At 40.6% G+C, this 72,089-nt stretch overlaps 1 long non-coding RNA gene across 3 annotated transcripts; it reads left to right on the top strand.

Annotated features, from left to right (window-relative positions):
• The first annotated feature begins 11,990 nt into the window (after positions 1-11,990).
• LOC109491852 lies at positions 11,991-32,056 on the top strand. Of its 3 annotated transcripts, none has more exons than XR_006586057.1 (4): positions 11,991-12,316; positions 12,968-14,418; positions 29,993-30,210; positions 31,532-32,056. It is a non-coding gene; the product is annotated as an uncharacterized LOC109491852 (long non-coding RNA). The 3 variants fall into 3 exon arrangements; XR_006586056.1 differs by having other exon boundaries at positions 11,993-13,333; positions 13,452-14,418; XR_006586055.1 differs by having other exon boundaries at positions 11,998-14,418.
• Positions 32,057-72,089: the final 40,033 nt, after the last annotated feature.

Genomic DNA, 72,089 nt, shown 5'->3' with positions numbered 1-72,089 from the left:
TTTTCATTTCTCTCGCTGGGTCATGGGATAGGTATATGTTCAATTTTGTGAAAAGTGCTCCAACTTCCTAAGTAGCTGTACCATTTACACTTGTATCGATAAATGGATGAAAGAGTCAGTGACTCCACACACGCAGCAACATTGGAGGTGGTTCATCTTTTAGCTACTCTACGAGGTGCATAGAGGTATCTGCCTGGGACTTAAATTTGCCTCTCCCTGACAGCTAATGATGTTGCACACTTTCAAGTTTTTTGTGTATATGTATAGTGCCTTATATTCATTTTATTGGTTGTTTGTCTTATTATTATTGAATTGAAGGAGTTGTTTATATATTTTAAAAACAAGTCTTTCATCACATATGTGGTATATGAATATGACACCCACCGATAGATAGGTGATAGATAGAAACATAGATGACAGATGCTTAAATTGATGTCCAATTTAACAAATGTTTGTTGTTGTTTTTTTATATTTAGTACTTTATGGATTGTACCAAAGAAATCCTTGTTTATCCCCAAATCATTAATATAGTCTTCTGTTTTCTTATAGAAGATTCAGAATTGTAGCGTTATGATTTGGGGGGCTTAGGTCTGCAGTCTATCCCAAATTAATTTTTGTGTATGTATGAAGCTGGGTTTCAATTTTTTTTTTAATTTTTTTTCGTTTATTTATTTTTGGGACAGAGAGAGACAGAGCATGAACGGGAGAGGGGCAGAGAGAGAGGGAGACACAGAATCGGAAACAGGCTCCAGGCTCTGAGCCATCAGCCCAGAGCCTGACGCGGGGCTCGAACTCACGGACCGCGAGATCGTGACCTGGCTGAAGTCGGAAGCTTAACCGACTGTGCCACCCAGGCGCCCCATCAATTTTTTCATCTTCCTCCATGTAGATAGCCAGTTTTCTAGCACTATTGGTTGCAAATAATTTCCTTACCCATTAAATTACTTTTGCACCTTGGCCAAAAGTTAATAGATCATATCAGGATGGGTATATTTTCTATTTTCAGTTCTATCCTACTAATCTGTTTGTTAATATTCATATCAATACCATACTGCCCTAATTTTTACAGCTTCATTATAGGTATTAAAATCAGGTACTGTGCACCCTTCAACTATGTGAGGCTTTTCAAAATCAGTATGGCTCTTCTAAATTCTTGCGTTTCCAACTACGTTTTGGAATCAGCTTATCACCTTCTACTTTTTAAAAGCCTGGGGATTAAATTGAGTCAAATGCTTTTTCTTCAACTAATGAAATAAGCAAATAATTTTGATTTTTCCTATCAATATGTTGAATCACGTTGATTTTTTTTGAATATTAAAATGCTTTTGTGTGTCTGGAATACCTTCATTAGTTCATGATGAATTCATCCATTTATGCATTGCTGGATTGGGTTCTTACTATTTTCTTAAGGAATTTTGATCTATGCTAGTGAGTGGTATTGAGTGGTAATTTGTGTTTTGTTTTGTTTTGTTTTTTGTAATGCATTTAAATGGTTTTGGGATCAGGGAATACTGGACTCATAAAAGGAATTGGTAAGTGTTCCCTCTTCCTATATCCTTGAAAGGGTTTGCATCCAATTTGTGTTATTTCTTCCTTAATTGTTTGATAGGACTCACCAAGGAAGCCATCTGAGTTTGGAGTTTTCTTTGTGGGAATATTTTAAAATTATGAATCAATGTCTTAATGAATAGAGAGCTATTATGATTTTTTATTTATTCTTATGGTATCCTTAATAATTTGTATTTTTGAGGCCTTTTTCCTTTTATGTAAATTATCGAATTTCTCTTCATAAAGTTGTTCATATTATACATCTATCAAGTTTTTAAGTTTGAATGACCTGTATTTATATCTCTTCTTTCATTTGTAATACTGATAACTTGTGTTTTCTCTTTTTTCTTGATGAGTATGGCTAAAAGCTTATGGATTTTATTAATCTTGTTAAAGAACCGATTTGTTTTTCCATTGTTTTTTTTCTCTGTTATTTGCCACTTTTCTATTTAATCGATTTCAGCTCTTATCCTTCATGATTTCCTTCGATATTCTTCCTTTGGGCTCATTTTTCTCTGATATTTTTACTTCTTGAACTGGAATCTTAGATCATTACTTTGAAATGATTCCCATCTTCTTTTTTTAATTTAAAAAATTTTTTTAAACTTTATTTACTTTGAGGGAGACGGAGACAGTGCCAGTGTGGGAGGGGCAGAGAGAGAGGGAGAGAAAGGATCCCAAGCAGGCCCCAGGCTGCCAGCACAGAGCCCAACGCAGGGCTCAAACTCACAAACTGTGAGATCACTACCTGAGCAGAGCAAAGAGTTGTATGCTGAACCAAGTGAGCCACACCAGCACCCCTAAACCATTCCCCTTTTCTAACATAAACGTTCAAAGGCGTTGTTTCTTTCTAAGCACTGCTTTCACTTCATCCTACAAATTTCATGTTATGTTTTTATTTTTATTTAGTTCAAAATATCTTCGAAGTTCCTTTTAATTTTGTCTTATACCAGTGGGTTAATGAGGAGTATTTGGATCGATGCTCAAATATTAGAGGATTTTCCAAATGCCTTTTTTTTTTTTTTTTGGTTATTGATTTCTAATTTAATCCTGTTGCGGTCAGAGAACATACTGTAAATGACTTAAATTGTATTAAATGTATTGAAACTTGTCTTATGGCTGGCTCAGCATAGAGTTTATCTTGGTTGTGTTTTATGGTCACTTGAAAAGCATTGTGGATTTTCTAATTTGTTGGGAACGGTGTTTTATACATAGGTAAAGTCGTGTTGGTGAGGAGGATGGTTCAAATCGTCTATACGCTTATTGAACTCCTGTCTAGCTATTCTATCAATTGTTGAGATAAGAGTGTTGAAATCTCTGGCTATAATTGTGAATTTGTCTGTTGCTTACTCCTTTAGCATCCGTTTTTGATTCATGAATTTGATGTTCTGTTATTGGATGCATACCCTTGTATCATTGCAGTGTCTTCCTCATGACTTGATAACTCTATCCTTATTCTCTTCATTTCTGGTAAAACTACTTTTTTCTGGAGTCAGCCTTGTCTAATAGCAATAGCCACTCCTTCATTCTTTTGATTAGTGTGCTCAGGGTGTATATCTTTTTCTTTTTTTCTTTTAAAGTTATCTGTGTCTTTACATTATGCGTGAGTCTGTTACAAACAGGACATATTGTGTCGTGCTTAACACAGTATGACGATTTCACCTTTTAATGAAATATTTAGTCCGTTTACATATAGTGTAGTTACTGAAATGGTTGGATTTAGTATTGTTATCTCGCCATTTGTTTTCTATTTGCCTCATCTGTATTTTGTTCTTGGTTTTCCTATTTGCAGCCTAATTTTGCATTAACTGAGTATATCTTACTTTTCCAGTTTATATTTTCTGTTGTCTTGTTATTTACACCTCATTCATTTGAATCCTTAACTTATTGTGGTCTGTCTTGAATTAATATCAGTCCATCTCATGTAAAACATAGAAACTGAAAAGTTTTTTTTTTTTCCTGGCTTTTGTTTTCTTTCTATTGCTGTCATACATTTAACTTCTAACACTGAGACTTTTTAAATTTTGTTCAGTCCTTTTTTGTCTGTATTTCAGTTTAGATCATTTCTATTTCCCTATATTTAAATTCACTGATTTTCTTCTTTTGCCATTAAGCCATCCAGTGAAATTTTTACTTCAAATCTTTGTCTTTTTAAGTCCTAGGGTTTCTCTTTGATTCTTTTATGTTCTTTTATAAAATTTTCATTCTCTATTGTGTTTCTCTACCTCTTACCCCAGTTTGTCCATATTTTTCTTTAAGCCCTTGAACATATTTATAATAGTTGTTTCCATCATCTGGAATGGAATCATCTGGAATTAATCATCTGTTAATTCCATCATCTTTATCATTTCTGGGTCTGCTTTTATTAACTGTTTTTTCTCCCAGTTATGGGTCACATTTGATGGCTTCTTTATATACAATAGTTCCTCATTTGATGCTGAAAATGATAGATCTTATGTTGTTGACGGTCTGGCTCTGGTTGTCTTTCCGTAGTGTTGAATTTTGTTCTGGAAGGCAGTTAAATCAAAGCAGTGTGATTCTTTTGGGTCTGGTTTTTAAACTTTGTTAAGACAGGTCTAGAGTAGACTTTAGGGATAGATTTGCCTTTCTCCTAAAGCACGGTTTTTTCTGGGTTCTCTACCCAGAAGCCCTGTGGCTTCTCTAAGAGGTCTCTGCACTCTGGTTGTTGGAACGAATGTCTGTCTTGTGCAAGCTCTAGTACCTGTTCTATTCACAGCTCCTCAGTAGTTATTCTTTCCCCAGTAGTTGTCTTTGCTCAGTAGTTGTTGTTCACAGGCCCTCATGGTTTCCTGCCCTGCACGTGTGAAGCTTTATGTTCAAATACTCAAGTCCTCCCTGTATAGATTTCCAAACTTCCTCTGTACAGTACCCTTCAATCCGGTATCCTGACCCACAAATTCCTGCCAACACAGAAACTCCAAATTCTGCCCCCTTCCTCCCTAGCTGAGCCACGCCATTGTTTTCTGGGTTCCTTTTCCCTGCGCTCCTGTTCAAAAACTGTTTCAAGCTGAAAGCCAGGGAGATTACGGAGCTCACCTAATTTAGTTTCTTTCCCACAACAGTCACTCTTCTATGCTGCCTGTTGCCCAACAACTGAAAATGGTTACTTCATATATTTTGTCCGGTTTTGTAGTTCTATTCTAATTCTTTGGTTATCACTGGTAAGCAGGTATTTTAATGCCAAATCATTTTGGTTGCCAGCCTGTTGCATCACAAGGCTTTTCTACATAACAATCAATACTACCCTAGTAATTATACTGTACTAAATTTGTTTCATACGTGTGTGTGTGTGTGTTTAATGGGATTTCAGTCATCACAAGAGGCAATAATCATTTAGTTTTATGCAATGCAATCTCCTTATCAATTTTCTTTTTCATATCAATTTTGGTTAGTGTGGACCTTTTGGAGACCCATGAGAATTATAGCTGAGAATCAGAATGAAAGTGATTTTTGCCATTTTCTTTAATACCAACTATATCTCTTTTCAGAGTATTATTCACCTAAGGTAGAGAATAAGTCTATTGGTGGGAGAGCTAATTAGAGTCAATTACACCTTAATATACCTGACCGACTTTACATGGAATTGCAGTGTGAAGTGGATTTGTCCTTTGTAATCACAGGGTTGATTCAGGGAGAACATCGTTCACAGTATTTGTGAGACACCAGAAGGAGTGTCCAGGTAAATGGAACAAAAATGGATTCCCACTGTTTAGATCATAAAAATCCATGTGAACTCACATGTAAGCAACTGGAACCAAAAATGTATGCATTATGTTGAGTCATATGTTATCTGGTACTTTTTAAACCTGATTTCTATGATACAGACACGTTTAGCAATTTTTCTGGACATTTTCTTAGTAAGGGTAGTTCTCAGGCCTTGTAAATTTTGAATCCCTAGTAATACCCTCGTAATCATGGTCAAAACCAAAGTCGCAAATACATAGACTTCTTTGATACTGCAAATGAATATTGTAAATATGTATGAATGTGAAGATGCATATAGACTAATATTGTAAATATGAATATTTATCGGGTGCCATTAATTCAATTAGTCCCCTAACAAACACATTTTGAGTACCAGGTACTATGTTAGGTGCAAGAAAAACCATGGTGAACTGTTCTAGGTACATGATATAGAAAAACCTACGTATGTGTCAAGATATGAATATAAATGACTATTTTCATTATTTACACATTGGAGAAACCAAGAATTTGAGAACCCATCTTCCCAGTCTGCCGGTCCAGGAACGTGAAAGCTATCACTCATTTCATGGAAAAAACTCACCTGACCAGTGAGAGCTTTCTTTTTCCTGAAAGTAGCGTTGCACTGTTAGTGACCATTTCTGCATTTCATACCTGATACACTTAAAATCAATCTCAGCTGTGAGTAGAAACTATAGATTGATCTTTTTCCCTTTTTATAAGAAAAAAAATTTTGAAGCCATAATGTCCTTGGCCTAAATAATGGATAAAAGAGTTTCCTTCTTAAGAATCTTTTTTCTAAATGCTACATGGACTCACTCTCAGTTTCTACATAGCTTCCAGAATTATCGTTAAGAGCGAAGTTAATTTTCCATTGTGGCTGGCAATGAATCACACCGCATGCAATTGAAGATCCCTCTGGGTGAGAGACTATGGGATGGTGTAGAGTCCTCAATCAGATGCATCTGTTAGTTAGTTAATGTTTGTAAGGCATTTTCAAAATTAAAGAAAGAAAATCATTCATTTTTATCAGCTCTGGAGTCTCTTTCGTCATGGAGATGGAACACTGAATCATAGTCACAGATCTCATGGCGGCTGGCACTTGAGACTTGATGAGAAGCAGATGCCAATCAATTTCTGTGATGCTCATCTAAAAATACATAAAGCCCAAGTTGTACTCTGGAGATTAACTGGCTTTATCAATAGCAAATGTTCTCCTTCACGTGAGATTAGTAAGAATTCAGACCTGGTCAGACTGTTTTTATATCTGTCCTAGATGACACCTTCAACAGACGCCGTACAGCAAAAACTGCAAACGTGTATTTGGCATTTAATACTTTTTTTTAAATGGAAACTTGCATCTAGACATTTTAAAGGTAGCAACTATCGATGTAATATGTATTCCATATCCTTTTTTTTCTTTGGAAATAATTCATTGATATCTGGGGATGAGCATATATAATTAATGACGGATACATAATACATACATGCACAAATATAAACGTACATATTTTAAAATTCTGTTAAATATTAGCTTGCCCTTGAGGCTCCAAATATCCAGGATATGTCATATCAACATGAAGGAAATACAATTAATTTCAAAGTAAATGTCTTCAGTAGTCAGTTTCATTTATGCAATTTCATTTGGCTGATCTTGTTTATAGACCTGCTCGATGTTTTAAAATTTATTATTTTTAAAAATTTTAATTCCAGTGTGGTTAACATACAGTGTTATCTTCATTTCAGGTGTATAATATAGTCATTCAACAGTTCTATACATTACTCAGTGCTCGTCATGACGAGTGTACTCTTCAATCCCCTTCAACTATTTCACCCAGCCCCCCCATCTCCCCTCTGGGAACCTCAGCTCATTCTCTATAGTTAAGAGTCTGTTTTTTGGTTTGTCTCTTTTTTTTCTTTGTTTCTTTTTGTTGCTTAAATTTTACATATGAATGGGATCATATGGCATTTGTCTTTCTCTGATTGACTTATTTCGCTTAACATTCTACCGTTTAGATCTATCCATGTTGCTACAAATGGCAAGATTTCGTTCTTTTTTATGGTGGAATAATATTCTTATATATATATGTATATGTATATATGTATGTGTATGCATATATATACATATATATATAAGAATATTATTATATATAGGACATTTTCTTTGAAATAAATTGTATCTCCTTCATGTTGATATGACATATCCTGGATATTTGGAGCCTCAATAATATTATTCCTATATATACACACATATATATAGGAATACTATTATATTATTATTATATATTCCTATATTATATATATAGGAATATTATTATATTATTATACACGATATTATATATATATATATATACATACACATATACATATACATGCCACATCTTCTTTATCCATTCATCTAAGGGTGGACATTTGGGCTGCTTCCATATCTTGGCTGTTGTAAATACTGCTGCCATAAACATAAGGGTGCATATATCTCTTTGAATTAGTGTTTTTTATTTTGGGGTAAATGCCCAGTAGCAGAATCTGACCAATTGTTTTGATATTATGTAGACATTTTGAAGAGGTATGTCTGCCTGTAATTATTAAATAATTAACTTTGTATGTAACATATGCTGTTTTTATATTTTTTAAAAGACTAGACGCTTAAAAGACAACTTGTTAAGTTATTCATCCAGCTCCAGCATAAGGACTTTATTTAAAATCAGTTAAGGCAGAATGATACTACCTTAGTCTTAAAAGGGTAAATGAGGCCATCTTTGGTCTTAAAAGGATAACTGAGCACAGACTTATTTCAGTTTGGGGTAAGGAAGAATTTCCCAGGAACCCATAGGGCTCCAAGGAGACTCTCACTAGGTATGTTCCACACAGATATGAAAAAATAAAAATAATAGAAGGGACACTTTCTTTAGAGGACATCATCTTCAGAATAACGGAGAAATTACAGTTGGCTCCTGGATACCAAAGGAAGAAGCAGGCCAAAAAGCATAGTAACATGGGATTATTAATCAGATGTTGTTCAAAATCCTCGTGAGAAGAAGCATCATAAGAGGTTCACACTAAAGTTATTCACAAACACAAAAAAAGATATACTTGATGTGCTTAGTCCACATTTCCTTTCTTTTGCTCTATATTTTAACAAATCTATAGATTTTTTTAAAAAATCAACATATTTTGATAGTATGCGTTAATTTTAAAATAAATATTACATACTATAAATGATATGTTATTTTAACATCTCCAATTTTCTCAGAAGCTAGGAACAAGGCAAAGCGTGTTGTTGTTTTTTTTCAGATTCCTTTCCCTTTAATCCTCAACCCGTAATAGCTTTGGCGTAGCAGCACTCATAATTTTGCATTTACCCACTATCTTGCAGACAGTATTTATAAACAATAGTTTTCCACTGATTCCCATCTTTTCATCTTTAGAAGCTTTCCAATGGTGATGTAGGAGGTAATGACTATTGGCAGTTTTCATGGATCCTTCGTATGTGACGTAGGGTGACCAGCTCTCCTCATCTGCCTGGGACTGAGAGGTTTCTTGAGACCTAGGACTTTTAGTACTAAAACTGGGAGAGTCTGGACAGAACAACTGGTCACCCAAAATGAGGGACCTTGACAAAAGGGGCTGATTCAGGTACAGCCAATATTCGAGAACCGAAATATCAGGCTTCATGCTAGGCAATTAACTTTTGTTCCCTCGTTTAATCCTCATGAACGCTCTTTAAGATTGGTATTAAGTTTCACCTTCATTGTATAGATGAGGAAACAGCTTAGTCAGATGAGGTAATGCATAGTTTTAAGTAACACATAGACATTGAATAAACCAGAATATACGCTCCTTTAAACCATGTCTTCTTATGTCACAAGCTGTTATTGTAATACTATTTACACAATATTTTTATAGAAAGCTTGATGGGTGAATGAATGCAAAGGTAGACATTAAAAAGAATTGTTTAGTATAAGAGGGCCATCCATTGGATCAATGTACCTTAACTCCAACAGAATGGAAACTGTTATTTTTTTTTTTTTTGAGAGAGAGAGAGAGAGAGAACGAGTGGAAGAGGGACAGAGAGAGAGGAAGAGAGACTCTCAAGCAGGCTCTAGTCTCAACGTGGAGGCTGACACAGGGCTTGATCCCACGACCCTAGAATCATGACCTAAGCCAAAATCAAGAGTCAGATATTCAACCAACTGAGCCAGCCACTCAGGAACCTTGGAATCTGTTGTTTAAAAAAAAAAAAAAACTGGGGCGCCTGGGTGGCGCAGTCGGTTAAGCGTCCGACTTCAGCCAGGTCACGATCTCGCGGTCCGTGAGTTCGAGCCCCGCGTCGGGCTCTGGGCTGATGGCTCGGAGCCTGGAGCCTGTTTCCGATTCTGTGTCTCCCTCTCTCTCTCTGCCCCTCCCCTGTTCATGCTCTGTCTCTCTCTGTCCCAAAAATAAATAAAAAACGTTGAAAAAAAAATTAAAAAAAAAACTTTAATAGTACATTTTAGTATATTATACATTTAGTATATTATATATATAGTATATTATATATTATATATATTTAGTATATTATATATACATATATATACATTTAGTATATTATAACCCAATATATTCAAAGTATGTAATCAATATGAAAATGTGAATGAAATAGTGTATATTCTCTGTTTTTGTATTAAGTCTTCAAAACCCAGCATTCGCCTTACACCTACCAGCACATCTTAATTTGGGCACTATATTTTCATCAAAAATAGTTAATTTATATTTAGATTTCATAAAATTTACAGTTGAAAAAGTAGATTCACATATCCAAGTTGTTCCAAACATACTTAGAAATTTTCCAACACATAAGCAAAGTATTTGTTTTAAGGTTTATATTTAGGGGCATCTGGGTGGCTCAGTGGGTTAAGCATCCGACTCCGGCTCAGGTCGTGATCTAGCAGTTCGTGAGTTTGAGCCCCGAATCGAGCTCTGTGCTGACAGCTCAGAGCCTGGAGCCTGCTTGGGATTCTGTGTCTCCCTCTCTCTCTGCCCCTCACCACCCCCCCCCCCCCCCGCTGTCCCTCTCTCAAAAATAAATAAACGTTAAAATTTTTTTAAATCAATAAAATAAAATGTATATTTAAATCAATCAAATATATATCCAATTTAGAATTCAGTTTCTGGGTTTCACCAGCCACATTTCAAGGGCTCAATAGCACATAGTCTGGAGGCCACCCGTTCAGACAGCCCAGCTTTAAAACCTCCCAGATCTGACCATCCCACAGTTCCCCGTTAAGCCTCAGCCCAGTACAAGCAGCAAAGCTGAGTCGCCCCAGAGTCTGTCTTCCCTCTCCATCGCCTTCCTGCTCTGGGAAGAACTCTAATGAACTTGGCCCCTCTCCCACACCTGCTCTTGCTGCTGCTGTGCCCTTGGCCACCCCCTCTTGCCACCTGTGACTGATGGGCCTCCTGGTGGCCAGCACTGCCCACTATGGTGGTGGTGGCAGATCCCACTGCCCCGCCCCGCCTCCTCTCACCCCACCCCACTGCCTGCAACCAGAGGCAACTCCCGGTGCTGGACGCTGTTTCCATAGTATTAAGATGAATGGGGGTGAAGTCAACCAGCTGTTTTTAAGAACCTGAGGCCAATTCATGTCGGTGTGGAAGAGTCAGAACTGAAGCTTATGGGGGCACCTGGGTGGCTCAGTCATTAAGCATGACTTCCACTCAGGTCATGATCTCGCGGTTCCTGAGTTCGAGTCTCGCTGCAGGTGAACATGAGCCCTGCTTCGGGTAAGCCTCTCTCTGTCTCTCTGCCCCTCACTCACTTGCACCCTCTCTCTCTCTCTCTCTCTCTCTCAAAAAAAACAAAAAAACAAAAACAAAAACAAAAAACTGAAGCACACATTCACCATGAATGTGTCACGTGTCTTACTTTGTTTCTTGTGCTTCGGTTTTTTGAAGGATAAAGGAGAGAGGACTTGATTTGCTGAGGCATGGCGGGAAGGGGAGAATTTGCAGTCTTGCATGAGAAAAGAGTGGAAGTCGGGAGGGGAGAAGGGCGGGAATAGCTGAAAGGGCCGGAGGGTCTAGAGCGAGGGTGATGGAACCACAAGTGCCCTTCTAATTCTACTCTCTGCTGGAGCCCAGCAGTCTGAAGGCTGTGGTCTGGCTCCTCTCCCCCACTTCCCCCTAAGCCCTAGCAGAGTCTGGTACTTGAGCTTAATGTCTAAAGGTGTTGTGGGTAGTATTATGTGGCTATACATCAACCACTTAAGTACTTGGTTGGGTAGCAGGATTGACCAAGGAAGTGTTGAAACCCATTGTAAGGCATGAGGTTTCTCACCCCGAAGCCTGAAAGGGATCCTCACCCAAACCCTTGTAGACAGGGTCCTGCTCTCTGCCCTGGCTGTCAGACAGACAAGAGCAAAGAAATGAACTTGGGAAAAGACACTCAGATTCAGGTCGTCAATACAGATGACCCTTCGAGCAGCGCAGTTTCGAACTGTGAGTCCACTTATATGTGGATTTTTTTTGGGGGGGGGGGTAAAGGTAAATACAGTACTATAAATGTGTATTATCTCTTCCTCATGATTGTCTTTTTTTTTTTAATTTTTAAAAATGTTTACTTATTTTTGGGAGAGAGACAGAGCATGAGCAGGGGAGGGGCAGAGAGAGAGGGAGACACAGAATCTGAAGCAGGCTCCACGCTCTGAGCCGTCAGCACAGAGCCCTACATGGGGCTCGAACCCACGAACTGAGATCATGACCTGAGCCGAAGTCAGACGCTTAAGTGACTGAGCCACCCAGGTGCCCCTGATAATGGCTTTTGTTAGTTAAACAAGTCCCTGACTTGACTGTTCTTTGGGTTCCTAATCCATAAAATGGGGGGAAAATCCTTTTTATTGTGCAAGTGCTTCTTTTGCAGTATAATTGGACTTTCTCTTAAAGGCCAACTGAATAAAACCCATCTCCTCTTTTTCTGCTGTCCCATTCCCAAAACACAAGGAAGGAAGATTTATCACGAAGCCAGAAGGCGGTGTTGTTCTCCTATGATTCCTACTTAGGGACCATGGTAAGGACAGACGAAATGCCCCGTGTGACTGGATAGGGGTAGAAAACTGTACTAAGGCTCGTAGTACAAGTGCCTCCCAATGATCAGGACATCCTACTGGACAGCTTCTACTCGCCATGAAAAGGCTCGAGAAACGCGATTCCTCCACAACCCCTGACTTCGCTTCTCAGATCCTTTTACTAAACCTCACATGGGGCAGGGTCCCTGTATCCTCATCCCAGACTGTCTCCTTATTCGAAAATCAGTCACCAAGGCAACGCGTGGAGACAGTACAGCAGAGTCATAAAGAGCTGCGGGGTCCGGAAGACCTGGTTTTGAATTCCCATCATGCCGCTCACTAGCTGTGGGTCCTCTGCTACATTGCCAAGCCTCGAGAACCTTCATATTCTCGCGGGAATATGGCGATGGTAGCAAGCTACCTTTGGGAGGGGTTGTAAGAATGGCGTCACAAATGTCTAGTGCACTTAGTATGCCAAAAGAGTTCCACGTGTGCCACCATCTATTCATTAAAATTACTTCCGAAGTAGGAAAATGGTGGCAGAGAAGATTTTTAGCGATGGGGCCAGCCTCCGCTTGAACACCTTCCTCTGTTGTCTGTGATCCAGACTCTCACACTGACGCTCCTTAAACACACGGTTGGTGTCTCCACAGGCGTCCAATGCCGTTTCATCCCGGAATGCTTTCTTCATCTCTGCGAGCACTCCTCGTGTTTCCTTTTCTTCACCTCTTAAAAAATATCATCGAAGGTCGTGATGAATCGCAACAGTCTGGCCTGAGGATTGGGCAGTGTATCAATTCCAAATCGAATACGGCCTCAGATGATGTTGGGAGTGACTTGTTCATCTAATCCACTCCCGACATCTAATGCGTCTCAGGAGGAATGTGAGAGCATTCGTAGGCAACTAACGGCTTTCTCTTGACCGACAACAGAGAGAGATCGCGGTGATCTCACTTTGCCAGATGGGGAGACCAAGGCCCAGGGATACAAAAAGGACCAAACCAAGGTGAACAAACAATGTAGGTGCAGATGTCAAAATGCTTCTATTGGGGCTCAAGATTAAATAGGAAGTCCCAACCCACTCCCTCTCCTACCCTGATTTCCTATAGGATAAATTGTTATTTATTTTTTTTTAAGAGAAACTCACAAGTGAAAGAAAGACACAACCGTACGAGGACACGTGGTTAACCTGGTGCTAACATGCACAAGCTCCACTGGAATGGTGGCATGAGAAGCCTGGTAACATGAGCTAAAGCCAGTTCCGATCTGTGCTTCCTGGCCTGGCGGACAAAGCCCTTTGTGATCCAGCCCCAGCCTGTTTTGCCAACCCTGGCGTTTTCCACTCCCCAACTGGAAACTGAAACCCTTTGTAACCTCCATACTCAACTCCCCAAACTCCCAGTAGCTCGTAGAGAGCTGCCTGACTGTATATCCTTCCCTTCCAGCACTCTGCAGTCCCGTCTAACTTCTTATCCCTCCCTCTGGCCTGAGCATCAGTGCGTCTGGGAATACTCTCCAGCCCTCCTGGAGGACTCCCCTCCTCTGTGTTTCCACGGTACCCTGGAAGCACTCCTGTAATAATAGTACCTCGTACTGTGTGACCTGCTTCCTTGTCTGCCTTCCTCACCGGACCAAGAGCGCCTTTAGAGTGGGCCCCGTTGCTTTGTATCTTAAGTGCCTGGCACACACTGGGCCTTCAAGAAATGCCTGTAACTCACCAAAATGTAAGAACGTCTTCCTCGATGTCTTTTTCTTTCGCTAATACGTAATAATCCCCCTCTCTATAGAGTAAGGATATGGCCTTAGCAGCCTTGTTATATGGACTCAGTATGACTCACCTAAATTGAAAAAGAATGATAGGTTGCTGCCCTCAAAAGTATGGTCAGAGGTCATCGTATACATTCCCATCAACACCAGTGTGAATATGAGTTTTCTGGAAACCTGGAAATATTTCAGTAATGAAAAGCCACAAAAGGCAGCAGTCTGCATTAGAAATAAGGGCACGTTAAGCTTCAAGTGGGCTCAAATGGCATGTTCAGATAAGTTCGGCTTTCAAGAATCAAGAACAAAGCTTCCAACTTGTTACTCCTTCGTGTTGGAACACGTAAGTGCATAGAAAGTAATGTAATTCATATGCCTCTGATTCATTTGCTTTTCATTCATCAAAACGCTTAGCTGCAAGAGTGTGCTCGATGCCTGTTTAAGCTTCCTTTTCTTGACAAGAAAGTTTGTTTTTGGGGAGATAACTCACATCTAAAAATTTGGGTACTTATAGGGAAATTCCAAGCCTATTAAGTCAGAGTCTTGTCAGTTGGCCCTGAAACTTTCTCCCAGTACAGGTTAATAATCTGGGGTGGGGCGGTGGGGGGGAATCAGGGGAGTAATAGTTCTGTAGATGAAATAGGTCACTGGCTAATTGAATTTCCCAAGAGATTAGTGATCAACATCAGAACTTCTAAGCTTTTCCCAATTTGCTGTTCACTCTTAATTGGTTTCAGATTTATGGCACGAGGCTAAAATGTGTAAAAACGGTCAAAGGCCTTTGGAAAGAAAAACATTCAACTAAAATCATGATCATCTTGGAAAGTGGCAAGAATGGATCCATTCAGATCATGAATTGTACTTATTACCTATGTGAAAACCCCATAGCCAACTTTTAATGCCTTGAAATCCCTTTGTACAAGAAAGGGCTGAGATCTTTCTTTTTGCTTCTTTGTGTGGTGGAGTTCAAGATCAAGTATGCTAAAATCAAATCTTCAGATGAAAGCATCCGTCAGAAGTTGGTGTCAGATCGTTAGCTCCGACTGAAACAAAACAAAATCCCAGGCTATGGGATAACGCTAACACTTCGAAATAAATGTGATGTCCAGAACTGAGGTCTGAATCACAGGGCTAAGTCAGGAGGAACAGAAGTCATCGACTCATGCTGAGGACAGAAAGCGTTGCACTTCATAATTTTGGGCTGAACCACAGGTAAATCGGTAGATTCAGATCAGTTAGAATTACAAGGACTCTAGAAATCTAAGAACCCACCTAATTCTTGTATCACCCCATGCCTGCTTCATGATACTCTGACCTGGGCTTGAATCTCTCTGGACTCACACAAGCCCTTCTCCTCAGCTGGCCCATCACACATATGACTCTCAATGTTACAAGATTTCTCCCCATATTGAATCAATGTCCACCTTGGTGTCTCTTCCACCCATGGTTCCTTTTTGAGGTTATACACAGTGAATTGAATCCTTTCACCCACATAGTTCTGTGAGTTTTAGGACCTGGTTGTTGAGGTCTTCTAGATTCTTCTTTTCTCCAGATGAAAGCTTCTCAGATCCTTCCACTTTTCCTTATGTGAGGCACCTTCAAATCTTTTTCACTTACATGGTTGTTTTCCCTCTGAAAATCCTTCTCTCTGTCACTAGATCCCTTAAGTGCATCAATTAGGATAAATGTATGGGCCTCTTTGTGCTCAGACCTTGAAAAATCCATGACGAAGTGATAGTATCTTTAAAGTGAACAGTAGATACATCTTATTTCATGAGATTTCTCCTTCTGTAGTCAATACAGGTGATACTTCTGTGCCTATCACATCCAAGAAGCATGTTTGTAGGCATTTCTTTACTGGAAAATTCCCTTCTCAATATTTTCAAATCCTTACAGAGTGTTGAGTGAAAGATCCTGCCTGAGACCACATTTAAATCCTAACGTCAAGTGCAGGCCATGCATTTCAGAGAGAAACAAACCCCACATGAAAATAAGGAAGAAGAAGACTGTATGTCATTCAAAAGCAACATGAAACATCACTGTTTTATGTGAGTGTAAGTGGAAGATGACAGGAAATTCAGGGTAGGAATCGTGAAGGAAAAAAAAAGCCTTATTGGTTTATTTTTCCAAACAGAAAGCCAGATTGGGTAGAAATAGGGTATACGGGCCCTTGGGTATATACACATACAGAATTAATCAAGAAGAGAATGCACAACTATATCAATGTGCTGTTATTTTGATGGTTATTTATTGAGCTTTATTTGTCTATGCAACAGAGAACAGTCCATAGGTTCCATGGCAAAGGTTTGCATGACATAAACTGTAGCAGAAAACAGATGGGCATCTGATCTTAATAACTGTGTTTAAACAGAGCTGAACGGCTTATTAGTGATACCATCAATGATGATTTATTTGGGAAGCATGGTAAAGGGACTTTCACCCTCATGGAATATTTTCTCTTTCAATGTTTGAGATGGCCCACACAACACTGGAAACATCCGGCTACGGACCAAACCTTTCGGCCCATCCTCTGCATAGCTGGGACATATGCAATGCCAAGCAACTAAATGCTAGGAAAACAAATTGCAACTGACTATATTATTTAGAGACATATGGATGGCCAGACCTGAGTAATTATTCAGTGGTTGGTCAGTATAGACATCTCACTGGGACAAATTCCAAATCCAACTCAGGTAATTCAGTCTGTTAAGACCTTACTTGGTTCTACCCTGCCTACAAGGGTCTAGTTCAAATGCCCTAACAGGGCATCCAAGTCACTTTGTTTGATGATCTCAGCTTATCCTCTCAGCTTCATCTGCCACTTTTTTTTTTTTTTTTTTTTGCTCAATGGATTCTACAGTCCAACTACACAAAAACTATGCACCAATTTAAAAGCACTTACGCTTAAAGAAAGAAATCATGAAAGTGCTTATGTTTTTTCATGATTTCAACCTGTCTTTGCTCATGTGCCTTCTCCCTGATATGTTTTTCTTCCAGTTCCTCTGTCTGATAAACTCTATACTCCCCTCCATCGTTAGGACCACACTCAAGTATTAACTCCTTTGGCGAAGGAGCCTTGCTGATTTCTCATACTGAACTAGTTGTTTCCTCCACTAGGAGGGCACCTCACAAGAGGTGCTAACACACTTACCGTTGCCATCATCTGTCCACACATCTCTCCTTCTTGTTGGACAATGAACACAGGGAGAGGCATGTCTTTTTCATCTTTGACTCCCTTGTGCCTGCAATGGTGGCTGACTTATCATTGGCACTCCACAGATGATACTTGAATGAGTCTATTCCAATTTAAACTCTTTCCTCAGTGAGAGAACTTGTATCTGCATAATTTTGAATCCTGGTTCAACAATTCACTCCGGCTATATAGATGATAGCTCAAGGAATATATTTCAACCCGATATTGATTTGATTACATGAATTTAAATAATAACATGTTCAACCAACTTTAATTCATTGACTGTAAATTTTGCATTTCATTTTTTTATGCAACTGCATGGAAGAAACATTTTAGCATACATGAATTATTATTCACAAAATGCACTTCAGTAGTGTGTGGCTGTGATACATGGCTGATGAGGAGGCCTGAACTCTCTTTAGGAATTTTGCCATCTCCCTAGAACACACGATACCAAAAAAATACAGTGAATGTTAACTACCTAGTAACCTTCACAGAAGTTATGCTGGTAGCATGAAAAGCTATACAAGGATTATAGAATGTCCTATTCACCTATTCAGTTCTGGGCATTGAAGAAATTTCATCATGTCTTTTTTGCTTTATATTTCATTATTTAGTAAGATGACAATTTCTCATGTTACCGTTTGGAGTGTGTGAGGGCGTGCGTGTGTGCGTGTGTGTGTGTGTGTGTGCGTGTGTGCACGCCGTGCTCAGTGACATACATATTATATATTTATATGTATATTTCATCTTTAGTGAGACTAAGTGTGCATAGATGCACACATATACATTTATATACATGTATATACGTGTAAATATACATTTATATTCGGGGCAACAGAAACAACCTCCTTGCCCCATTTTTTTACCCAGGGCCCCCAGAATGCCAACATTTTTCATGTCTTCACCGAAATTGCCAGTATAAAATGGACACTGTGGAATGAAGGGTGATACAGGAATACTTTCACCAGGCTTAAGGGTATAAGATAATGAAACTAGCTCCTGGGATAAGCATATTTATGGGGTTTGTTATGTATCAAATGTAACAAAAGAAGAGGGTCTGAAGAACACCGTGTGTGGTTCTTTTCACACCCTTTGATCACACAATTCCTCTTTAATTCAGATGCAGTAGAGCTTAAGTGGCTTCATTGATGTGTTAAGTGTGGAATGATTTTTGTATAAAATAAAAAAGGCTCCATTATGTGTCCAGAAAAGCCTGTGTGTGCTTGTTTATTGAGACAGGAAGTTGGTTTCCCACACAGAACAACAGTTCTGCAACGCCGAAGCATTGTGTCTGAAGAACAGTAAAAGGAAACTTAATTTTCTACCTGGCAGAAATCGGCTTCTGGAGGAAGGGACAGACAATGCGGTTGGGCTCCCACTGAATGAGAGGACTTGATTGATTTTCAGAAAACGCGCCATGCCACGTAGAGGGAGGTTGCCTCCAATACTTTTGTTAGGAAAACGTACGTTTTATAAGAGGCGCCTCTTTTTGTGCCATGGTCAAAGTGATGCATTCCAGCGAGCACTTGTGAACCCCTCCTCGGGTCAGGTGGCGGGGGGGGGAAAGGCATTTTCTCTCCTAGATTTGTCTCTGGGCTGATTTTTGTCGTCGTTTGCTCCTTAGGTCGATGGCCATTTGCTTTTGCACTTTGGGGTGTGTGTGTGTGTGTTTAAGTAACAGGGAGGGTACTTCTGAGACCTTCTCAGGTGAAATTTTAAAAGTTTAAATATTTAGGTTCGGATATGGTTCTTATCTGCTAGGAATGGATCTTTGTCTTGTTGTACAGCCATGGAATAAACCCTACGCTGTGGTCATAGGATGAAGAGGACCAAGATTAGAATTCGGCTCAGTTTTGTATTCCAAAGCCCAGCTGTTTTTCTCTCCCCGGTGCTGCCCCAAGCTGTATGAGGTAGCTAGATTCTAGCCACCCTTCCCATGGCTCCTGTAATCCCATTGTCTACCCTCCTGCTTATTGTCATTGTCGCCTTCCTCTCCAGTCTCATTATGAACCAGTGTAAAGGCTTATGTTTCTCAGCTGGGAATTGTTCTAAGAGAATATATTACATAGTTGTTTCACTGAATGGTTTTCTAATCTGAAACAGACAACAGGGATGTGGGCCCAAATGAGAAGAGTGTATGTAGAGTAGAATGAGCCCAGGGAATTCTTCCATTGGTAACATTTACCTTATTAATATTGCAGAGATAAGTGAATTTCCAGGGTGAAAAGCTCAGAAGAGGATAGTGATAGCCCTTTCATGTTTAAGATAGCCATCATTAGGCTACATGAACTGTGTTGGGGGGAGCAGAGTAGAAGGGTCATTTGACCGAGGCTTGGCAGGCGGAGTAGAAATGGTCAACCTAGGCACAGTGGAATCTTCCCAGTTGATTCTTTGATTCTTTGTATAATCGTATCTTTTTGTTTTGTTTTGTTTTGGTTTGGTTTTTTTTTTTTTTTTTGCTGATTCTTCTCTATTTCTTCCAAACCTGAGACTGGTACAACTTCCACTTTTTCCTCCCATCACGCATCGGTGGATTTTCACCCTTAAATTTGATGTCACGATATCCTTTCGAGCATTAAATCTGTTTATAAAAGAAATTCAGAGTCAAGGAATTCTAGGGGTTAAGTATTGGCACAGAGCAAGGAATATTCTTCGAGAAGACACCAGACTAATCATGACACCTGCTCACTTTTTTCCCTTTGGCGTTCAGAATGAATTCTTCATCTTTGAGTCTTTTATTTGCTTATTCTATTTCATGGCAACTCACAGGAGCTCTGCATTGGTGTTACCCCCAACACTTAATGCCCCTTCTTCATGCACTTCTTATATTCCTATCATGCGTTTCTCATCAAGCCTCAACTCTCAGCCCCGCCTTCTGTTTGTGTAATGCTTGGTATGCGATGTTGCCATGAACAAAAGGCCCTGACCAAATCATGTGCCATTTATCATGTCAGATATCATTTTTCCTGGAGACAATTAGTTGCTGCCCTCAAGCTAATTCTCTTACCTCAACACGATACGATTTCTGATAACCAAGGATTAAAAACAAACTTTTTAAAATCTCACTTCACCCATGTTTATATGAAAGAAAGAGAGAAAGAAAGAAAGAAAGAGAAGAGAAGGAAGGAAAGGAAAGGAAAAGAGAACAAAAGAAAAAAGAAAGAAAGGAAAAGAGAAAAGAAGAAAAAAGAAAAGAAAAGAAAAGAAAAGAAAAGAAAAGAAAAGAAAAGAAAAGAAAAAAGAAAAAAGAAAAGAAAAGAAAAAAAGGATATTGGACCTTTATCACAAAAGTCAATAATGTAGTGGAAAAATGGTAAAGTCAGGGAATCTGTGAGCTGGATTCTGCTCCTGATACTGTAACTGACTTCATGCAACTCAGGATTAGTTGCTTACTCTCTCCTGACCTTTAATTTCTCCATCAGAAAAAATTCTCTTCCTTCCTTCCTTCCTTCCTTCCTTCCTTCCTTCCTTCCTTCCTCTCTTCTTTCCTTTTCCTTTCTTTCCTTACCTCATATTTACTGAATATCTCCATTCTCAAGGAGAAAACATAAAAACTACATGAAGCCTTGAAATGGCAGCACAAGGCCCTTGTGATTAAATGACCAAGTAAAAAGGAAGAGACTCGGTGCGCATTTGTAAAGCCCTAGATAAAACCAGGGTATGATCGTCAGGAGAGGGTGGCACTCCTACGAAGACTGGACGATGTAGAGGTTAAGAACGGGGCTTTGGAACTGGGAAAACATGAGTTTGCCTCCTACTAGCTGCAGGGCCATGGGCACGTTAAAGCTTTCGAGTCGCAGTCTCCTCGTCTGTAAAATACCACGCGTTAATCAAAGCACACAACTCAAAGAGCTGTTGTGAAATGCTCAGCACAAAGGCCTGGCATCTAAGCATGCCAAACAATGTTGGCTGGTACCATTCTTAGGGAAACACCATTGTTATTTTTGTTGTTTAAATAATCCCCCAAGAAGTGAAGTTCCCTGGGGCCCTGGAGGAGGCAGGATTTCTCCTGGGGGTGTCTGTTCCTCTGAAGGAAGGAGTTCACGAGAGGGCCAGGAGTGTGAGGCTTATGTCTTCTGGCTTGCCCTCCATCCACCTCTTTCTATCCCTCCTGAGCATCCTTCTGTCAGTCCTTTCTGGAACTTGTCTTGCCTTGTTCTCTCTCAGCATATGGCCCCTGGGCCAGAGCTTTCTCTGGGGAAAATGAGCTTAAAAGTCTCACCTGTCTTCCCATACTTATCAGAAATCCTATTCATTTTCCATGGCTTGGTTCAAATATGATCTCCTCCATGAAGCCTTCCTGGGCTGCTCTAAGATGTCATTCTAGCTTCCTTCTCTGTTCTCCCACTGCCCACTACACTCTTAGCAACCAGTAGTGTATGATTGTGTTTGAGATCGTGGGTGCGTATCTCTTGTGAATATCTCCCTGTGCCTCCTTCTCTTGTATTAGACTGTGAGCTGTTTGAAGGCAGGAGTTATATCAGATTCGCCTTCGCACTCTGTATCTTAATTACTCGTGCTTAGTACAGCACATAACTAGGCAAATGAAATTGAATTGTTTATACTGAATTGAATTCAGTCTTGCAAAGCAAGGAGCAATGGGTCTGCTTTCCTAGGAGTTTTAAGGTTTTTAAGGGTTTTTTTTTTTTTCAGATTGACTTGGGGGCACACAGCCAAAGATAGAGCCCAAGGGCCCTGAATTCCAGCCGCTGACTAGGTGGCTGTAGGTCCCTTGAAGCTGGAATTAGAGATAACCCATGTGTAATATTTGGCCTAGTGCCTTGATGACATGGGCTCTGGAGATCACAAGGCCACGAGAATGTTCCATTTAGCTTATTTTTGCTGCGGGCTTATCAGAGCACAGTCCACATGTCCAGGACATTCAGATGGTTAGGGCTAGAATGATTAAAGGGTGTGGAGCCTACATTTGGCTACATGTTTTACAAAAATTCCTTAGCTAAAAAAAAAAAAAAAAAACAAACACACACACACACACACAACTTTCTTTTTTAAAATTTGTATTCGTTGCTCTAAAAAAAAATCTTTTCAGTTTACGATGGAGTTTCTTTTTGCTTCTCTGTCTTGGGGGCCTTATCTGATTTTAATCAGCACTGGCCTAATATGATTTGAAACAGCTGAGGCTGAAATGCCCTGAAAAAAAGAGATATCTTAAGTTGGAAATGTTGGAACTACCTACGAACTCCCCCTGTCCAAGGCTGTATGTGCTATCAAGTGTAAATATTGGGGATTACGAATTTACCCTTAAAACATTTCAGTGCCCTGCAGAGTTCTCTCAGCAATTTTAAAGTCCTGTTCACCACGATACGGCCAGTTCTTGATTATCCGCAAAAAAAGGAAATGAATAGTGGCACAGATAATCCGAAACAGAAAAACAATCAAAATGTTTCTTATATTTTCCTTTGGAATGCTTTGTATGGCTTTTGGGGATTCAGATTTTCCTTCCCAGTGATGTTCTGCTCAGGAAAAAGTTGAAATGAGTTTGCATTCCCTAAGCCCACACTAAATAGCTGAGGCGGTGGGGGTTGGGGGGCGCGGGTGGTGGGGGGGGGGATGTGGTCCAGCCACATGCTGGGTGGCAGAGAGAAGACAGCTTGAAATCCGAGGGGCAAGAATTTCACTGATAATCTAGAAGTGGAAAATGGCCATATGAATGATTAAGTGCTGGCTGGAATATAATTCGGTCTTGTAAATTAGCGTGGGCCATTTTCCAGCCCTGATTTAAAAAAAAAAAAAAAAAAACTCAGGTTATCCTCTACGGAGAAGTTACACTGATAGTATCTGACTCTTTTTTTCTTTTTTTGACAAGTTACACTGATAGTAAAAACAAATGACCTCAACATTCTTTATTGCTCACAGTTCATTGACGCTAGCGTTGTGTGAAGGAGCCAGGACCATATTGCTGAGGCTACAGGGAGTAGCTTCATCCTACAACTTTCTTCAGTTGAACACGTAGGTTTATAAAATGCCAGGCTACGTACTAGGTATTGTGTCATCGGCAAAGCAAGTTACCATTTTTGGCCCTGTTCTACAGAGGAGAAAAGTAAGGCTCAGACAAGTTCGTTACTAATTTAAGGTCACAAGCCTAGTCACTGGGAGAGGCTAAATTTCAGCCCAGGATTATCTCCCCTAATTTGGGATAGGATGGGGGAAAAAAAAAACCCAGAAAGGACTTTTTTTTTTTTAAGTTTATTCATTCTTGAGAGACAGAGAGACAGAGCATGAGCGGGGGAGGGGCAGAGAGAGAGGGAGACACAGAATCTGAAGCAGGCTCCGGGCTCCAAGCTGTCAGCACAGAGCCTGACGCGGGGCTCGAACTCATGGACTGTGAGATCATGACCTGAGCTGAAGTCGGACGCCCAACCGACTGAGCCACCCAGGCGCCCCAAAAACCAGGAAGGATTTTTAAAAGGTTTAGTGATGGGGTGCCTGGGTGGCTGCGTCAGTGAAGCATCTGACTTCACCTCAGGTCATGTTCTGGCGGATCATGGGTTCAAGCCCCGTCTTGGGCTTTGTGCTAACAGCTCAGAGCCAGCAGCCTGTTTCAGATTGTGTGTCTCCCTCTCTCTCTCTGCCCTGCCCCTGCTCACGCTCTGTCTCTCTCTGTCTCTCAAAAATAAATAAATGTTAAAAAAAAATTTTTTTTTAAAAGAAGGTTTAGTGAATGAATGAACGTAAATTAGCGGGTAATTACAACGCAATATGCGTGATGTTACTGAAGGGCCAAGTACATGGTACCATTGAGATGGGCCATCATGATCAGAGAGCTCTTAATCAGATTTTATTAAGAGCTCTGAAATGGACCAGATGGGATTCTCGGTCATACAAGCAGGTTAGAAAACATCACACACGTTCAGAGAACCATGAATTGATCTGAAAAAAGAAAGGAATAGAAAGAAGAAGTGTCTCAATAGCATAATAGTCTTCCCATAAAAATCGGTGGGGAGAGAAAAAAAAAAAAAAGGAAAGAGGAAAGCCTGTTTTTGAAACCCCTCGTGTTTTCTCAGGTTTTAGAAAATGTAAATGCTCTCTGCGCTCTAGTGCAGGATAATGAGTACCTCTTTCAGCAGTTCTAGTACTAGGAGGGGACGAGGAAAATAGGTAAGGATACAGAGGCGGTTAGATCAGCATCACCCAATTGGCCAAGACGATCCCCAGACTCCCGACTCCTCTCCTAGAGATCTTTCTCCAGCCAGGCCGGTCTGTGGGAGCACGTAAGCAGGAAGCCTCCAGGAAGCCTCAGAGGGGCTTCTGGGGAGCAAGAAAATAGAGACTCGCAGAATGTAAGTCAAGGCTTCCAGGTTTTCAATTAGTTGTGGAAATTTCCACAGTCATCTCAGCTGAATCCTATTCTTTTTCCCAGACAGACCGTTTGGTCTGCCCCTGATCCCTTCTTTGACCTCTCTGCATCATTTACTCTGTCAAACTTGATTTTATCCCCAGCATAAAAATGCCAGGAGCCTTAGAGTGGTTTACCTCTACATATCATTATCATCTCCTGAGTCTCTGTGTCTTTAGTCTCCGGGGCTTTAGAGGTCTCTGGGCCGCATTCCTTGGCCTAGGAACAATTTCACATCACGGCGGACATGACCTCTATGAATCTGGCCTCAAGAGCTCTGGGTTCTCACCATGAGCCCTACCCCTTCCTGTGGAGGATGTTGCAGTTTCCCATCGCTTTCAGGACCAGTCAAGGTGCTTCGGCTGCCACAAGTGTTGACTGCTAACCTCCCAGAGCTGAGCCTTCCCCGGAACGCGCTCTCTGTCAAAGGAAACTTCCTTGCCCAAGGCCCTGGCCCTTCCCCAGAGGTGGCTCATATTTAATAATCGCCCGGATCCTTTACCACAATCCCAGACAACTGTGAAGGGCCATCAGAGCTCTAGAACTCCCCAGGAGATCAGGTAGGCTCTGTCTTGTGAATGTTCAGCCTTTCCCTGTGCCCAGTCCTGCTCCCCTCATCCTCTCAGGAGTATTGTTCCTGAAAGTGCCCCTAAAGAACTCCCTGTGTGCGGATCTCAACTTTACAGTTAGTTTCCCAGCGAAACTGACGTATGATATTCCCATCACCCTATACTTATCGTGACTTCTCTGTTGTTGCTGTCGTCACGTGCCCTATAAGGAAAGAAAAACTTGCAAACTTTGAAGGTGTTAGAGATCCTGGCTTTGGTAGATTATGTATTAACAGTATTCATGGAGTCAGGCCCTTAGCCCAGTCCAGCCACCTTCTTCCTTCTTGACCTCAAGTGAGAGATTTATCATTCCTATAAACATACTGGCTTCCTCTGGTTCAAAATAGGTAGTTGCTGGGGTGCCTGGGTGGCTGAGTCAGTGGAGCATCTGACTCTTGGTTTTGGCTTGGGTCATGATCTCGTGGTTCGTGGGTTTGAGCCCTGTATCAGGCTCTGCATTGACAGTGTGGAGCCTGCTTGGGATTCTCTCTCTTTCCCTTTCTCTCTGCTCCTCCCTCTCCCCCCCATTCCCTCTCTTTCTCTAAAAATACATAAATAAACTTTAAAAAATTATAAAAATATATAATTTCCGAGATGATGGGGTGATGGGGACGAAGAGTGAGCAGATGGCTAAGAAATCACTAAAAGACCGTTAAGTGCTGAGAACACTTAAACCCTGTAGTGAAAGCTCTGAAATCTAGAACCCCAGAAGACCGAGACTCTACAGAGCCCATTTCCTCGGAGGTAGTTTTGAAAATACCCTTTGCTTCATTTCCTGTGGATTATGCAACCACAAAACTCCTCTGGAGACTCGGCCACACCCCAGATCTGAGCCTAAATCACTGAGTTTGACACGGATTCACAGGAATTTGGCAAGGAGCTCACCCAATTTCTCTATCAAATGGGATCCAAATGTTGCCTAGGTTGGCTGAGAGTTCAGACAGAAGAAAAGGCGCGGGCCGACCAACTGCTAAACGGTGACATTTGAAACTCAAATGAGTTTGGCTCAGCTCGAAGACAGGGAGGGAAGTTTTGAGCCATAGTGTGTGGAATAAGCCCTGGCCCAACTCAAAACAGTTTCCACTTTTTCTGGTTGTGGTTTCAGATCCGCGTCTGACCCCACCGGCGTACCCAGGTCACCGTGCCCGTTCCACACGCCAAGGCCAGTTCCAGGGAGCTTGGGGGCTCCTGTGGGGTCCACGTAGGGAAGCAGGCTCTCCTCACCTGCTTTAATTCCCTCTGGCCCAGAGCAAGCCCTGACAAAGAGTGGAGAGAGGACCAGGGGAATCCCTGGTTCAGCTTCTGTGAAGCGTCCAACAAGCTCTGTGTGTTGCTGCCCTGAGTTCTTTCTCTTTCTGGGTCTTCAGAACGTGCTGGCCTCCTGCTTCCTGGAATAGCATCAACGGCCAGCACTGGTTTGGATAAAGTTGCGAGTTAGAGAAAGTTCGATTTTGCTGCTCACATCAGACTTTCTATCACAAATTCTCCTTAAATCCTTCTTTTCCTTACTCTCTCCCCCTCCACCCCACCCAAATCCTCCACCAGCATCTCCACTGTCTTCAGGCCTCAGTTACAGATGCTCCAGAATCCCCCATTGCCCCAGGATCCAACCAGCGAGCTAGCTTGTCCCAAGCAGTGTCACGAGCTCTGGGCCCTTCTGCCTCCCCTCTCACTTATGTGTCTCCCCCTGATCCCTGTCCCCACCCCTCCCTGTCCCACCACCATTAAGATTCCTCTTTCCTAGATCCTGTCTCCTAAGGCCCTAGCTGCTTAGACGAACCAATTGGCTATAAAACATATATTTATGGGAAAACCCACTAAAACTGTGTCAACGTATGCTTGAGCCACGACTTGGGCATCCCATCCACATGCCAACTAACCTCAGGGAAGACAATTAGACTCTTTGGGCCTCAGTTTCTTTACCTCTGAAATAGAGATTCGAAATACTTACTTTTTTAAGTCTATTTATTAATTTTGAGAGAGAGAGAAAGGGAGAGCATAAGCAGGGCAGGGCCAGAGAGAGAGAGAATCTCTGCGCCCCAAGATTAGAAATATTTAATTCACAGGGTCTCAGATTAAAGTTAACTTCCATCAAAAAAACATCTCTTGGGGGACCTGGGTGGCTTAGTCGAGTAGGCATCCAACTCTTGATTTGGGCTCAGGTCATGATCCCAGGGTCTTGGGATCAAGCCCCAAGTTGGGCTCTGTACTGAGCGTGGAACCTTGTTGGGATTCTGTCTCTTTCTCTCTCTCTCCCTCTGCCTCTCTCCCCATCTCACACTCTATTCTCTCTCTCTAAAAAAAAAAAAAAAAAAAAAAAAAAAAAAAAAAGATGGGTGCCTGGGTGGCTCAGTCAGCTAAACGTCTGACTCTTGACTTCAGCTTAGGTCATGATCTCACAGTTTATGGGATTGAGCCCTGCATCAGGCTTTGTGCTGACAGCGTGGAGTCTGCTTGGAATTCTCTCTCCATCTTCCTCTCTGTCCCACTCCTGGACTATAAATAAGCAAACAAACAAACTTATAAAATGAAATAAGATAAAATGAAATAAAATAAAATAAAATAAAATAAAATAAAATAAAATAAAAAATAAAAAACATTTCTTGCTCTTCCAAAATAAGATTAAGTGTCCTTCCCCTGTGCCACTATGTCACCCTGGGATTCTCTATCACGAAGCGTAGAACTTTGCATCCAAATTCCCTGTTCCTTTTCTGATGCTCACTAGCCCAAGGCTCCTGAGGGCAAGGACTATCGTTGATCATGCCTGAAGCCTGAAGCTAACACAATGTCTAGGATGTAGCTGGTGCTCAAAATATGTGCATTGAATGAATGGGCCATTGAGAGCATTTATAAATAGTAGAGATTGTTTCTCCCAGAGAGCATATTTATATTGGAACAGTGTCTTTTTTAGACCACGTTTTTCCTGGAGGAGAGACTTTAATGGAATTGTCAGGTGCAGGAAGATGTTTTGAAACAGGTGGAGTTCATGGTGTCCCTCAAATAACTCCATGTAGGTGGCCTCTTGCTCTCCCCAGACGTCCAGCTGGCCCTGGGCCCGTGCACCTGAAGGGGAATGTCAGAGGCTTTTACCATTTCCTGCTTTATTCAAGTGACACCAGTTTGGCTCGATTCTTCCCTCCAAACCGGGATCAAATGTTCCCCAAATGTGGAGAGAAGGGGAGACGCGTCTCACTCTCTCCCTTGACTTCCTCCCCTCACCTAAATCCTCTCCCATCACATTTTTCATGAAGCTTAAACTAGGTTCCCAGGGAAAAGCGCTGTCCCGGTCAGGCCAGCAGCCTACACAGCTGTGGGCTCTGACACAGCTCTAAGCAACTCCACATGGGACAGAAATGTCCTAATGGGGTGTTTGCACCATGATATAATAGGGAGAAGAGGAGCAGGACACAGGGCATAAGTGATGCGGGAGCTTCCCACGGTCACAGAGCAGAGTGATGGGGCGCAGAAAGTCCGCCACTGCTAATGAACCTGGTAAAGGGACAGGCAGAAAATGCATCATTTCTATGGGGCCTTTTGGGAGACTATCTTCTATGTGTCTCACATTTTTACATCCGGCGAGCAGGAGCACTGACTGCCCTTGTGCTGGACTGTCTTTTCAAAGATGTTTCCAGAGTGAACAGGCTTAGAAAAAACAGATACTCTAGAGCACAGGGCAGGTAAGCTCACTGCCCCTTGTACAAAATTTGGGTTCTCTGAGCTCAGGGCTCCTCTCCCATAATGCACCTCGGAGTGCGATCAGCTGTCACCTGGCTCTCTTCCCACTGCCCCCGTGGAATTAGGTGCCATTATGCTGATGTTCCTGGAGCTTGCTGGGCTAGGAGTAAGCAAGGGCTTTGTTTCCAATACAGGAGTGTTGTGTATTCATCCATGAAACCGTCAGGTCAACTTGTTAGCTTAACAGTAGCATAAAGTTTCAGACCTTTCACAGTTCTTGACAATGCTCTGTCCTCTTTACCTAAAGGCAGCTGATGAAAGAATTCGGCCCTCGGTGGGGGTTTGTGAGCCCTGTCTCCTATGGGAAAAGAGGAGAGAGGGAAAGAGTACCTATGTATCGAATATCCTCTGTTTGCCACACTGGATGAGGCTGAGCTGAGCCTTTCATACAGTAACTCACTCAATCTGCACGATATCCCTCGGAATCGACCTTATCCTACCCAGTTGACAGATGAAGAACCCTAGGCTCGGTGAAATGAAGTGACTCTCCAAGGTCGCACTCAGGTGAAGTGTAGGCACGGGGTTTACATCCAGGTCAGTAAGCTGGGAGAACCTCTGACTCTTCTGTTACACCATTCTGGAAAGTCTGCCCTCTCTGCGTGTTGAACAGGTGACCAACCCAAGATAACACGACAGATGCCAGCAAGTCTAAGATCGTTTCCCTTACTACTCTGTTATCTGCCTCATGATTTTGCCTCGTTCTGTCCCTGAACATGCTCCCAGCAGGGCACTTCCGATGGTTTTCATCTAACCTAGACTGTTGCCTTCTCTCTTCTAGAACCCCAGCCTCTAACCAGTGTCACTTCTAGGGCTTAACCTCGATTTCTCGAACCTCTGGCTACCGCCCTGGGTTTTTTTTGTTTGGTTGGTTGGTTGGTTGTTTTTTTTTTTTTTTTTTTTTTTTTGTTCTGGTTTTTTCCTACTCAGAAGGAAGGATGTGAAGCAATTTCTCTGATATCACCACAGAACCAATAACACTCTCCAGACTTCACAGTTCTAAGGAATCTTGTTTGGTTTTCAGATGCGACTGGAGTGATTTGCACCCGGATGCTTAGACCCGCCATCTGCTCAGAGACTACTCAGAAAGATCCACCCATGCACTCTCCAGCTGCACACCAACCTGCCCTGCCTGCAGCTGTTATTTCCCAGGACTCCGTACCTATGCCACAGTGTTTGAAGCCGTGCTTCAAGGAATCATGAAAGCACTTGCCTGGACCTGCTACACAGCCTAAGTATAGCGTAAGTTGACCTTGTCTTACAGGGAACGGATCAAGAAATGGGCCTCTCTTTTGCATACTACCTGTTGGTTCTCAGTGGAAGGCATCGGGCAGATGGGCTATGCAAGGGAAGACAGGGGGACAGAAAATGAGCCGTCCTTTCCATCAAGACTTTTCCACGAAGAGGGTTTGCTGGGGTCTTAGGCTCTTGAACAGCACCGCCAACTTCTTTCTCTGAGGCGCGAGTCCACTAGATGATCCAATATCTCGTGGGAGCTTTCGTGGGGGTTTCTATGGCGCACATAAATGGAAATTTTGCAAATAACCTGAATGTTCGACCCGTGATATACATGTTTCTTTATGGAATAGACTTAGTTTAACAATGAACTCATACAGCTGACGTGCCTGTAATTCCCTGGGGAGGGAGGGAAACTGCCACCCACCCTCCAGTCCTCCAACAATTACCCAAATACGACACGAACGGGCCGATGAGCAGTGAGTATTTTCTAATACTTATTAGCAATAAGCGTTGCCTAGACTCAGCGTAAGCAAATTTTGAAGTAGACGGGAAGGGATGATGAACACAGACCGTGCTTTATGGAGCTCAGAACCAAGCTGAAGAGAGGAACAAGAATAACCTGTTGAGAAAGGAATAACCTATACCAGCCAGTGGGTGAGAAGACACATATGAGCAGATACACAGATGTTGCAGATGGTAACTGGTGTCGGGGGATGGGTTAAATAGGCAGTGGGGATTAAGGAGGGCACTTGTTGTGATGCACACGGGGTGATGTATGCAAGCGTTGAACCACTCCATTGTATACCTGAGACTAATATTACCCTGTATCTTAACTAACCACAATTCAAATAAAAACTTAAAAAAAAAAAAGCACCATTTCTTCCTTTTCCTTCTCTACTCAAAAAGTCTCCAGGATGCTAATTTCCAACTGAAATAAGTCAAAACTTGAGGATTGACATAAGAGGAGGCTCCAGGTTTGAGATAATCTGGGGGTCAGTCCTAGGATGGTAATGGTGGAAAAGGACAAGAAAGAAAGGAAAGGGGAAACGAGACTTGATGTTGGGAATATAGGGGATAAGAGGAGGCAACATCACTAAGATCCGTGGGCTTAATCCTTGAAGACTGGAAGATGGGCAAGGGACAAAAATAGAGAAGAGCAAAGAAGTAAGGACATTCAGGGCTTTGGTCATATCATCCGCCACTGGGCACACAGTCCGTAGGACACAGGAGACGTTAGTATGTGTCTGTTGAACAGACAAATGAAAGAATGAATGAACCGGCCTCTTAATCTCATTATGCCCATCATTTTATTTTATCTCGACAGCGACTCTACTTGGCGATCCTACAATTACCCTGATGTTACTGGTGTCTAAACCAAGGCCCAGAAAGGTAGTTTCATCCTTCCAAGATCCCACAGCCAATGAGTGGAAAGTGAAGCCAGGCGAGTCTGATGTCGTCGTCCATCTGCCACCTTGCCCTCCGGAAACATCAAAGAGTCCAACACATCTGAGCTGAGAAGATAGGTCACCACTAGAGAAATCGCTGTGGGACTCATTTGCAAAAGGTGCCTGTTCATAACTGAAGCTGGAAACACGAACGACACAGCAGAGGGATGTAGAGGTCCTTGACGGGAGCAAGGAGGGATGCCCCCATCTTGGAGAGAAGTAGAGCAAGAGGAACTCTTGAGAACCACAGAGAAACTAAGAGGAGAGCTAACAGGAGGATCATGGGACTGAGACAGAAAGCTTTGTCAGCGAATACACGGCCAAGGACATCAAAGGCTGCAGAAGTGTCTTGGAAGGGAGGAACGGGGCAGCAGGATAGGAGTAAAGGAAAGGTGTTGAGTGCAGCAGATTGCTTGGCTTTGGACATTCTTCTCCTTGAACCTCAAGCAAGCTGCCCGAACCATGGGAAACGTGTTTCTTTTTTGGGTGCTCATAATACACATTTGGCAGGAGGGAGTGAGATAACGGAATGAAGGGACTTATTGCCAGGCCTACCATGTAGCAAATAACAACTAACATTCATTTTTTATTTTTTTATTCTTTTAGAGAGAGAGAGAGAGAGAGAGAGAGAGAGAGCACCAGCATGGGAGAGAGCAGAGGGAGAGAGAAAGAGAGAGGATCCTAAGCAGGCTCTATGCTCAGTGCCAAGCCTGATGTGCTACTCGATCCCAAGACCCTGGCATCATGACCTAAGCTGAAATCGAGTCGGATGCTCAACTGACTGAGCCACCCAGACGCCCCAACCGCTACCATTTATGAGGCACCAAGTATTTGTCTAAACATTCAACGTGCGTTGATTCATTTAATCCATGCCAACGACCTTGTTAGCTAGGTTCTGTTTTAGCTTCAGTTTGCGGATGACAAGACACAGCCTCAGAGAGTTTAGGTAAATTCCTCAAGGTCACACAGCCTGGGCGTGGCAATCGCTGGGATTTAAACCCAACTGCTCTGTTCCCAGAGCCACCATGCTATGCAAAATTTTGTTGAACAAATTATGCATAAATATTAGTTTCTTTCCAAGAACAAGTGAGCTATATTATTTTTTTTTAAACAGGAGAGAATCAAATTTGATAGGTGTACCTGTGGGGAATCCACATAGATGTGAAATTCCTCCTGTATTAATCTTTTTTAAAGCTGGTAGATTAAAAGTACTTAAACCAGTGGACCATAAGCTAAATGTGGTGTGTGACCTGCACGTTAAGGATGGCTTTTATGTGTTAAATGGTTGAAAAAATATATTTTTATGAATTTTTGTAAAATGTTTATTTATTTTGAGAGAGAGAAAGAGAGACGGAGTGCAAGCAGGGGAGGGGCAGAAAGAGACGGAGACACAGAATCTGAGGCAGACTCCAGGCTCTGAGCTGTCAGCACAGAGACCGACAAGGGGCTTGAACTCATGAACCACTAGATCATGACCTCAGCCAAAGTGGGAGGCTTAACAGACTGAGCCACCCAGGTGCCCTTGAGAAAAGATTTTTTTTAATAATATTTTGAAACACTTTAAAGTTATACAAAATTCAAGTGTAATTTCCTCAAATAAAGTTTTCTTGGAAACCAAACATGTCCATTTACATATTTTACCATAAGAGCAAAATTAAATAGTTGTGAGAGAAACGGCATGACCCACAGAACCTAAAATGCTTACCATTTGGCACTTTCAGGAAAAGTTTGCCAACCCCCTGATATGACCAAAAACCCTTCGGCGAATGGAAGAAAGGTGGATGTGAGGACTTGAATGTCTCAGGAATGTTGTTGCCCTTCACCCCTCCCGAGGCCCTCTCCTCCCATTCTCGAGGGGCTGCGGGTGCACCTGCACTTCATTAGGGGATGGTGTTGGGTGGAAAGAAATTTCTGACATAGCAGTTGGGTGAATTTCTCGCGTGGAGAAAGAAGGCAGAAGGAGGCTTGCTGGTTGGGTGAAGGTGAGGGTCTCTTCTCAGTCCTGAATTACAGCCACATGAGTTTCTCTCTCATCTGTAGAACTATAACTTTGAATGAGCGTAGGAAGTGTAGGAGCTCAGCAGTCCCGGGAGGAGACGCTATGGCCCAATCACATCCTGGGTTGGGTGTCTTCTCCTTGGCCGGTCTGTGATCAGCAAAGCAGTCTGCTCAGACCCCTTCCTAGCACCTACCCGGTCTTCACTGGGAAACTGCAACGCCTCTGGGGCTTTTGCACAGGGCAAAAAGGGCACAGGGAGCCTGTTTGTCTGGGTTCTTTGCTGTCCTTTGTCATCGGCCCTCCAGGGTGGTGATCGAGGGTTGATTCCTTCCTTTCCGTCTTGCAAGTGATCAATAGGGTAGTAACAGAGAAATGTCTGCATGTTTTTTTTTTAATTTTCTAAAATTGTGGTAAAATACGTACAATATAAAGTTTACTATTTTAACCATTTTGAAGTGTACATTTCTGTGACGTTAAGTACATCCACATTGTTGTGCATCCGTCTCCAGAACTTTTTATCTTCCCAGCTGATGATACTCAGCATCCACTGGACAATAACTCCCATGATTCCCTCCCCCTAGGGCCTGACACCCACCTGTTTCTGCCTCTATGATTTGATATCTCTAGATATTTCATGTCAATGTCACCATGCAATATTTGTCCTATTGTGTCTGGCTCGTTTCACTTAGAATGTCTTCAACATCATCCATGTTGCGGCATGGGTCAGAATTTCCTTCCTTTCTAAGGCTGAATAATATTTGATTGTATTTTATTTTGTTTATTCATCTGTTAATGGAAACTTGAGTTGTTTCCACCATTATTTTGTGAATAATGCTGCCATGAACATGAGTGTGCAAATAACTGTTCAAGTCCCTTCTTTCACTTCTTTGGGATATATATATATATACGCATATGTATGTGTGTGTGTATATATATATATATATATATATATCCATCCATCCATACACACACACACACATAAAAAAAAGTGGAATTGCTGGGTCATTTGGTAACTCTATTTTTAAGTTTTGGAGGAACAGCCATACTGTGTCTCATAGTGGCTGTACCATTTTGCCTTCCCATCTTCACTGCATAATGGTTCCAGTTTCCCCATATCCTTGGTAATACTTATCCCCTCCTTCTTTGTAATAGTAGCCATCCGAATGGGTATTCAGTGGTATCTCATTGTACTTTTCACATTTCTCTAATGGTTCGTGATGAGGCATCTTTTCATTGGCCGGTTGTCTGTCTTTTTTGGAGAAATGTCTGTTCAAGTCCTTTGTGCATTTTTTTAACCAGATTGATTTTGTTGAGTTGTAGTTCCTTATATATTTTAGATATTGCTCCCTTATCAGATATATAATTTGCCAATATTTTTTTCCTATCCCGTGTGTTGCTTCTTCACTCTGTTGATAGTGTCCATTGATGCACAAAAATTTTAATTTTGACGTAGTCCGACTTATCTGTTTTGTTGTTGCCTGTGCTTTTGGTGTCATAGCCAAGAAATCATTGCCAAACCCAATGCTATTGAGGCTTTTCTCCTTTGTTTCCTTCTAAGAGTTTTACAGTTTTAACTCTTAACGTTTAGGTCCTTGTCCCATTTGGGGTTAATTTTTATATATAGTGCATGGTAAGGGTCCAACTTCATTCTTTTGCATGTGGACATCCAGTTTTCCCAACATCATTTGTTGAAAAAACTATCTTTTCCCACACATTGAGTGGTCTTGGCACCCTCATCAAAAATCTTTGATCATATATGTGAAGGTCTATTTGTGAGTCAGCTGGAGTTTTGATATTAGCAGGCATGCTGCTCAAGTCTAGACCTAAGTTGTGTAAATGCTCCATAGATGATCTAATTAAAGAGTCAATGCATTCATGCTATTAGACCATTGATGACAGCTTATCTTGTGCTACAGTTTCCGATGCATAAATCCGTATCACCATAGGCTTGCAAGCTCCTAGAAAGCAGGAACTCTCTTATAATTCACATATAAACTTACTCTATGTGTTTTGTGCAACTATTATGTGTCTGGTATCATATAGCTCTAAGGATGCAGACATTTTTATCCAAGAGCTTGCAGATTAGTGGAGAAGCAAACACGCAGGCATACGAATGTCTTTTTGTGAGAAGAGTGCTCTAGAAGGTGAACTAGGGGGACAAATTTGTGAGAAGAGTGCTCTAGAAGGTGAACTAGGGGGACAAAGAAGAAAGTGGTAAAATCCAACGAGAGAGGAGGGACGAACTTCTCAGAAGTGGTGACACTTCTGCTGAGTTTTGGAGGATGATTCAGAGTTTGCCTGACGAAGAAAAAAGGGTGGAGGTCATAGGGACATTCAAAGCAGAGGAGCCATGTGTTGGAGGGAGCTGGAGGAAGGCCACAATATGCCACCAGAGGACTATCCTGGAGCATATATTACAAGGCCAGGAGAGTGGATGAGGAGCTTGGTAGGCAGAAGTCAGGTCCCAGAATGTGAACTTTATTATGCATGTGACTGAAAGGATTTGCGTGTCTACCCCTTAGACCAGTCTTTAGCACCTGTAATTATTTCTTCATTTGATTTTAGTCTAGTAAAATAATTATTTGTGTTTCTTTCCCTTCTCCCATATTGCCTCCTTTGCTTCTTTTTTTTTCTTCTCTCTCTTTGTTTTCTTTTCTCTTCCCTCTTTGGTGGCTTTCCTATTTTTTCCTGGAGATACATCTCAGCTACAGAAGAACATAAACAACACCGGGGCGTGAATTCAGACAAAACAACCACCACAAAAAAGGGAACTCATACAAGAAAACATTGAAGCTACCTAGGTTAGGCTCAGTTGAACTTCCAAATGTGTTTTAAATTAGGTCATCTCAACCATGACTACAAGTTCAAAACATTCAAAGCAACCTTATTGGAACTGGAACAAGGCATATTTGGTTTCCTCTAAAGGATTTTTATAAGTGTAGCTAAGATCAGAGCTCTCAAATGTGAAAATACATAAAATGAAAGCCCATGAGCAAATGGTCTTCATAATAAATGGCATTAAAACTTCCAAACTACCAAAAGTTGTAATCCCTTAGTAACATATTACTTATAGGAGGGGTGCTTATTCAGCCTCCTCATTTATCTGGGCAGGGCCAATCTGACGAAAGTGAGCAGAGGAAGCATTGGGAACAATCAAAACATATGCCGAGTCCATAAACTCAGACAGGATTTGCTCTCCTTTTAACCCAATACAAGCAAACTTGGTTGCCTAGTTTCCTAAGAGACAGAATATGACCAGTAAGTTACAAGGGCACCAAAAGAGAGATGGCTAGAAACAGGTACAAGTTCTTCTGAGAAAAAAAAATACTATTGGTTTGATAAGGAGAAGACAGAAAAAAAATATGAAAAGAAAGATCCACAAACTTCAAGGAGAAAACCAATATACTATATATATATATATATATATATATATATATATATATATATCATCTTGGGATTATTTAATAAGGACATGGAGACCTGCCTACCTCAATAGCCTACAATGTATCTCTAAAGGAAAGCACAGAATCAAAGTTCATGTTCATAATAATCCCTTCCACCAGTATAGTTTGGGCGCACAGAGTAGCAACAATAAACTATTTGGAAAAATTCACTTCTGCAGAAATAACTGTATCTTATTCTGTCATGATGCCAGTTAAACGAGTTATCAGACCACCTCACCTAACTTCAGCCTAATTCCCAGTTTAATTACCATAATAGCAAAACTATATATAGTTAGAGAACGTATATAATTTTCCTTTGCACTAAACATGACCTTAATCAAGACTCAGTTTCCTTATCTGTAAACTGATGATCATAATGTTGTATATATCATAGATCTGTTGTAAGAGCAAAACCAGAGAATTCATGTTCGGCATCCAGCGTTTTACACACTCAATGCTTCTTAAATGCGAAATACTACCATATTTTCCACGGCCACCATCACCATTGCCATCACCACCGCCATTATTGATCTTGTACACTTTACAGTAGAACCTTGGTTTGCAAGCATAATTTGTTCCATAAACATGCTTCTAATCCAAAGCACTCGTGTATCAAAGCAAATTTCAAGTACCATTGGCTCAGTCGTGATCATGTGATGCTTGAAGTCACGTACTGCTCGTAGTGCAAGACATCGCTCGTTTATCAAGTTAAGATCTCTTACATATGTTTGCTCATCTTGTGGAACGCTCACAGAACACGTTACTCGCAATCCAAGGTTTTACTGTACCTGCGTTCCTATTTATGAGCTATGGGATCTTGGGAAAGTCAGCTAGCTTTTTTCTGCCTCAATCTTCTCATCTAGAAAACAAAGAAAATCTATATAATACCTCCCTCCTGGGGTTGCTACAAGGTTAAATGTGCTAATATATGAAAAAACACAAGCACAGAGTAAGAATCTGAGTACTATTGGCCATAATTACTATTGTTGTTATTACCCTCCATTTTACTTTTATTTTTTTTAATTTTTTTTTAAATTTTTTTTTCAACGTTTACTTATTTTTGGGACAGAGAGAGACAGAGCATGAACGGGGGAGGGGCAGAGAGAGAGGGAGACACAGAATCGGAAACAGGCTCCAGGCTCCGAGCCATCAGCCCAGAGCCTGACGCAGGGCTCAAACTCACGGACCGCGAGATCGTGACCTGGCTGAAGTCGGACGCTTAACTGACTGCGCCACCCAGGCGCCCCCATTTTACTTTTAAGGATGGTAGTTCTCAACGTGTGGTTTGGGGACCCTGGGGTGGTCCCTTTTCCAGGCGGTCCATGAGGCCCAAACTATTTTCATAGTAATATTAAAATGTATCGTTTTCACTCCCACTCCCTTGAAAGTACAGTGGAGTTTACCAGAGGCAACATGAACTGTGATATCACTACAGATGGAATGCAGAGGCACATTTGAGGCTCCAGCTGTCTCCTATTAAACAATAAAGAGATTTACAAAAATGTAAAACAATGTTTTTTTTGAATTTTTGCAAAATGTAGTTATTTTTCTGAAAAGTATGTTTTTATGGGGTTTATGGCTATTATTTATTTAAATTGATAAATGGTTTTTTTTTTAAGTTTATTTATTTATTTTGAGAGAGAGCGAGTGAGTGGGGGAGGGACCGAGAAAAAGGGAGGGAGAGCGAATCCCAAGCAGGCTCTGCACTGTTAGTGCAGAACCCAACATGGGGCTCGAACTCACGAACAGTGAGATCATGACCTGAGCCACAATCAAAAGTTGAACACTTAACCACTTGGGCCGCCCAGGTGCCCCAAAATGAATGAGTGTTTTTTTAAAGATTAGTTTTCACTTCTAATATGGTAAATATCAGTAGGCATATCCACAAAACCCAGAAATTCTTTGGGCTTCTCAATAATTTTAAGAGCATGAAGGGATCCTAAAATAGAGAAGTTTGAGACCTGCTATTTTGGTGTAGAAAGCTTCAGAGTTATTGACATCCTCAAGGTCACTTGCTTAAGATTTGAGTATAAGTAGAGTCAAGTCTCAACCAAAGTTTTCTGGTAATGAAACCTACTGGTTATTATAATACCTCACACCCCAAAGGTCATGGAGCTCCCACTTGGGGAGAGGGGCCACTGGTATCATGATGGGTTTACAGCTGAGTACTGTTGCAGGGCTCCGTCTGCTCTATTTAGTAGGACTCTAGTCTTCACGTGGCATGCAAGGTAAATAAATATTCTCCGACACCTTAAATTTTATTCCAAGTGGCTAATCATCGCAGAATCAAATCCATACTCAGTTCTTGCCTGGTGATTAAGAGGCACCTAGTGTTAATACTCTTAAGTTGTGGTTCCAGAGTCCAAACTGATTCCCATCACGGGTTTTCAATCTCAAATATCAGGCAAGAGTTCTCACCCATTTGTAAGCCACGTTAAGTACGCTTTTCAGGAGTTCAAGAACTAATCCCTGAAGGAACTGGGTCAAGTTCTTCCCAATCCTGTCCCCATACCACGGATATCTAAGCTTCAGTTTTAAGGCCATACTTTGGGATGCTGGGGCATACTTAAAGGAAGGGAAATAAGCAGGGACAGTCTTCCGCAGAAAAGACATATGTGGTCTCCCTTTGAACAAACATTTGATACTTGAGTGCATTTCACTGGAACAAATTGGTTTAAGTATGTAATATTCTGATTTAGGGTTCCCACCATTGTCTTGGTGCAAAGTTGACACCTGCTACATTGTTTAAGATCTTTTGTCTCAGAGGCTTCGGATTTTCACACACATATACACACGCATATATAATGCATTTGGTTGGGTTGGATTGAAATCTTCAGTAGTAATTCAAAGAGTGGCTTACAGGGCAATGTCACAGGTTTGCATGCATTATGCAGGATTTTCTGCTAAGTGAAATGGGCTTTTGGAAATTAAATTGGTTTATTTCAATCCAATGCTTATTTGACATATATGTCACATTTATGCTGAGGGATCATACCATTCTTCTATTTCTGCTCCAATAATGTTAATTCTTAAAACGTTACCCTACATAGGCTGTTATTACACAATGCCAAATATCCATCTGGAAATGATGAACTTTTATTTTATTATCCTCATCTTCCCAAATCTAAAATTTGATAAGACGGACTTAAATTACCTGGATGTCTAACTGTTTTCATTTAAAGCTAGATGCCATAGCATCGTAGAAAGCCAGAAATAAGCAACGTGAAACGAAAACCACTTTGATCAAACTATAGAGCATCCCAGAACAAAACAATCCCACTCCAATATTTTGCTAAATTTAATAATTTCACCCAATCGCTATCAGATCAGTTTGTGTGTGGAATACAATGTGCCGAGCAAAACAAACTATTTTACTATTGACATAATGCGGAAGGAGGACGGGGGCCTGGAGAACTAAACACGAGACACGCTGGGCAAGGCAAAGGTTAGATTCTCTCCTTCTCCTCCTTGGAGGGTCTGGGCAGAGCTGGAGCGGGAACGCTAGTCCTCTTATCTTTGAGTCTATATAGAGGAGGCCACTCCTGTTAGGTCTTTTTCCCAACCAGCACTACGGTTTTGGAAGAGAGGCATACAAGGGGAAGATCTATCCTACTGACTTATATCATAGCGAAGGGTCCCCCCTCTCTCAGGTTCCCAGCCAGTGCCTCAGCACACCCTGGACACACTCCAGGCTTTTGGGGATGATCCACCCATTCCCTCCACATCACTAATGTGAGAAGTAAGTGAGATGATTCATTTTCCGAAAATACCAAATAAAAGCTGTGCTGTCTGGTTAACAATATAGGTTTACAACCTATTGGGAAGATGTATGAGCCCCGCCCCCCTCTCCAGTGGAGTCCCAAACCCTTAGAACCTCCTAGTTCTTCTTCCCCTCTCCATTTCGAGGGTTTATTTTTCACGGGCTTTGCAATGAGCATGTGCCAAAGAACTGAAGTCTCTGCGTCACCTCAACGAATGTACATTGGTTCCTATCAGACTACTTTTTGCCTTACGTGGGCATAGGAGACTTCCGGGCAAGGCTGTAACCTCTGTAGCACTCAGCCAATGAGGAATCAAGGGAAGGACTTGCACACTAGGAGATACATTGTCTGCTGGAACTGCCCTGAGTGTGCCTGTCCACCAGACACCCGCTGGTGCGACAACGTTGATTAAAGCCTTGCTTCGCTGGGTTCTGAGTCTCGGCGTCCCTCCTTTGGTTGGGTCAGCGGGTTTATTTCTCACAACTACATAATCTAAGACTTGGAAATGCAGTCAACAGCCTGCTACAACACCCACTACTACTGCTGGGTATTCGTCTGTCTCGTCCTAGAGAGTTACCTAATTTAGACCTTTCCTGGGACGCAAGCCTACACAGAAAAGGCTGACCAATTTGAGAACAATCCTGTAAAAGTTATCCAGGCTGGAGCTATACCATCAAAGTTTGTGAGGCATTTAAGTATTTTGAGATTTCCATTTAATCCCTTTTTTGTCCTGCCTAGAGTTTGGCTTCATTTTCCTCCCTTCTCTACTCAGATCTACAATATTCAAATGGGAGTTCAGTTAGCCGTTTTCTCAGAAATCTGGGGAAAAAGTGAAGTCCTCTCATGTTCCTAAGCTCTACCTTTTTTCAGCTAGCTGGCCAGCTGAGCCCCAAAATGGGTTTTGCTTGATGATCCAAATAAATGATTTGCATCTTGTAGCCTTGGTCTTGGCCTCAAATGGGTGAAAATAGAATAAGGCTTTTATGAGAAACATTGCTGATAAATTGTCCAAAATGACCGTGCTTGCTCAAACCCTCCCTAATGAAATTGAAAGATGGACAAGTTGTATGTCCATGCAATTCAGTTCAACAAATAAACCATTCAACCTGTATTTACGGAGTGCCTACTATGTGCTAGCGTCTGAAAATAAGAGTTAGATAAAAGATAGATTTCTCTTTTACGAAGCTCACAGCCTAAGAGTCACAAAAGCAAACAATGCGGTGCTTTGGGAACACAGAAGGCGAGGATACTTTCTTTATCACGATTACCATGGCAAGCTCCTACAAAATACATAGAGTGTCCCTTGCTGAGTCCCCAGCAGAAATAGCCCAAGCATTCTGGGAGACGCCCTGTTACTTCCTGATCCTCTGTGGCCCACGGCTGCAATGATTAATCTCCAGAAAAGCTACAGTTTAGCACCTGTTGAACGATATTAGAGGAAATCATCTGTGTTGCAAATAGAGAATATGTTAGGGAGGCTGGACTCAAATGAATCCAGGTTTTGATATCTTTCTCCTTCTGTTTTAGCAGACAAATAATCTGTTGCAACTTTGCTGCTTCTCTTCCATAGCTTGGCTCTGTTCCCGTGCACCATTTTGTTCTAGGGGATGCCTAAACTGATTCTTCAGCGTTAGCCAAAACAAATGAGGGGCTTGGCTCTTGGTCTGGTCGCAGCAGCTGCTGTGATTGAAGTTCTCTGCACCTAAGCAGTGGGGCAGCTTTCCGTTTGACAGATGAACACATTTTCATTACTAGAGAAACAGGAAGCATTGCATACTGGGCACAAAAAAAAAAAAAAAAAAAAAAAAAAAAAGGAAAGAAAAGAAAGAAAGAAATATTTGGGAAGTCGCTTTGTTCTTTCTTGTATCAATGGTGGTTATTGTTCAGCTGAAATGTTGGGGAGGAGGCTGACGGTGTGGGAGCCTAATACCCAAGCCTCAGGCTTCTCTTCCTCTCAGACTGTAACTGTGAGCTGACAGCTGTGTGGTTTCTTGACCTCAGGTTGCCTCAGCCAGAAAAATCCTTTGCAGATCTGCTCTGGGAGGCCGTTTCTGTTCATGCATGCAGCAAAGGGCACGGGGAGGCCAGGAGGTCTAGGGGAACCCACATACAAAGGAAAGGGAAAAAAACATTTGGCCGTTTCCATTTATTCAGTCATACAATGGATCTAAACAGTGACGCGGGTATTTGAAGGCCTTCGCCATACCTACCTGAGACTTCCATGGTGATAAGGGAGGTTGTGATGGACTTAACTGCAGGGAGATACAGGTTCGTCAGAGAACAGAGCAGATCTCTAGGAGGGAAACTTTGTGAGAGTCTTTCCTTCATAACTTTGGACGTGGATTCCTGTGATCAAAATGGTAGCCGTCGAAGGCACCCTTGGTTCCCAGGTTTTGTGTATTGAGTCCCTAGATAAACTTTAGTGCCATTCAGTGGTATAGCAAATCCACAAAGCAGAGGAAAACTGTAGGAAGGGGAAAAGGAGGAAGATGTTAAGAAAATATGTAAAATCTAAGGTGAGAAGTTGTAAATGATGAGGCAAAAATGTAGCATAGAGTACTGAGGGATGTCTTCAGAGAGGAGAGGAGTCTAGAGTCCTCACTGATGCATGATGACTGGACCCTCATTTACAATGACCACTTCACCAAGAACCTCCTGGCTACCTTGTCATCTGTGGAAAAAGTTGGATTGCCAGTCAAAGAAGCAAAAATATATTGGCCAACTACTATTTGTCGGAAACCGGGCTAGGTGTTCTGTGTAATGACCTAGCTAACATGGCACAAAATATAGGGATTAGATACTACGTTACAGATACAAAGAAGCTGAGACTCAGGCTGCCCAAGGTCACATGGTTAAATGACACAGTGAGACTTCTAACCCAGTTCAGTGTAACTCCAAAGCCATCTTGGAATTCTTCCTCTACGCACATCCCCCCCACCCCCCCCACCCCCCCGCCGCACTTTCTCTCCTAAATCCTTGGTAACTTGCAACATTCTTTCCTGCTTGACCTAGACAAAGTCACTGATCTGTCCACACGGGACTCCAGGCTGCTAACAACTGATGGGAGTTGGCACGCAAGACGCAATCTTGCGCCTTTACTGATGGGCCAGGTTGGGTGAGGAGAGGAATAATGTTCTGCTCTTGTATCTATTTACCAAAGATTTTCACTATAGCGGGCCATACATTGTCCTTATGTGTTCATTACGTTCATTAGTGGGTTTCCTGAGGACTCACTAGGACTGTCTCTTTGTCACTTTTGCATCCTTGTCATATGATCTGTGTGATGCTTATTCTCTGGTCTTCAGGCTAAGGACTCAGACTTGCTCATCCAAAATATCAACCCTCTTCCTATCCAGTATTCCATGTTCATAAAAGCGTATGATGAGGGCTTTTTGGAGGTGGTGACCATAATTCCAGAAAGGTGATGGGGCTTGGTCAAAGTTCTGCAGTAAGCAAGTCACAAAACCAAGCAAAAATCCAATTTTTCTGTTTCCCTTGGTCTCTTACAAACCAAGATTATAAAATTCACATCTCAGAGAGCTCTAGCTTCCATTTAAAGCTTCCTAGGATTCCTTAAGTTTTTTTGCAGAAACCAATTAAGGTTTAATTGTTTTTATAAAAGTGCTACATCTAAAACAAGCTTCTTTCTGCAGCTTAGTTTAGTTTCCTTCTCTTTTCTTATCTCTAAATTACTTTTATTTTTGCTCTCACAAATGAATTCGTTTCCAAGTACAACCAGGGGCATTTTGTGAGGGAAAAAAAATGTGTAAATGTCGCCTCTTATAAGCAGAAAAATTATGTGTATGAATTTCTGACCTTCTCAGACTCCGTTTCATTAGTGGTGTGAGATATCAGTACCCAACTCACAGGATTGTTAGGGAAATTAAATTAATTATTCTATATAAAGCATCTAACAGAATGCTGGACACATAACAGGTATTTAGCAAATGTTAGCTTTTATTATTGTTAATACTGACATGACTTCTTTTCTAAGGAATGACATGAAAAGGATAAAGAAAGGTACTAACACCATAACTTCTGACCCTCGCTACATAATATTATTTTTGTACCCTTAATTTCCTTTTATCACTGATTACTGATTACAGAATAGTTTTGATCAGTTTGTCGATCATTTGATCTATCTATCTATCTATCTATCTATCATCTATCTAAATATCTATCTATCTATCTATCATCTATCTATCATCAGGCAAGTCAAGGTTAAGTATTATGCTGGCCATACCCACAAGTTTTTCCTAGGAAACCACCTGGCACACAGCAATTCTTGAGGGATTAGAGGCGCATCCCTGGACAGCCATATTCTCAACTAAGAGTATTTCATCCACCTTTACCAAGTCAGGCCAGAGTGAACAACTGATTCGAGACTAACCAATCCTTAGGCTAGCCAGTTGCCGTGAAATCTCTAAATCTCTACGCGGTAATAAGCTAAGCTAATAAGATCCTCTCAACTCTGCACTTGGTCTTGGGAACTATGGAGAAGATTAGGCTATTAGCAGTAAGAGCTGAATTCTTAAAGGAGAGGCAGAGAGAGATCATGGAGTAGGGAGCTGTGACAAACAGAAGCTAAAATTTAGTGGAAACCATGAGGCTGCACTTGTCCGTGCCTGCAATCTCTCCATGGCCCCCAGTTAAAAATTCCATGCACCTGTGTCCTCCCCATCCCGACTCTGAGGCTCCTCTTGGGGGGCTCTGAATATTCAGCCACTTTTCTCATGCTACGTCGTGGTTGGCGGAGCTCAAAGCTGCCCTCAGACCCATCTGTCAGTCTCCTTCCACAGTTGCTACTTGGTCACTCAAATGCCAGTATTGGACCTGGAATTTGTCTAGCAGGCCAACTACATAGGGCAAATTAGAAAATGGTACATTCTATTTTGGAATCCTTGCAGCTTGTCTGGTATGTCCATCAGGGCTTCCATTATCCCTTTCATCTCCAACCCCAGCTGAGACATGGGCCATTTCTCAGGGGCTGTAAAGCATCCCTGTTAATCTACCCTTTCTCCGTTCTTTGATCAAGCTCTGCTCTCATTTAAGTGAATTCTAGCACTATCACAGTCTTCCTCACTCTGGCGTATGCTATTTATACCGTGACGTTTTCTTTGTTAGCAATCACCCTTGAGTTTGCAACATTTGTTTATAACTAATCCAAGTTCACTTTCAAATATTACTATACCCCTCCATGGGTAGTTCAAATGCCTCATAACAGAGTATTCCCAATTGTTCCCTCCTGTCCTTCATAGCCTTGCTGTCGTCTGTAAGAAAAAGAGGTATGCCTGGGTGGCTCAGTCAGTTGAGCATCTAATGCTTGATTTCAGCTCAGGTCATGATCCCAGGGTCGTGGGATCAAGCCCTGAGTTGGTCTCCATGCTGTTCACGGAGCCTGCTTAGGATTCTCTCTCTCTCTCCCTCTGCCCCTCCCCCACTCCCATTTGTGCTCTCTCTCTCTCTCTCTCTCAAATTAAAAAGTTATTTAAAAAAGAATAAGAAAAGGAAGAGATTTTATTTTACTTTCATATGTTCTTTTCCTAATGCTCTTGTCTTCTTTGTGTAGATCCAAGCTTCTAACTTCTACCATTGTTTCCTCTCTCTGAAGAATTTATTTTAGCATTTCTGACAACTGGCAACAAATACCATGAATTTTTGTTTGTCTGAAGAAGCATTTCTCCTTTGTTTTTAAAGAATGATTTCACTGGATACAGAATTCTAGTTTGTGGGTACTTTTCTTTTAAATATTTCACTTGGGGCACGTAGGTGGCTCAATCAGTGGAGCATCCGACTTCCGCTCAGGTCATGATCTCTTGGTTTGTGAGTTCGAGCCCCCGCTTCGGACTTACTGCTATCACCCCGACAGCTCAGAGCCCACTTCGGATCCTTTGTCCCCCTCTTTCTCTCTGCTCCTCCCCCCACTCGTGCTCTCTCTCTCTCTCAAAAAATAAAGAAAAATATTAAAAGAAAGAAAGAAAGAAAGAAAGAAAGAAAGAAAGAAAGAAAGAGAAAGAAATATTTCACTCACTTCCTGCTTGCATGATTTGTGGAGAGAAGTCTGATTTAATTCTTATCCTGATTCCTCTATAACTAACGTGTTTTTTCCACCTTTGACTTCCTTTGAGATTTTCTCTTGGCCTTTGAGTTTTTTGCAGTTTGAACATGATGTGCCTGGCTATAGATTTTTTTTTGGTACTTGCCATGGTTGGTGGTCTTGAACTTCCTAGATATGTGGTTTGGTGCCTATTGTTTATTTTAGAAACTTCTTGGATAGTATACTTCAAATATTTCTTCTGTTCCTTTCTTTCTTCTCCTTCTGATATTCTCATTCCACTTACGTTACACCCTTTGTAATTGTTCCACAAATCTCGGGTATTTTTGTTCCATTTTTTTTCATTGTCTTTTCTTTTTCACGTTGTAGTTTTTGAGGTATTGCCATATCTTGAAATTCACTGATTCTTTCCTTGGCAATGCTGATGAACCTATCAAAGGCATCCTTCATTTCTGCCACAGTGTTTTTATTTTCTAGCATTTTCCCTTTGATTCTTTCTTAGAGTTCCTATCTGTGTTTACATTACCCACTTGTTCTTGCAATACTATGTTTTGAATCTTCTAGGCCTTGGCTCTGCCACATATAAAGCCAAAGGAGCCAAACAATTCATTTTCTATTTCAAATACAGTAAAACCTTGGATTGCGAGTAACCTGTTCTGCGAGTGTCCCACAAGACGAGCAAACATTTCAAATAAATTTTAACTTGATAAACGAGCGATGTCTTGTAATATGAGTAGTATGAGACACTGAATGTCACATGATCACAACTGAGCCAATGGTTCTCTCTCTTCTCCTATCTCTCTCTCTCTCTCTCTGCGGGACTGTGGGTGATCGTCTCCCATGCTCGGATGCTCAGTCTCAGACCGAGGTGTTTGGCAAAAATCAGTGATTTTTCAGAGCGTTGGAAAAATACCGGCACTAATGTGTGTTTTGTCACTTCAAAGCATCTATGGACGGTCCTTTGCTTTTCTTCATTCTAGGTCAGGCTGCCTGCAGATATAGACTCTTTCCTCTACTGTCTTATTGCCAGTTACATTAAATACAGTTTATGACAAGAGTTTATTAATGCTGTACTGTAGTCAACATCCATGTGAGCATATACAACGGTCCTGTGCAGAAAAAGATTCCGTTGAGCCAATAGATAGCAGTGATTCCGTTAGTGGTAGTGAAAGTCGTCCTACACTAAACCCTCCCCTCTCTTGTCTCCCTCACACCAGTCATGAAGGTTTTCAAAGGTGAGTGCAGGTTAATTTGTTTGTTTTTCTTTATATCTTGCATTTCTTTACTATTTTTCATTATATTACAGTACCATAATCGTTTTTATATGAATATTTTGAGGTTGTGGAACAAATCATCTGAGTTTCCATGATCTCTTATGGGGAAGTTTGCTTTGATATACAAGTGCTTTGAATGACATGCATGTTTCTGGATCACAAACCAAGGTTTGGTTCTTGCAGTAGAAGGAATGGCTTTGAAGACTGCTTTTTTCTGCTTTACATCTCCCCAAATCTATGTAAGAAGTCAAAAGTAAAGAATTTAACTCATTGTTTGGTATCAGCCCTACCTTCAGGGTAGCATTATTATAATGCAAGTTCTTGATGCTGCTTGAATCATTAGAGGGTGGGAAAGAGGAGGTAAACAGACTTCCAAATTAAAGGTTCCTCCTACTACATTTTGCGCTTGAGGGGGTTGTAAAACCCGGAACACTGAGCTCACACTACACTGACGCAACTGAGACACAAGCTAGCCCTGACCAACACTGCAAAGATGAGACCAAAGAAGCCAGCACCAGACGTTACAGCACAGCTCATTTACCCATGTTTTTGGCCAATCAATTGGCACTCTGGCGGTCATAATAAGTAGAAAGAAACCCAGATATACCTTATTTCTCTCCAAAGGAAAAAATAAAAAACACAGAGAAATTTCATATTGTACTTGGGATTGAGCAAAACTAATTGATCAGACAGCTAATCAAGAACTCCTCAGGGAAAAATCAATATAGAGCAAAATGATGCGGTCTGTAATTCTGTATGCAATTCCCTCTAGAACGTTGATTGCGTAACATCAGTGTCATCTATTCGAGATGGGAATGTTACCAACTATAATGCTTCTGTTGATATTTCAAAAAGATTCTAATCTCATTTCAGTAATAGCTTCTGTCATTCCCAGTGACACATATGCCATAACACTCTTGGTTAAATTGACAGAAATATTAATGTGCTCAGATTTTATATTCTTCGGACCACTGTATGTCTCTTTCTTGGTATTCAATTACCTTTGCTTTAGACACAGTACCAGAGACCGGCTGCCCAATCCCAGTGCGTTAGGGATTATTCATGAGAGACTTCTGTCTTCTCATCTCTATGCGGGTTTGGATTTCTCCCACAGAAAACCTTCCTACAGCTATATGAATTTTCTTCTTTAACTTTTATACTTTCCCTTCTTCTATAACTCAGATGAGCTTGTTATATGACTTGTTCCTCGTCTTCATTTGATTCCCTCGGAATTATTGCCTTTCAGCGTTGAAGTGGATTTATGGCCCACGCCGCAATCTGATGTTTGAAACTGTTCTACACCTGCTCTGCCAAATTCCTCTTCTATCTTTACATTCATTGCCTTCCAATACCAATTCTATCTTTGCTATTGCTATTGCATAGATCCTCTCTGAGCAGATTTTTGGCAATGTAGTTTTCACCTCATACTCCAGTTTTGCACTTGAGTATCAGTGACTATACTCCAAATCTTTCTTCTACTCCATGACCCTTCAGATATTTAAAATAGCTACCAGGAGCATGTATTTCTCTGGACTAAATATCCCTAGTTCCTCCTATCATTCACCATAGAATATAATTGGGACTTTCCTTCCCATCTAGTTGGTGACTCATTATGTGTTTGAGTTACGCATCTAACAACATTTTGGAAGGAATGTTAGGCAACTTTTCTACTTTGGCATCAGAATTTCAACTGGAATGATTAAGAGTATGTGACCGTCTTTAACACTGTTAAAATTTAAATGGGGCTTTAGAAAAGTGCAAACAAAGGGGCGCCTGGGTGGCGCAGTTGGTTAAGCATCCGACTTCAGCCAGGTCACGATCTCGCGGTCCGTGAGTTTGAGCCCCGCGTCAGGCTCTGGGCTGATGGCTCGGAGCCTGGAGCCTGTTTCCGATTCTGTGTCTCCCTCTCTCTCTGCCCTTCCCCCGTTCATGCTCTGTCTCTCTCTGTCCCACAAATAAATAAAAACGTTGAAAAAAAAATTAAAAAAAAAAAAGAAAAGTGCAAACAAAAACAAAAAAGAAAGAGGTTAATACGATTCACTAATTCATACAATAGGTTAAAAAGTCATATGATTTTCTATAAATTTGATAGTGAACATTTTTAGATGTCATAAAGCAGTGATATTCAGTACCAAGCTCAGTGTCTGGAACTTGGTCCATATTCAGTAAATATTTGCTAAATAAATAGTAGACATCTTGATATGCATTTTGAATTCCCTTCCACTAAATACTGGTACAAAGGTATGGGAATGCTGTGGGAGGCTTGGAGAATTGTCTAGGACATTCCATGATGGTTTCAGAATGTCTTTAGTAGAGATTGGGTGAGGAGTGGGCAATCACGTTAGAAAGAGGAGCTAGAATATTTGGTTTAAAATTATAACTACGTAGTAAATAGCATTTTTGCTTCCACTGTACATGACAGATCAGGTAACGTAACAAGGTTCTCCAAAGAGACTTTTAGCCACCCTTCCCCCAAGACTAAGAAATTGCCCATTGTCCATAGTAAAGATTATTATTTTTGTTTAGTTTTGTTTACTCACCTTTGGAAGGCGATGGAGCTTCTGGGAAGGTAAAAACCATTCTTCCACCAAGACAGGTGTCTTGGAGACCCCATGACTCAGATTCCTCATATGCTAACTGGTTTTGTCCTAGATGATCTGCATTGGGTCTACACTGTCACTGGTTATGAAAAAGTATATACAAAAAAAAAAAACGATTAGACTCTGTCATGTGAGTGCTTAACATTTACTTGAAATAGCAAGACTTCGTAGTGGTTGTTGAGAAATATTTATGTGCAGTGTCTGCTACCTGTTCCTTTTCCTTCTGGCAATGATTTGTTCTCCCTAAGTTCTTCTGCGTTTTCTTTGAATTTTCTTGTTTCCTTGTCTCTTCGTCCCTCCCTCAGATGCCTCTCTGGTCTCTCTGTGTTGTTTCCAGAAGGAAAACATATCCTGCTCGTGTTAGTCCAGAATTGGTCATTTTCAAGCCAAAAAAGGTGCTCCCATCAGAGTAACATTTATACCAAAACACTTTCAAACATTCCTCCTGGCTACAGCTGTTCGAGATTTTATTCTCTGATCATCCCAGGCCCATTAATCCTAAAAGTACACATGTGACGCTTTCAAAGTGTGGCATCTGGGATGGGATCCAATACCACAGGTGAGATCTGATCCTAGCTTTCTCCTAGCTTGAAAGGCACGGGTATTCCATTTGGGGGGGTATACTGGACACGAGCTGATGACAGTTTGCCTTTATTTAGTATCCCATGTAAAGAGAACATTACGTCAGCCTTGGGGGATCAATAGACTTATAGACAGCCTAGGAGAAGGCAGAGAATTTTTCCTCAAAAACCAAGGCCGTGCAAGGCAGCAGAGCTAAAAACCAAGCTACCATTGCTGCTAGCCATAACATCATCACCTGGTAAGTTCACACCTACTGGTGTTTGAGCAGCCTTCAGAATGAGAGATTTAGGCTCATAAAGATATGACATGCCACGGTACTTATTTGGTGCATTTCATACAGACACCTCTTTGGGGGTGGGTTGGGACACAGGAACATTTGGTCAGTGCCTGTCACGTGCCAACACCCCCTCCCCGAATTTTCAGAACATCCCTTTAAACTTAGATTGTTATTTCTGCCCTATGGATGGGGAAACTGAGTCTCAAAGAAACGTTAAGCAGCATGCATTTCAATAACTGGCAGGTCGAGATCATAACTCAAGTACTTGACTCCAAAGCCCAAGCTCTTTCCACTACACCATTCTCCCTCGGGGTGTGCCCGTGGGCAAAGTGAAGATTATGCTCTAGACAGAACACGAGCAAACATGTGAAAGAGAAAAACCCAGCATGTAAGAAAAGTAACCTACAACTGAAACAGTTCATAATCTTACAACGATTCTAAATGGAAATGTATTAGGTCTAACCGTATCGTTACTTGGTCATGTTAGGTCTATAAAATTATTTTAGGTGTACATGTTTTCATGTTAGGAATTTGTCACCCTGCCCCGTTGTCCTTTGGTATACCGTACCTGCTCCGCGTAAACTGCGTAATCTTCCATGAACTCTTGGGGACATCACAGGCAGTCTGGTAGTATAACGCATGCAAATTCTTTTCACCATTCTTTTTGCCCTAAAAATTCTTATTTCTTGTCCTGAAGGGGAGGATTTCCTTTCCCCTTTTCAGTGTTGACACGTTGCTGAGACGGAGTCCTTTTTTCTTTTTTTAATGTTTACTTATTTATTTTGAGAGAGAGAAAGTGCGTGTGTGTGCCAGTGTGTGAGCAGCGGAGGGGCAGAGAGAGAGAGGGAGAGAGAGAATCTGACGGTGCAGAGCCTGACATGGCGCTCAGGCCCAAGATCCATGAGATCACGACGTGAGCCGAAATCAAGAGTCAGACGTTTAACCGACTGAGCCACCCAGGTGCCCCAAGGCAGAGTCCTTTCAAAGCAGATAGAAAGTTTTGATGCTAGATATCTATAAATACACAAGGAATCACAGACATCAGAGCAAAAAGGGGACGCTTACTGGAACTTGCTCAAGCATCCCATTTTTATCAATAAAGAAATTAAGACCCAGAAAGGCCTAGAAATAGAATGCAATCGTAATACTTCCCCTATGGAGGGTGACTGTGTCGTTCATTTTCCAGCTTACAAAACTTTTGAGAGTGAAAGAAGTTTTGCCTGGATGGGATGCCAGGGACCGGGTACTGGGACTGTCCAGACAGATCTGGGATCAGGAAGCCAGGGACTGGGTACTGAGACTGTCCCCGATGGATCAGGATTTACAGTTGATCCTGAACAATACGAGCGTGGGAACCGCAGTCTGCTTATATGCAGATATTTATTGATGCATACAGTACGGTATTGTAAATGTATTTTCTCTTACTTATGATGTTTTAAAAAATATTTTCTTCTAGCTTGCTTTATTGTGAGAATACAGTATAAAATACAAATAACGTACAAAATATGTGTTAGTCGACTCTTTATTAGGAAGCCTTCTGTTCAATAGTAGGCTATTAGGAGTTAAGTTTGGGGGGAGTCAACACTTGATTTTTTTTTAATTTTTAATTTTTAATTTTTATTTATTTTTGAGAGAGAGAGAGACATAGTGCAAGCGGGGGAGAGGCAGAGAGAGAGGGAGACATAGAATCCAAAGCAGGCTCCAGGCTCTGAGCTGTCAGCACAGAGCCCAACGTGGGGCTCAAACCCACAAACTGTGAGATCATGACCTGAGCTGAAGTTGGATACTCAACCTACTGAGCCACCCATGAGCGCCCCCTTTTTTTTTAATGTTTAGTTTTGAGAGAGACAGAGAGAGAGAGAGAGAGAGAGAAACAGAGCGTGAGTGGGGGAGGAGCAAAGAGAGAGGGAGACACAGAATCCAAAGCAGGCTCCAAGCTTTGAGCTGTCAGCACAGAGCCAGATGCAGGGCTGGAACTCGTGAACCGCGAGATCATGACCTGAGCCGAAGTCGGACACTTAACGGAATGAGCCACCCAGGCACCCCTGGGGGAGTCAACACTCGTACATGGAGTTTTGACTGCTTTGGGAGTCAGTACCCCTCCCCCCACTGTTGTTCAGGGGTCAACGGTATAGTTATTCTAACCTCTTTGAACTTGTATAATAATGAAGTGAGATGACACGTGAGAGCTCCTGAATTAAAGCCTGGATTAACTAAACAAACTTTAGTTAAGTCTGAACCTGTGGTAAAGTTGCCCAGGAAAATAGTGGAAGGATTGTGAACGAGACACAGGCTCTCTAACTTCTATGGCTAAGGGTCAACAGTACCAACAGAAACAAACAAAACTGTAAAATGACAATTAACCATCAGGGTTTATTTTCGTTCGTTTTAATTTGGGTTTTTGTTTTGTATCTCACATAGACTTCCTGTCATTTCTTCCCCCATTTTATACATTTTATAGCTTGACCAAACTGTCCAATGACTTGAAGATAGAAACACATCCCCCAGACAGCTGTGCAGACAAATAAATCCCACCAGAAGGAAGGAAGGAAAGGATAAAGGAAGGAAGGGAGAGAAGGAGGCGTTAGGAAGAAAGATGGGAGAACAACTGTTTCCTAAGATACAAGGTTCTGGAAACACTGCCCTGACAAGATGCTACACATTTTCAATGGACCCATTTTGTTTTGTTTTGTTTTGTTTTGAAGATTTTGTTTTATTTTTTTTTAATTTTTAAAAAGTTTTAAATTAAAAACAATTTTTTTAATGTTTGTGTATTTTTGAAGGACAGAGAGACAGAGCACGAGTGGGGGGAGGGGCGGTGAGAGAGGGAGACACAGAATTCGAATCTGAGCTGTCAGCACAGAGCCCGATGTGGGGTTTGAACCCGCAAGCTGTGAGATCATGACCTGAGCTGAAGTCAGACGCTCAATCGACTGAGTCACCCAGGCGCCCCAAGATTTTATTTTATTTTTAAGTTTATTTATATTGAGAGAAAGAGAGAGAGAGAGAGAGAGAGAGCACGCGCATGAGTGGGGGAGGGGCAGAGAGAGAAGGAGAGAGAGAATCCCAAGCAGGCTCTGGGCTGACAGCACAGACATGGGGCTTGCACTCACGAACTATGAGCTGAGCTGAAACCATGACCTGAGCTGAAACCAAGAGTCGGATGGTTAACCCACTGAGCCACCCAGGCGCCCCTCAGTGGAACCGTTTTAAAAGGAAACTAGGTTGAGTACCGTTTGGGATCTTAGAAGCAACAGGTTGACTGATTATAAAATGAGGTAATTCCCCAGGCTACTACCATTTCACTGCGTGAGAGCTGTCCCTATGTCTGTTGCCATCGGATATTTATTTAGTGCGTTCTGCTTTCAGAGCCCTCCAACTCACCCTTTCTCCGCTTTTGCCATACGAATAACTGCAATTCATCCCTTAATTTTTGGCTAACCGCAGAGGGAATGATCCAGTATTGCTCTCTCGTGTTAAGTTACGAGCACCCAAGGGTAGTCAAGCGGTCCTCTCCACACAAATGCCTTTTCTAGGTTACGCCTCTTAGAAGCTCCAAGTTTTACAAGTTTTGATTCTGTCTTCAAAGAGACCTAGAAGTATTCTCTTCTCTGTTTCCGAATCCAAGACGTTGGCTCTCTTCAAGACATTTTTGGTTGAAATCTTATCCCCGGAAAAGAGCACATGAACCAATTCTACTTGCCATTTGTCCGATGGCAAGAAGGAGATGAAATGTCAAATGTTATGGAGACTGTGACGTCTGGTCCTTACCCTGTTTTGACCTTTTCGCTATTCTCTGTTCTGACCGACCGGCCGTCGCCACCCCGTCCTGCAGGTTGGCTGTGTTCTAAGGGCTGGAAGAGCAGAATTGCCAGCTAATGCACATACCAACTATTGAAAAGGTCAAAACCAGCGGATCTCCAGCTTCAGTTGAACCGCCCCCAGTGTATGCAAGTCAACTTACACAGGAACTGGCGCCATTTTAGAAACGTCCTGTTCCGCCCAGTTTTAGTGCAATTTTAGAAAAATACAGAAGTTGAATAATACTGATTATCTGACACTACAAAACTCATTTGGGAAAAACGACCATCCACTGCCTAATTAGATTATAAAACTCACAGAGGGCTATGACTATGTCTAATTTGTACTCAACTAAATTTTTCCTTTAAAAATTTTTTTTAATTGATTTGTTTATTTTGAGAGAGACAGCATGAGTAGAGGATGGGCAGAAAGAGATACGGAGAGAGAGAATCCCAAGCAGATTCCATGATGTCAGGGCAGAGCCCAATGCGGGGCTTGAACTCATGAAACCATGAGATCATGACCTAAGCTGAAATCAAGAGTCGTACATTTAACCGACTGAACCACCCAGGTGTCCCGCAAATGAAAATTTTTCAAGTAAAACTCTAGGATTTTTTTTCAAGTAAGAATTTTCCAGTAAGGTTCCCCTGAAAATGACTGATTTTTCCTATCTTAAGCTTGAGAATTTTATTCCTAAATCAAGTTTTATTTTCCTTCTGTCTTTGAATTAGATCTTAGTCTTTATGATGGTACATTTTTTCCTCCATGCAACCACGAACAACGCTAGAAAGTGAGCAGTTAAAATGAAAATATCTTATATTTCCATGGCAATACACACTTTGCAAAAAAATATTGTTTTAGTCAGGATAAGATAGTTTAAGCTGCAGTAACAAATTAATCCTCAAATCTCAGCGCTTAATACACTAAAGCTTTATTTCTTGTCACATGTCATATCCAATGTAGGCTTGCTGGGAGTTGGGTTCCACATTAGCTCACCCACAGGCTGATGATGGCTCCATTATCCTAACTAAACACATGCCTTTGGAGTTTGCTGTGCCAGCCTTAGAAAACATGCATCCTTCCATATTTCGGCCTAAGTTGGAAAAGCATCACTTTAGCTCATAACACGTTGGCCAGAACTTATCATATCACCCTACCAGGGGTGGAAATATGGGTGATCGCCTGACTATTCCATCAGTAACAGATGTCTCTGCCACACACATTTATGTCAATGTCTTCACGTAGGCATAATAACCTTGAGATGGTGACGACTTTGTTACTAGTCACAACATAGCAGCCATGCGCTGTGTCCCCATTCTGTATTAGGGAATGGACCCTTCCAACGTCACGTACTTGTAATCTGGAAACTGAGGCTCAAGGAGAGCGGTGCCTGAGTTCAGGTCAGGCCGGAATCAGTTGCTATGGTGGAGTTAGAAGCAGAAGAGACTTATTGGGGGTCGCTCCCATGAAACCTAAAGGACTGAAGCAGACACGAAAGCCTTCGGGTCACAGTGGGGGTCTGACTGCTGCAAGTGCGCAGGGAAGGGAAAGAGGCAGCCTCAGACTGACCGGCACCTCTGTGGGTCCCAGAACCCAAAGGGAGCTCCAAAGGGAAGCTTACTAGTAAAAGAATCTCACACTGAGCAGATGGGCCCTAGGGCCCATGCCATGCTTGGTCGGCAGCAGGGCGCCCATGCCCTTGGCTCTGACACTGAGGCAGATCCCAAAAGGCACAGCAGTTGGAGGCTGTCAGCTGACTTCTCACAGTAGGTTTCTCTTGCAGGGGTGCCACTGAGAGCTACACAGAGGGTAACTGGGTAAGCCCCCAAACGTACTCCAGTGTCCCAGCTGTAAGACTTTCTGCTACTCCAGCAAGTAATTCCGGCACGAGTTACCGCCAAACCGTTAATATGGTTACCTTACTATGAACTGGAGAAAGAACAATCTTTTTAAAAAAGAATAAAGAAGCAATGGGGACCCATATTAAAGTCCAGTGGTCATGAGATTACAGTGCTAGCCTCATCTCTGCCCTTGACTGGCTGTGTGACCTCAGGCCAGCCCATTGACCTCTCTGTGCCTTGACGGTCTCTTCTGTGAAGTTAGATGATTGGACTAGACCAGCAGTTCTCAAACTTTACTGTGAGTCACAATCACTTGGAAGGCTTGTGAAAACAGAGTTTCTGTCTCGGCAAATCTTGGGTGCGGCTGGAGATCTGCGTTTCTAACAAGTTCCCAGGCGCCGCTGCTGGTTGGGAGCCTACGCTTTGAGGACCACTCAGCTAGATGCTCTCTAAGCTCATTTCAAATGCATGGATACTACGTGCTTGTGATTCAGCTCCATTCCTTTCAAACTATCATGGCCAAGGTTATTTATACCCACCTCTTCACTCTCCATTGTAAACTAATGTAAATGTTGCCTTTATTGCTATTTATAGGTTGGCTGTAGAGGCAACCTATAAATTAATTAAAAAATAGCTAAGGATTTCTTACCATGTGACATATTATTGTGCCAAATACAGAGAAAATATCCTTTATGCTTGAGTTAAGAGATAATAGAAGACGGGCACCTGGGGGGCTTGGTCAGTTAAGCATCCAACTTCGGTCATGATCTCACGGTTCATGGGTTCGGTCCCCACGTAGGGCTCTGCGCTGACAGCTCAGAGCCTGGAGCCTGCTTCGGATCCTGTGTCTCCCTCTCTCTCTCTGTCCCTCCCCCACTCATGCCGTCTCTCTCTCTCAAAAATAAACACTCAAAAAAGAAATTTAAAAAAAGGAGACTAAGAGAAATCACCCTCATCATCATAACCAACATTTAGTGAATAGACGCTATGTCCTGAACTCCGTGCCAGCCCTTTAATTCCATTGTCTCATTGATAGAAGTACACGATTAAACATTCTGTTATGAGAGTTATAAAGAAGGAATAATAAGCTTTGCAGCAGAGAAATAGAACCATAGTGGGTTTCAGAGCAGACAGGCAAAGTGGGGGAGGAAGAACCTAGCACAAGGAGTACTGGGAGCAAAGTTGTAGGTATACAGACATGGTGTGGTCTGTCTGGGGAATGGAGAGTAGCTTGGTGAAGTCGTAGCATAAACTCGAGGGGTCTTGCCGGCGAGGAGGGAACGTTGTGTAGGCACATGGGGGAAAGGAATAGAATACATTCAGAGAGGCAGTTCAGTTCAGTGGATCCAACGTGTTTGACATCCGTGACTTAGAGCAGTCTGTCCCACCTGGTAGGTAAGCAAACACTGGCCAATGTTTTCACCGGAGGGAAACGAAAGCGTGTAAGACATATCTCAGCTCTGCTACGGAGTCAGCCATGTGGCCGTGAGCAAGCAACTAAGCTCTCTCAGTGTCTCGTTCTTCTCTGTAAAATGAATGTGGCACCCACCATGCCTATTTCAAAGGATGGCGAGGGGCAGAAAGTGGGAGCATGTTTTTAACCACAACGCTCTGTGCATCGCTATGACGTTAATAATGAGAAAGCTCTCTTGGATTTTGAAATGTTTTCGTTCAAAATGATTCATGTTTCGACATTTTCAGCTTTCTGATTTAAAAACAAATTTCAGTCTCTTCCAGAAAGTCCAGACTTCCCACAGAGAATGGCCAAGCATTTACCCGGTTGTCTGTGGGGTGACCTATACTTCTGGCAGCTTTAGGAAGGTAGAAAGGGAGTCCTCAACTTGTTGACTTGGTATCATCAGAGTTTCTCCACCCCCCATGGGGTAGGTTGTCCTCTCCTGACTAAATGCAAATAGGAAACTCCTGGAGAGTTAGTCTATGTGATGTTTTGTGGTTTAGGACAATAAAAACATGACATGAACATAATGGAAAACTAAAACACAGTCCGCCAAAGCATGCTGTAATTAATATATCCCAGGAGGTCAATTGGCCTCTTTCTCTGGTTGGAGCCTAAAGGAACAAAGGGAGGAAGGGGAAAACCCAATCCAGTTAGAGAAAATGGAGCTCAGGTGAAGGTCAAGGCTGTGCTCTAGGGATCTTTCATTAACCACTTGCAGGCAGGTTCAGAAGGGGTTAATACAAGCCTGACCTCTGGCATTAGGAATATACTGTCAAGGGACAATCAGATTCATAGCCAGTGAAAAGGCAGGAAACCTCGTCTACACCTCAATTAACAGATGCATATAGAGCTGGTATTTGGAAAATTGAGTTCGTCTATGAGGAGCTGTGGAAGCTGGCTAACTTGGGACACCTTGCTTTTATGGGTTATCATTCCCCTTAAGCAGATGGCTAAATTAAATTTGAAGGTATCCGAAGACTGAATTAGAGGAAATAATTCAAAATTCAAAGGGAACTGTTCTCAAAGAATAGATAATATCGAATAATCTACATTTGGCTTTAGAATTTTATCTAACTCATTTTCAGCGTATTTGCCTATACATTTTATGTTGTTGAGATGAATATTAAAACAGACCAACATTGTTTGGGTCCTCAACACCCAGAGTGAGGTGCAGGTGGTTGAGAGTCCTGCTTTGGAAACATAAAATATGCGTTGGAGACATAAAATAGACATCCAAGTGGAAGTGGGAAGTATATGAAAAACCTCAGAAGCCATCGCTTCAACACTTACATCCTGAGCTACCAGCCTACAATTTTAACCATAAAAGGTTCAGCCATTTTCACATCTCCCCTTGGATGTTCCGCGGACACGGTGAATCTAGTATGTCTGAAACACAATATGTCCTCTTCTTTAGTAACTTGGCTTTCTTTTTGTCATTTCTGTTCCAAATTCATTACTGTTCCAAACCACCTCCGTTTTAGATCCCATGGATTCTCTAGGCTCTTCTTTCCTTTCCTTTTTCTTTTCTTTCTTTCTTTCTTTCTTTCTTTCTTTCTTTCTTTCTTTCTTTCTTTCTTCTTTCTCTTGAGGTCAATTCACCAAGCCCCATCACTCATACCTTTGTTATGGCCATCCCCAAATCCCTTCCCTTTTGACTTCATGTGTTACTACTCTGGTCTAGTCCAATATCTCCAGGATTCCTTGACACCTAGAAAGAATCATACAGACTCTCCCAACATTCAATGGCATTCTTTTTCTTACTTCCATGTTTCTCTTTCAAAACAAAGTCCTTTGTAGTTGTCCCTTTTCAACTCATAACAATTTCTTGACACATCATTTGTTGGTAGAGACTGCTAGATGACTCCCAGTGTACATTAATCCATTCATTATTCCTGAGAAACAAAACCCTAGAGAAAGTGCTTAGCTCAGAAACCCACCTTTCCCAACCCCCCTGGCAGTTACTTTCAGTCATGTGATCAAGTGCTTTCCAATGAGACATAGCATCATTTGCATGGATTTTTTTGAGCTGTTTGCTTCAAAAAGAGTGTTTTCTTCAGCCTCCTTTCCTCTTTCCCAGGGCTGGAATGTGACCACAGTGCCAGAGCTCCAGCAAATGTCTTGAATCTTAAGATAACCTTGAGGGTAGAGGTCAGCTCTGAAGATGGCTGAACAGAAAGATAGGAGACAGTCTCGAATGACTTCAGAGGGCTGTCAGATCAACCAGCCCTGGGCTGCCTAAATCTGTACTTTTATATTTATTAAAAAAGTAAACATTTGTACATTAACCCACTACCCTGGGGGTATGTTGTTTACAGGTGGATACAAATCTGAGCTGATATACCATTATCCCTGAGGTGCAGAAAGTTCTTGATATTCACAGTGGAAACTTGGCCTACCTCTAAGCATGTTCCTACAACACGTCTACCAGAAACATTTTTTTGTGTGATCAAATTAATATACTCCACATGGGATATGCATTTTCCTGTTTCTAGAATTTACCATATTAGCTCAGGAACCCTGACTTTTATTAAGCCCAATAACATCTAACAAATACCTTGCATTGGACTAAAACAAACGATAGATTAATAGTCTTCTCAAGATGGGAGGAATTTAAATTTTCTCTACTCCCAAATGACACACTGAAAGAAAATTCTCTGTGTCCTTGAGACTCAAAGTGTATTTGCTGATCCACAGCATGTTAAAGACTCCGGGTGACTCAAATGCACCTTCAAGTTTGAGAAGCATTTCATCTGCAACATCTCTAATCAAGTGCCATTCAACTGTTGTTTAGGTTGTGCACAAATACACAAAAACCCTAGACTTTTCTTGGACAGCTGTAATTGTTAGCAAGTCATTCCACATTATAAGCTAAAAATTGCCTCCTTGGAACTTTCACTTGCGGTCTCTGGAATAACAATAAAAATTACTATTTCTGGTCTCTGGAATAACAATACAAAATACTGACCCAACACCCACCACAATTATTTAAAGATAGGTATCATTGGTTCTAAGCCTTCTCTTTTCTAAGGTGGACAACCCATCTGAATTGGCATTCTTCACATAACCAGATTTTTAGACATTTCATCTGAATCTGATGCACATTTGGTTATTGGTGCCGGAATTAAAATACAAAATTGCCGTTCAATGTTATTCTCGAAGCGTGTGGGACTGGATGCCCCAAGAAACAGTGAGTAGTCTGTGACTCCCTAAATCTGCGTCCAATGGCGTGCAAAGTCGAGTTAATCTCCATAGTTTTGATGTTGTTCTTGCGATTGGCACGTATTTCCATAGTTTTTCATTGGGAAAAACTATGTGTAAGTCAAGGTCTCTCTTTTCTCTTTCAAGAGTTTCATTTGCTACCACCAAAAACTAATATATATGTATACATACTAGTTTTTATATCTATCTATCTATCTATCTATCTATCGTGCCCCGAGCTCTCTCCAGTTAAAGTCTTAGTTTCTAGCTACCTGGAGGACACTTTGTCTTAAGTAACTTTCTGGTACCTTAGATTCAATAGCTTTATCTAACTCATCTTTCTGTCTTTTTTTAGTGAGATATATATATATATATATATACACACACATATATATATGTATATATATGTATATATGTATGTATATATATAGTTTTATATATAAATATACACACATATATATGTATATATGTATATATGTATGTATAGATATATATATAGTTTTATATATAAATATAAATATATATGCCTTCTTACCCTCTTGGAGAGCAGTTTTATTGACAGCTGGAATTCATATTTCCTATAACACCTGGCACAATGAAGAATTCACCCTAGACACCAAAGAAATATTTTTAAATGAATGAGTCACTGTTTATTTACCGAGACGTAGGACATTACTAGATTAGACTTCAGCAGAATGAGTTGGGAGAGACAGACCAGGAAAATGCTAGAACTCTTCTTGCTATCTTTAGGTGAAATGCATAGCTCCCTGTGGGATTGTCCCAACAAAGGAGCTGACCTAGTTTAATAGAGTATAAATATAGTGTGTTCCCAAAAAGTCCCCAAACACTAGATACACAAAAGTGTGTCTTCGGTGTTTCAAGTGGTGCAACTTACACAGATTGACCCACTTAGAGTGAGCCTTTTTACACAACGTGGTTTCTGTTTAAACTAGGGCCATCCAGCAGAATTCTTGCTGTCTACACGCTGATGAGGTTCAACTGCTTTTCTCTGAATGGCAAAGAAGCGGATGGCAACAACAGCTTTTCCCAAAATCACGTGGTTCCCACAAAGAAGTGGATGTAAATGCAGACACGAAGAACATCGAACTAGTATTTCCCATCATTTTATAGTCTCGGTTTGTGCAACCTCACTCAGGACTCTATTTATATCTTCTAGATATTTTGTCTGAGGTTAGAAAGCTGTCGGTGGTGAATATTTTTGCCCTGATTATGGTTCCACGAAGTATCCATAAACATTAGTATCTGGGCAAAAAATACCATCATGCGTTTCTTCCCGGTTGTGGAATTTTTAGAAAAACGGACCACTGTACTGAAGCGGCAAGGGTAAATCTTAAGCAACGTTAGTCAGATCTTGCCCTAAGTAAAAGTTAAGCGAGACTTGAAAAAAAACAAACAAACAAACAAACAGTATCAGTGGCACAGAGATACTCGGAACATCCAGAGAACGTTCGCAGGCTACCTGTTTTCTTCCTCTGCACTGGCCCCAGCAAAGCCAAATTCCAATCTGGTAATTCATAGAGGATAGAGTTCTGCATTTCTCCCTCTCCTTTTCATCCCTCTCATGACGCTGATGTGCTCAAGGGGCCTGAGGCCATCTCCCCTTGGGACAGCTCCCCTATCTTGGAAGGACTAGGAGAACTGAGGGCAGTCCAGGGCAAGAAGGAATGCAGCTTAGGAACAGGGGCTCATTCCCCGCCCCCCCCCCCCCCCCCACTTTGAAGCTGTAAAAGCAAGCTAAAAGAAAAATCGGTCTCAGATTGATGGAAGATTTGGGTCGCTTCCAACCTTTTGCTATTGCTAACAATGCTGCAATAGATATTCATGTAGATCATTTTGCATGTGACCCAGTATAACTCTAGGATACATTCCCAGAAGTGGAATAGCTGGGTCAAAGAGTATATGCATTTGTAATTTTAATAGATATTACCAAATTGCCCTCCCTAGGGGTTGTAACAATTTACATTCCCATCTGCAATGGATGAGAGTAAATCTTTTCTTACAGCCTCCCCAACAGATTGTATCACCCTTTTAGATTTTTTGACAATCTGATAGGTGAAAAAAATAGTATCTCAGGGTAGTTTTTACATTGCATTTTACTTATGAGTAGTTTCATATCTTTAAAAATACTTTGTATTTCCTTTTATATTCTTTGCCCATTTCCCCACTGGATTTTATCAAAATTTAGGAGCTCTTTATATATTAGGGAGAGAAGCTCCTTTTCTCGATACTAGTTACAAGTATTTTAACGCAGTTTAACATTTATATTTTCCTTTTTAAGTGGTACATCTTCATGCCGAAATTTTCTTGTAATTTTATGTAGTCAAATATAACAATTTTTTTTTAATTTGGAGTTTTGATTTATATTTAGATAAGCTTTTCTCTATCCAAGCCTATAATGGAATCCTTCCATGGTTTCTTCCAGTATTTTTATGATTTCATGTTTTATATTTAAATCTTGATCCATTTGGAATTTATCCTTGCTCGAGGTATGGTATTTTTTTTTAAACGTTGGTAACGTTATGGAGATCACATCAATTTTTAAAATTAGGTTAGATAAAAATGACATCTTTATGATGTTGGTTCTCCCAAACTAAAATCTGCATATCTTTCCATTTGTTAAACTTTGCTATCTTTAGTTAATTTTGCCGCGTTTTCTTAGTATGGCTTGGACTTCTCATGGGAATTTTCCCCTTGTCCTTTTGTGTTGCTGTTGTAGATGGGACTTTTTTCTTCTTTCATATCTGCCCCCTCGTTACTATTTAGATATACGAAAATCGTCGATTTATTTGTATTAACTGTATAGCCGCCCTGACTGGGTTTTTTGAGTCTCTGCTTTCACTCGGTTTATTTTCTTGGCTTTTCCAGATTACCCCCAAACACTTTCAAAGGTTGTGATTCATTCCTTGTTTCCGATTTTGCGCCTATCTTTCTTCTCTAGTCCAACACTGTTCGCTAGAGACTTCAGTGCAATGTTAAAGAACATTGTGATGACTGCGGTCACCTGCTTTGTGCTTCTAGTTGGAATTCCTCTGTGGTTTTTCAATTAAAAGTGATGCTCATTTGGGGGCTCAGAAATATTTAACTCTATCGGGAAAGTATCTAGCCCTATTTTATTGAGCTTTTAAAACTCAAGAATAACTGATGGATTTTTTTAAAAAAAGAGGTTTATGGAAGCATAATTTTCATAGAGCAAAATTCAGATTTTTTGGGTGTCGTGCTCAGAGAATTTTGACAAATGTTTACAGTTCTCTAATTATGAGCACATTCAACATATAAGATATTGTCATCTCCACAGAAAGTCCCCTTGTGCCACTCTATAGTCAATGTCCTTAACATTCCTACCCCTGACAGCTACCGACCTGATCTTTTTATCCATGGTTTTGTATTTTCGAGAATAAACGGAATTGCACAGCCTATAGCTCTTTTTTTTTTTTTTTTTTGCATCTTGCTTCTTTCTTTTAACCTAATGCTTTTGAGACGCATCCATATTGTTGCATTTATGAGCAGTTTGTTTGTTTTTATGGTTGAGGAGCGCATTGTATGGACGCACCACGGTTGTTCAGCCATTCACCAGCTGACAGACATTTGGGATGTTTCCAGATTTCAGTTTGCTATAAACAACCTACTGACCTCCGTGTGCTCTTATGCTTCCATTTCTTTGAGGTAAATATTTAGGAGTGAAACAACATGAGCTGTGTGATAAATATAGGCTTAACTTTATAAGAAAGTGCCAAACTCGTTTCCCAAGTGCCTGTGCCATTTTTGCATTTAGACCAACAACGTATGAAAATTACGGTTGCTCTGTATGCTTGCCAGCCCTTTGCCTTGTATTTTCTTTCTTTCTTTCTTTCTTTCTTTCTTTCTTTCTTTCTTTTTCTTTTTCTTTTCTTTTTTTTTTTTTTTTGTAATTTTGTAGGTGCATGGTTGCATCTCTTTGTGACTTTCATTTGCATTTCCTTAATGATTAATGATGTGGAGCATCTTTTCATGTGCTTATTTGCCATCTGTATCTATTCTTTGGTAAAGTATCTGTTCAAATATTTTGCCCATCGCTTAATTAGGACTTTTGTCTTCTTCTAATTATTTTTAACAACTTAATGAAGTATAATTAACAAACAGTAAACTGCACATAGTAAGAGTATACAACTTGATAAGTTTTGACAGATGTATAAACATCACCAAAATCAAGATAATGAATAGATCTATCATCCCTAAAGGTTTCTTCTTGACCCATGGTCAGCTGTCTCCTCCCAAACCTTTCAACTCTTGCACTCATCCTTGGGTGACCGATGACATGATCTCTGCTGCCAATTAGGTTACTATTTTTAGAATTTTATATAGATGGAGTCACAGAGTATGCTTTTTTTTTTTTTTTCAGTGTGGCTCCTTTCACTGGCATAATTATTCTGAAAAAGTCTATGCTGTTCCATGAGTCAATAGTTCATTTCTTTTTGTTGCTGAATAGAATCTCATGTACGGAGGCGCCGTAATTTGTGTATCCGTTCATCTGTTGGTGAACATTTGGTTTGTTTCCAGGTTTTGGCTATTACAAATAAAGCTGCTGTGAACACTTGTGTGCAAGACTTTGTGTAGACGTGTACTGGCATTCGTCTTGGGAAAATATCTAGGAGTAAAACTGCTGTGTCGTGTGGGAGGGGTGTGTTGAACATTTGAAGAAACACCAAGCTTTTCTTTATCTTTTTTTTCTTAATTTAGATATAATTCACATTCCATAAAACTCACCGTTTAAAAAATGCACAATTTAATGGTTCTTCATAAACTCACAAGATTGTAGCAATATCTAGTTTTAGAATATTTTTAGCACTCCAGAACATTTTTATCACTGTATTCATTAGCAGTCACCCCAATTCTTCCGTCCACCCAGCTCCTATCAACCACTATTCCACCATTCTACTTTCTGTCCCTATGGATTTGCCTTTTTTTGGTCTGTTCGTATAAATGCAGTCATATATGGTCTTTTGTGTCTGGCTTCTTTCCCTTAGCATGATATTTTCCAGGTTCATCCATCGTGCAGCATGCATCAGAATTTCATTCCTTTTTTATGGCTAAATACCATGCCATTTTGTGGACATACCAAATTTGTTTATCCATTCATCAGTTGATACACATCAAGTTGATTCCACATCTTGTAACGCACATACAAATTTTTGCGTGAATGTGTTTTCACTTGTCATGATGTACACTCAGGTGTGAAACTGGCGAGTCGTATAGTAACTGGATGTTCAACTTTTGTCAACATGTTTTCCATGGCAGATGCACCATGGGACATTCCCACCAGCAGTGCACAAGATTCCAATTTCTCTGCATCCTTGCCAAAAACTGTTATTTGCCTTCCTTCTTCTTTTAAATCATAGCCATTCTATTTAGTATGAAGTGGTATCTCATGGTGGTCTTGATTTGCATTTATCTAATGACCAATGACAACTAAGTATCTTTTCATATGCTTACTGGCCATTTTGGTCTATCTTCTTTGGAGAAATATTTATTCAAAGCCTTTCCCTACTTTTTAATTGGGACATTTGTCTTTTTACTGTTGAATTTCAAGAGCTCTTAATATATCTGGATATTAACCCTTGTCAGAGATACAATTTGCAAATATTTTTACCCATTATTTGGGTTATCTTTTCTCTTTCTGGGTAGTATCCTTTGATGCACAAATGATTTTAAATTTTATGAATTCTAATTTACTTACTTTTTTGGTTATTTGTGCTTTAAGTGATGTATCTGATGAACCAATGCCTAATCCAAAGTCATGAAAATTTACACATATGTTTTCTTTTATGAATTTTGTAGTTTTAACTCAACACATAGGTGTGATGTATTTAGGTTAATTTTTTTTATTTTTTAAAAATATCCATTTATTTTTGAGAGAGAGTGAGCTCAATTGGGGGAGGGGTAGAGAAGAAGGGAGACACAGAATCCAGAATCCAAAGCAGGCTCCAGGCCCTGTGCTGTGAGCACAAAGCCTGATGTGGGGCTCCAACCCATGAACTGTGAGATCATGACCTGAGCCAAGTCGGACAATTAACCAACTGAGCCAACCAGTCACCCTTAGGTTAATTTTTATATGTGGTATGAGGTAGGGGTCTAATTCCAGTCTTTTGGATGTGGATTTCCAATTGTTCCAGAACCATTTGTTGAAAAGACTATTTGTTCTCTCATTTGATTGTTTGGCATCCTGGTTGAAAATCAATGGAACATAACTATATGTGTTTATTTCTCATTTGTCTTCTGCTGATCTCCATGTCTTTTCATGCTAGTTCCACACCATCTTGATTCATGTAGCTGAATAGTAAGTTTTTGAAATCAGGAAATGTGAGTCCTTCAATGTTAGTTTTCTTTTTCAAGTTGTTTTGGATATTCTGGTTACCTTGCTTGCATTGTAATGTGAATTTTACAATCAGCTTATCAGTTTTTGAAAAAAAAAAGCATTTGGAATTTTGATAGTGATGCCTTGAATGTGTAGATCAATTTGGAGACTATTACAGTGTAAATAATATTATATATGCCAATCCATTTATTTAGTTGTTCTTTAATTTCTTTCAACAATGTTTTGTAGATTCCAATGTATAATTCTTAAACTTCTTTTGCTAAATTTATTCCTAAGTATTTTGCTCTTTTTATGCTAGTGTAAATTAAATTGTTTTCTTTTTTTTATAGGTTCAACTATTTCCTTCCATAATTTATTTACTTTTTATAATTTGCATCCAAGTTAGTTAGCACATGGAGCAACAATGATTTCAGGAATAGATTTCTTAATGCCCCTTTCACATTTAGCCTATCTCCCCTCCCACAACACCCCCCCCCCCCAGCAACCCTCTGTTTGTTCTCTATACTTAAGAGTCTCCTATGTTTTGTCCCCCTCCCGGTTTTTATATTACTTTTGCTTCCCTTCCCTTATGTTCATCTGTTTTTTATCTTGAAGTCCTCATAAGAGTAAAGTCATATGATATTTGTCTTTCTTGGACTGACTAATTTTGCTTGGCATAATGCCCTCTAGTTCCATCCATGTAGTTGCAAATGGCAAGATCTCATTCTTTTTGATTGCCAAGTAATACTCCATTTTATGTATACCACATCTTCTTTATCCATTCATCCATCAATGGACTTTTGGGCTCTTTCTAAATTGTTTTCTTAATTTCATTTTCAGATTGTTCACTACAAATGAGTAAAAATGCAACTAAATTTTATATATTGATTGTGTATTGTATATTATATATTGATTTTGTATAAACTTTGTATCCTGAATTTGTTTAGTAAGGCCAATAAATCACTTCTGGATTCTGTAAGACTTTCTATACACAAGATCGTGTCATCTGCAAATAAAAATAATTTACTTTTTCCTTTACAACCTGAATGACTTTTATTTCATTTTCTTACCCAATTTCCCGGGCTAGAACCTTCAGGAAATGTTGAATAGAAGTGCTAAGAGTAGAGATTCTTATCTTGCTCTTGATCTTTGGGGTAAAATCTTTCAGTCTTTCACCATTAAGTATGTGTTAGTTGTATGTTTTCCACTGATGCCTTTTATCAGTCTGAGGAAGTTCTCTTATATTTTCAGTTTGATTTATGTATTTGTCATGACAATATGTTCAATTTTTTCGAATATATTTTCTGCATTGATTGAGATTATTATATGCTCCCCCCCTCCCATTTATTCTATGGATATAGTGACATTGATTGACTTTTATAGGTTGGTTCAACCTATACCAGGGATAAATTCCTGTTGGTTATAGTGTATAATCCTTTTTATAGGCTGTTAGATTCAGTTTGCTAGTATGTCACTGTGGAATTTTTGTCTCTATATTTATAACGGACATTGGTGTCCGTATTTTTTTTCTTGTAATGTCTTTTTTGCTTTTGATTTCACAGTAATATTGGATTCATCAAATGGAAAGTGTTCCCCTCTCTTCTATTATTTTTGGAAGAGTTTAAGAAAGTTTGATCTTAATTCTTTTTTAATGTTTGGTAGAATTCTCTAATGAAGACATCTAGATCTGGGCTTTTCTTTAGGGAAACATTTTTATGACTAATTTAATCTCTACTTATTATAGATCTATTCAGATTTTTAATTTTGTCTTAAGCTAGTATTAGCAGTTTGTGTCTCTCTACGTATTTTTCCTTATCATATATGCTATCTAGGTTTCATCTATGTTGATATATGATATAAGATATTATTCTAATAATCTTGTATATATACTAATATGTAAATATATATGATTCATGTCATATAATTTATAACATATAAATTATATATTTCTATAATTTATAATATAATATACAATATACAAATAATAAAAATAATTTATGTAATATATAATATAAATATACAAGATTAATAATGTCTTCTCCAACTTTAGTAATTTGAATCTCTTTTTTTCATGGTTACCATATCTCACTTTGTTGACCTTTTCAAAGAACCTCCATTGGTTCATTTATTTATTGTTTCTATTCCCTATTTTATTAATTTCTGCTACAATTTTATAATTTTCTTCTTTCTGCTTCTTTTGAATTTAATTTGTTCTACTCTTACTAGTTTGTTTATGGTAGAAGTTTAGTTTATTTATTTGAGATCTTTTTTCTTTTATAATATGTTTTGGAACTACCAATTTTCCTCTGGTAACTGCATTAGCTGCATCCTGTAGGTTTGGGTCCGATTGTGTTTTCACTTTCATTTATCTCAAAATATTTTCTAATTTTATTTGTAATTTCTTCTTTGACTCACTAGTTATTTATGTGGGTGTTATTTAATTTCCACACAGGTGGATTTACCAAATTTATGCTATTGGTGACCAACTTCTTTCTATTGTGGTGAGTGAATATACTTTATACGGTACCACTCTTTTTTTCCTTTCTTTCTTTTTCTTTTCTTCTTTCTTTTCTTCTTTCTTTCTTTTCTTTATTTTTTTTAATTAATTAATTATTTATTTATTTTTGAGAGCGAGAGAGAGAACGCGCTCATGCATTGGTGGGAGAGCCAGATTGAGCTCGGCTGGTTCTCACAACCATGAGAACATGACCTGAGCCGAAATCACAAGCCGGATACTTAACCAACTGAGCCACCCAGGTGCCCCATATCATTCTTTTTAATTTTTTGAGACTTGTTTTATGGTCTAACATCTGGCTACCCTGGAGAATGTTTCACGTGCTTTAAGAAGAATGTATGTTCTCCTGTTATTGTGTGGAGTATTCTATACATATTTGTTAGGTTCAGTTTGTTTACAGTGTTGTTCAAGTTTCTATTTCTTTGCTGATATTCTACCTAACTGTTTTATTTATAAAATGTGGGGCATCAAAGTTGACAGCTATTTATATTAATTATTTGTTTCCCCCTAAACTATGCCAGTTCTTACTTCTTGCATTTTGGGACTTTGTTAGATGTATATATGTTTATAAGTGTTATATCTTTTTGATGGATTGGCACTTTTATCATTATAAAATGTCCTCTCTTGTCTCTAGTAACCTTTTTTGTCTTAAAGTCTTTTTTTTCTGATATTGGTGCAGCCACATTGTTATGGTAAGCATGGTATATAATTTTTCACCCTTTTACTTCCAACGTGTTTGCGTCTCTGAATCTAAAGTATGTCTTCTAGGTATAACATATAGTCTGATCTTTTTTAAAAACTGTTTTATGTTTGTTTATTTTTGAGAAAGAGAGAGAGACAGAGTGTGTGGTCGGGGAGGGGCAGAGAGAGAGGGAGACACAGAATGTGAAGCAGGCTCCAGGCTTTCAGCTGTCAGCACAGAGCCCAACGCGGGTTTGAACTCACGAACCGCGAGATCATGACCTGAGCCGAAGTCAGACACTTAACCAGCTGAGCCACCCAGGTGCCCCTAGTTTGATCTTTTTTAATCCCTTCAGCCAATCTATGTTTTTTAATTTAAGAGTTTAATCTAGTTATATTTAATGGTATTACTGATACAGTACAATTTATGTTTGCCTTTTGCTGTTTGTTTTCTATATGTCTAATGAATTTTATTGTTCCTCTGTTCCTCCATACTGTTATCTTTTATGTTAAAAACATATTTTGCAGTGTACCATTTTAAGTCCTTTGTTTTCTCCACTATTTATTTTGAGTTATTTTCTTAGTGGTTGCCCTGATGA

Source organism: Felis catus, chromosome D1 (genome assembly GCF_018350175.1).
Source record: "Felis catus isolate Fca126 chromosome D1, F.catus_Fca126_mat1.0, whole genome shotgun sequence".
NCBI classification, from domain to species: Eukaryota; Metazoa; Chordata; class Mammalia; order Carnivora; family Felidae; genus Felis; species Felis catus.
Note: the sequence above shows the minus strand (reverse complement) of the source record. Positions and strands in the feature narration are given on the sequence as shown.